The sequence below is a fragment of the Acomys minous genome, assembly GCF_964271855.1.
Source record: "Acomys minous genome assembly, chromosome: 1".
Lineage (NCBI taxonomy): Eukaryota > Metazoa > Chordata > Mammalia > Rodentia > Muridae > Acomys > Acomys minous.
In genome coordinates this window covers 57,564,162-57,635,206 of record NC_140483.1, presented here as the reverse complement: position 1 = coordinate 57,635,206, position 71,045 = coordinate 57,564,162, and the positions used below count along the sequence as shown (strand labels likewise).

At 47.5% G+C, this 71,045-nt stretch overlaps 2 protein-coding genes across 4 annotated transcripts in view; both read left to right on the top strand.

Annotated features, from left to right (window-relative positions):
* Positions 1 to 3,821, top strand: part of BLACAT1 (BLACAT1 overlapping LEMD1 locus) — a 13,320-nt gene extending 9,499 nt beyond the window's left edge. For all 3 annotated transcript variants that reach the window (XM_084795504.1, XM_084795502.1, XM_084795503.1), the window contains exon 2: positions 1 to 3,821. This exon is cut by the window's left edge and continues 1,548 nt beyond it. The gene's annotated coding sequence lies outside the window, so the exon portion shown is untranslated.
* A 17,111-nt stretch (positions 3,822 to 20,932) lies between these two features.
* LEMD1 (LEM domain containing 1) lies at positions 20,933 to 52,760 on the top strand. The gene is made up of 7 exons (XM_084795979.1): positions 20,933 to 21,055; positions 22,935 to 23,054; positions 23,586 to 23,708; positions 27,143 to 27,213; positions 34,925 to 35,008; positions 50,862 to 50,938; positions 52,180 to 52,760. Exons 2-7 carry the CDS (start codon positions 22,973 to 22,975, stop codon positions 52,385 to 52,387), a joined length of 645 nt encoding a protein of 214 aa, XP_084652105.1. The 5' UTR covers positions 20,933 to 21,055; positions 22,935 to 22,972; the 3' UTR covers positions 52,388 to 52,760.
* Positions 52,761 to 71,045: the final 18,285 nt, after the last annotated feature.

Sequence of the window (71,045 nt, the reverse complement as noted above, 5' to 3'; positions counted from 1 at the left end):
AACAGGCCCTTCCCTTAAGGAAACAACAAGCTCCTGCAGTAAAGGCCAGCGGGGGTCACAAGGAACGAAACAAACTTCCCAGTTTCTTTGTCCTCTTAGATGGTGGAGGCCTTGGGTGAGGCAGAGATGGTGGAATAGCTTTTGAGGGGTACTTTGCTGCAGAGGCCAGAGATCCCTCCCTAAGTGTTGCTAGCTGCAGCCTGCCTTCAAGGCTGCAATCAGAGCCGGCTCTCTGGAACTGGAGGATGAAATCACATCCCCATCGCTAAGAGGCAAGAGGCAGGCGTTGGGTGTTAATGTCCCAACCACAGGACAGGTCAGAGAACTTAGGTTCGGGAGGGGTGTAGCAAGGCCCAGCTCTCTTGTGCTCTCACTTCACAGCCCTTGGCAGGGAGGCAGCCCCCAGGGGTTGCTTCACCCCACAAGAGTGCCCTTGGTGTGGTGGCGACACTGGATATCTTGAGCCCTCACTATAGGAACTGGGTGGTTCAAGGTTTTCAGAGCTTAGCTCCGGCCTCCCACCCCGCCTGCTTGCAGACCCACTGTCCTTGCTCCCTTCAGGATAAGGTGTAGCCTCGCTGCAGTAGGCGTGGCCTGAGTAGGAGGCAGTAGTAGCAGCTTGCAAACACACTTATTATTATTTTTTTGACTCCTTTCTCAGGGAGATGGGGCTTCTGTTCCTTTCAGCATCTAGGAAGCAGCTGGAAACCTGTTCCAAATTCTGCTTCTGGCTGGGTGGGTTCAGTCAATTTTGTATTTTCTGTTTGAAGTTCCCTTCCCCCTGCCAGCCCATGAGTCTCCACTGAGGTAGCCCTGTGCTCTTGGGGTGAGGTGGGTGCACACACCTTCCGTTCTTACAGCATGGCACTGGCCCTCCCTAGAAGGTGGGGCTCAGAGTTCCCCACTTAAACAGGGGTTCCACCTCTTGGGCTGTGGAGCTAGTCAATGGAGAGTGGGGTGCAAATGACTCTTGGGGTCCTTGGGACTGGAGTGTCTTCTAAGATCCTAGCCCAGGATCCCCTAGGGCTTCCTGTCTTAGCTTGAAGATAGTTGATTAGAACTGTCATTTCCTTTCTCCACTCCTAACGGAGGTAGGCGTTTTTTGAATGTAGTATATGAGTCCATAGAACTCTATAGAGAGATTGTTAATTTTTAGAAGAAAATAAAAAAAGCAATAATTTAACTTAAACAGTAGACATACAAGATGCAAGGAGCCCCGAGCCAAGAGCAGGTCTCGTGGGTTCTAGCCCTGCTTGAGTGCCAATGACCTGTGACCATGGATGAGGCAGGCCTCATTTCTTCAGCTGTAAAGGGGAGTGCACTGATGTCCTCTGAGTCCAGGTCTGTGGAATGTCAAGCATGCTGTGCCCCAGGGGGTGTGTTCTGAGGACAGCATGGCAAAGAGGGCAGGTTGGGGTAACAGGCAGATCTGAGATGTGGTGGAGTGTGGGGGAAAGTCCTAGGTCAGAGCTTCTAGAATGTTCCTCCAGTGAGGGCTGGGCCACCTCTGCCCTAGCAAGATGAAGGAGAGTGAGTCTGGCCTTCACTGTGACTCCAGGCCCATGACAGCAGTCAACTTTGTGCTCTCCTGTGGCCCAGCTGCTGAAGGATTCAGAAGGGCTCCCTGCTTGGGTTGACATTCTGCAGCTGCCCGTTGCCCATCTCTAAGATGGTGGAGCCGTCTTCCTCCTTTCCTCGAGTGGGATTTGTACGGCAGTGAGTGGGTGGGAAGCACTGGTGCTGCCTGTGGGGTGGTACAGCTTTCCTTTTCCTTGGTGTTCCTCCTTCACAGACTCCTGACAGCAGAAACTGTTTCCTCTCTCCCAGGGGTGAGTCCCCACTCCACATGGAGGGCGCATTGTATTGGATGTAGGCAGACATGGCTGAAACTTGGGAATAGATGGATACACACACACATACACACTTCCCACCTCAAAGACAGGCCTTTGCTAGGAAAGGGAGTCTGGACTGCCGTGGCAGGCAGGCTCCTTGCTGCTCCTTTAGGAAGTCCACCATTCATCCTGAAGGTTGTGACAGTGCCTGCCAAGTGATTGGCCTGACGGCACCTCAGGAAGCAGAGTCTTCTCTAGGAATGAACCTGCTGTATCTTCCGTACACAAGGAGGAACAGTCATAGTTGTTCCCACTGTCACCTGTTCCCAATACAAACCTACAATGTACATACAGTATGCGTTATAAGCAATCCAAGATCGGGAAGCCTGGCCTATCAGAACAAACCAGCTCTGGAATAGTCCGTGCGCACCCTGCTAGGGTTACTGCATAAGCCCCTTCTGTAAACTATCCCTGTGTGAACCCATCGGAATCTCAGATGAGGAGGAAACAGAAACATGGACTTTTTACCAGGGAGGGCTGGAGACCATACTATCCACAAGGTGAGCTAGCAGCTGCCTGGAGCAGCCTTATACCAAAGAAAACATTTCAGAAGGCAGGAGCCCTGTCCCCTGGCCAGTCTGAGCACTGGGAGAAACACCCAGGGTTTTCCTCATGGGCCTCTGGTCAGCTCCCTTCCCTGCTGGGGCAGCCTTCTCCCTCACTTCATGCCTGTGTTCCATCTGAGGGGCGGGAGGAATGCCAGCAGGGGAGATGGCAGGACCTAGACATATCCTCAGGACTCGCCCAGCCTCCCTTGCCATGGCAACGCTGCTATTTTTATCCTGTTGTTCATGATGCTCAAAGCTCTAGACTTTTCTCTGTTCCAGGAAGCCCAGCTGCCTTCTGCCCTCATCCCTCAGCATAGCGCCTTCTCACAGAGGCCCAAGGAGGGAAGGGGGACACATTTAAGTCATCCCTTAACCAGAGGGACCCATTTGGTTTGCCGGCTTAAATAAGCATTTTTGTTTTTTTCTGAGAAGTCAGAACGATGGTCAACCTGAGAGGCTGCTGTAGAGAAAATAGGAAGGGGCCTCTGCTCAGGATGTCTCCCCAGTGAGCCAAGACATGCGCGGCTGCCTCTCTTGGGGGACACCCTGTGTTGGCATAAGCAATATATAAAGAATTCTGCTTGGCTGGCTAGCAGTCAGCTAACCTAGTGATGCTGTTGGAATTTAAACTACTTCCCCTTCCATCCCTCTACCAAAGAGTTAGGACAAACGTCTAATCTACCCAAAGCAAGGCAGCATATCTTCCCCAGGCTAGAAAGCAGACGAGCCCCAATTTAGCCGCGTTCCCTTCAGGAGCTTGAAGCCCCGCCTCCACATCCTTGCAAGGTCCTGGGGACGTAGCCCAGGGCCTCAGAGCGACTAGACAAAACACTTCCCGCTGAGCAGCGTCTTTACCTTCCGTGGAGCATAGTGTGGCTCTGGAGGGCAGCTTTCAGCGAGAAGCGTTCTCAGCTGCTCCTCCGGCCCCCTCTCCAGGGCCCCGCCTTTCATTGATTGTCTTCCCGGGCCCGAATTCCACCACAGTGGCAGGGAATCCCTGAGACTCACTGGTGCTAACGGTCTCCTCCGTCTATGTGCTCCTATGCTGATCAGTGAGAGGTGAACCCAGCATGTGGGGTGGCTGGGTTGTGGGATACGTCCTATGTATACCCCTCAACTCCTTGACCCTGGAAAACAGGTCCAGCTCTCAACCCAGCAGACAGCGATCCTACACCTTGTTAACCTCTGCTTCGGTTGAGCTGAGTCCTGAATGGTTCGTTTTCCTAGGGTGACTGAGACCCATTTACTACGCCTTGTTGGTTTTTATTTCGGCTCTAGTTGCACGGTTTCCGAAATCTATGCATCTGGAGTAAGCACTTTTCTGGTCGCCACCGAAGAGCATGCTGGCAGATTCTGCTCCGATAATTGCTGTAATAAACACACTTTATTACATACGTCCCTTTGCAGCGAGTGAATTATGTTGTCAAGGCATGCGGTGCCTCCGTGTTGATTTCACGCTATAATACATCGTAGCGGAAGCCAAACGTGTTCCCACCGATCTGAGAGGAGGGAGAAAGGAGCTGGGTAAGAAAGTCAGCAGTGTGTGCACAGGCGGTGAGGCCGGGGGGTGGGGGGGGGGGAGCGTTGAAGAACACCTAAGGTATTCTCATCCCCATTTGTGCTCTAAGTCGAGGGAAAGCCAGCCTCCTGCCTCCTAGCATCTCAGGGAACTAATGTGTCAAAACTGGCTGGCTCTGCAAAGAGGCAATGGCTTAGAACTGCACTATGACTTCATGGCTTACAACTACTTTAATATGAAATAAAGACCTTTACTTGGACTTCTCAGAACTATTGACTGGACGCACGATTGTCGGCCTTGCAAGGAAAGAAAGATGGAGTCACGTGCAGAACAAAGACTACCAGGTGATATGAATTATAGATCAGCAGAGCTCTAAAAAAGAAATCATTCTCTCGCGACTGCACTTGGATTGAGGGGGGCAGTGCAGAGAGTCTACTTATTGGGAGGAAATGGGGGCCCAAAGAAGGCACAGAGAGCCTGAGCCATCAGCCCTGTCCTTCCCGTCAGCCTCCTGGAATGAAGGATGGATGGCTTAGGGCAGCTCGCGTAACAACTGTACACAAATTGATTAACTAGGGTCTCCACACAGGATCTTTCTCTGTTGCCCAGGCTGGCCAGGGCACTACTCTGTTACCTGGGCTGACCTCAAACATTTGATTCTCCCGGTTGAATTTCCTGAAGGTTGAGGAACCAGGTGATTATTTGGCTTCAGACCCGGGACAAGTAGCTAAGGTGCATTTTGAACCAAAGCGGACCTGGCTCCCAGGTTCTCCCAGCATCTCTCCATCTCTACCAGTACAGAGTGTGGCTGACACACCCCGCCCTTTACCCTGAACTTTTCAGCACAGGGGCTGAGCTTCTATATATAATCCACACATTTTGGTCCTCCCTCCCCACCCCCCTTTCCTCTCCCTGTGCACGAACTTTCCTGTCTCCGCCCCCTCCCCCCAGCCCCTACCCCCCACCATGGCGATTTCTCTGGCCATGTCCTTTGCGACCAGAGAACCCACCGATGAGTGCTTCCAATGAACCTGCGTTTATATACTTTTAACTTGTTTTGAATTAGCTCATTTCACAGGCGGAAAGGATGGTAAGATCAGTGCTCTTTTGTAGACAGCTGTAGACTGACTGCTCTTGGCCAGGGTGGCACTCTTCTCCCAGCTGAGCTTCCTTAACCCCTGGCATGAAGTGTTCACAGGCTTGCCTGGGACAGACCGACATCCTGTACCTGTAAGTTCAGGAATCAGCTGTCTGTATCCCAGCTTTCACCCTGAAGGATTGTGTGCTATGGTCCACTGAGTTCATTAAGTTAATGTTGAGTCCTGACCCTGAGCAGAGCCCTGTAGAAGCCACAGCAAGAGAGACAGAAAGTCAGACAGTGCCCCCACTCCTTAAGAACTCACAAATGTGAGGTGGCGCACGCCTGTAATCCCAGTACTTGGGAGGCAGAGTCAAGCGGATCTCTGTGAGTTCGAGGCCAGTCTGGTCTACAAAGTGAGTCCTGGACAGCCAAGGCTACACAGAGAAACTCTGTCTCCAACACAAAACAAAACAAAAACCACACACACACAACTTGCAATAAGAAAGCAGCATGGCAAGGTTCAAGGAAGGCAAGAGCCTCTAGGCAGAGTTCAAGCTAAGTCTCCAGGGCTTGGAAGCCAGGAAAGGCTTCTCAGAGGACACGGACTCGGAGCTCAGCCTTGTGGCTAATATGCACAGGCAAAAGCCAACGCGTGGTCTTGTTGCCTTCAGGTGCTGTGGGAGCCTCTTCTGTCACAAGTGGGTCCTATTGTTCCTAAGTTCCTCTCCTCTCCCAAAGTCTTTGACTCCTGGCATCTCATTGGTGCTTTGACATAAAGCTTTGATCCCACAGGGTTAGAGTCCAGGAGGGGAGAGGAGAACCCTGAGTGGCTAACAGACGTTTACTCCCCAGGGTCACCGACTGCATCAGAGGTTCTCCTAGGACAGGTTTTGCTAGGAAGGGGAGAAAGAACCTAAGAATAGGGTCAGGGAGGTGGCATAGTGGTTAAGAGCACTTGCTATTCCTGCAGGATCTGGGCTCAGTTGCTAATTTTATATATGAGAATAAGATAATGATAGATACAAGGTATCAGATATTATGTTATATGAGGTTTATTAATTGAGCATGGAGGTGGGGGAGAAGAAAAGGGGGAGGAGTGAGAGAGAGAGAGAGAGAGAGAGAGAGAGAGAAAGGAGAGAGAATAGAGTAAGAGACTATATGGAGGATCTGTCCTTTTATATGGCCCTGGCAGGGCCACGCCCCCGTGGCAGGTAAGTGATGACATTACAGCGGACTGAAACCGAATCCTAACACCTAACTGTTTGTAACTCCAGTTCCAGGGGATCCAACACCCTCTTCGGGCCTCCTCAGGCACATGTATGCACATCACGGTGCTTAGAGGAACAAGCAGGCATAGACAAACACCCGTAAATAAAAAAGAGATTTAAAGTACCTGAGGGCATCAATGGACACTCAGGCAAGGGCACAGGATGCACAGATCACGCTCAGTCACGGACTCTGCGTGCGCATGAACATGCTCTGTCCCGGAACTGTACCTAGCTGGGCCACACATACCCGGAACATACACTTGCTTACCCTCCAGCCTCCCTCCCTCCCTTTCTCTCACTCACCCTCCTTTGTAAGAGAGAGTTTGGAAATCTCAAGGGCCCCATACACTTTTCCTTCCTTTCCTTCTGTGGAAAGAAGGGAAGAAGGAGCAGGCTGCCATACTCAAAGTGTCCTTCATGGTGCTGGCTTTATCTTAGATGGAGCACTGGTGGCTACGTAGACCTTGGTTCCCTACCTGTAGGGAGAGTGCTGCTGCTCTTCCCGGCACACGGTGGGTTACTGGGACAGGACTAGACTCAGGCTGCCATCTCAGGGTGCTGTGGCAGCCTCCTGGAGTCACGGCATGCCCCACACCTCTGCTAGCCACCTGTGAGATGCAGACGCTATCCCAGCCCCTTGAGTGTTTGTGAGAATCAAGTCAGGTAACACGCTCAGGTGCTTTCTAGCTTTGTGCCCAGCTCCAAGCACGTAGGTGTTCAAGATACGGTAATTGAGATGTTCGTTTGGAAGCATTACAAACCGTCAGCGTGTCTTTGGTGTCTTCCACATGTTCCACTGCAACTAGCACAGTGCTGGGTGTAGAGGAGAGACACAATAAATACAAGTCAAACTGAACTGAAGACAGGCAGGTGTGGGAGTGTGAGGACGGTTGTGCACACTTGTGAATCCCAGGACTGGGAAGGCTGATACAGAAGGACTGTGAATTCTAAGTCAGCCTGGATAAATAGCAGGATTCATCTCAGAACAACAGAAACAGGAGTAGCTAGATAACTTTTGTCAGATAATAGATAAAACATGGTATATAAATACATTTGCCCCCAACTGCAAGGTGACGCGCTGTGGTGTGTTCAAAGGGAATTCTTCCGCTGCAGTGCGCTGAGTGTCCTACAGGAGGCGCTCTGGTCATCTCAAACCTCAGCGGAACCCGGGCCGGGATTGGCCCGGGGGATGGGGGAAGCTCGAAGGAAAAACAGCCCCACGCGTCACTCACATATTTACATCGCAACTGTCAAAATAGTTATTTTTAAGTCGAGTTCCGTCTGCCACAAGTTTAAAACCAAGCTGTGCGGAGGCGGCCTAATGCACATGCGCGGAGCCTGGGACGGTGGGAGGGTGGCATCCCGGGTTTAGAGGGGTGTGTGCGTGCACGTAGCAACTCTTCTTTTGGCCACTTTACTCTTGGCTCTCGGAGCTGCGTACACTCAACTCCCATGTTTTCAAGATGCTGGGCAGGCTGTTCTCTGTTCTTATCCTTGACAGCCCCCGACCTGTAAGTTGTCTGTAGCCTTACTCTCCTGGCTACAACATGGGTCCATCCAAGAAACTCTTCAGAGCCTCTATATGGAGTTGAGGACCACCCATGCCCCACAATTATCGGCCCCATTATCCCTTCCTAGGAGGGCACAAGCTGAAAATTTCTACGTGGGCTGGTCAGCACTGGGGTGGGTGAGCCTGAAGCTAAGGACTTTTAGGTCAGCAAGTACCAGAAAGAATGACTTGCTCCTCAGTGTCAGGCCTGTGGAGAATTCATTTTTCTCAGCAAAGAGAGGGGCCTGAGGATTTGACAGTCTCAGGATGCGTCTGTCTCTCGCGCGCGCACACCGCTCACTGCTCAGGGACAGTGGGATTTGAGACAGACGCTGGCTGGCCCGGCTGCCATCAATATGTGTCCCAGCCCTGTCCAATGTCTGCTCTGTAATGAGTAGTGCTTCGGAATGTCACCTCCATTAACGGGGAAGCGACACCTGTGCACAGCCAGAGCCACCTCTCTGTCTTCATTAGGCAGTCCGAGGCCCAGCCGCAGGCTGTTCCGGCTCGGTGACAGATGACAGGCAGAGGAGCCAGAGCAGCAGACCCCTGCTGTCCCGGATTCATTCGCAGACAATGACCCCAAATGCCCCCCTCCCCCAACAAACACCAAAATAGACAGCTGGGAAAAATGTCCTTCTGCAGCATGGTACGGCAAGGACAGTTTATAGCTAGAAAGCAGGCTAAAGAGAACAGAGGAGCCAATTCGTGTGGCAGGCACCTTTCCTTGCCCCGGATCTCCCATTTGGGTTAGGTTGTGGGGTCTCTGCCTCTTTAACATTCCACTTATCTTCACGGGCCACTTTTTTTCTTTCTTTTTTCCTTTTCTAATAAATCTGTTTGCTATGCAAGTCACAGACTGAGATTCAAACAGATGTTCTGGTTCGAGACTTCGGCCCAGCCCAGGCCTACACGTAGCCATCAGCAAACCTCTGTTCCCCTTAATTCTCCTGACAAAATGGGACAGCAACATGAGCAGTGCCACAGAATGGCAGGCGACACTGACATGGCTTTAGAAGACTCCTTTCCTTATAAAGTCTATCTTAAAAAAAAAAAAAAAAAAAAAAAAAAAAAGGCCAGCATGTAGCTGGCACCCAGGAGGCAGGTGGATCTCTGAGTTAGAGGCCAGCCTGGTCTACAAAGTGAGTTCCAGTCAAGGCTACATAGAGAGACCTTGTCTTGAAAAACAAAACAAGAACAAAAAGCTGGCATGACAGCACTAGACTACAGCTGTAGCACTCAGGCGGTTTAGCAAGATGATCAAGAAGTCCAGGCCAGGGCTGGAGAGATGTCTCAGAGGTTAAGAGCACTGACTACTCTTTCAGAGGTCCTGAGTTCAATTCCCAGCAACCACATGGTGGCTCACAACCACCTGTAATGTGATCTGACGCCCTTTTCTGGCATGTAGACAGTGCACTATGTACATAATAATCGTAAATAAATATTTTTTTAAAAAAGAAATCTAAGCCAGCCTGGACTATGTAGTAATACCCTGTCTCAAAAAACAAAAAGCAGCCAGGCGTGGTGGCACATGCCTTTAATTCCAGCACTCAGGAGGCAGAGGCAGATGGGTTGCTGTGAGTTCAAGCCCAGCCTGGTCTACAAAGCGAGTCCAGGACAGCCAAGTCTAACACAGAGAGACCCTGTCTCAAAAAACCAACCAACCAAGCAAACAAAAATCAAAAAGCAAGGAGCTGGAGAGAGCAGGGTGTGACTCTGTGAACACATATGGCGGCTCAACTGTCCACAACTCCAGTTGTAGATAACTTGATGACTTCTTCTGGCAAGCTATACATGCAGGCGAAACACCATAAACATAAAATAAAGGAAGCAGGGCTTGGTAATGTTAGCATCTGAAACTTGTCACTCGAAGCCCACCACTCACACACGTAATTGGCGAGGGTGTTTTTATTTCTCAAAAGTGGCAGGGGTCAGCCACTTCACAAAATGGTGACCACAAGGTGAGCTCTTTTAAAGCCAGTTAGGGGAGTTCCAGATGCAGTTAGGCCATCTTTATTTCCATTGGTGTAAACTAAAGTACAGGTGCGTTGGGGATTGGCTGGCACCAAGTCAAGAGTTAGTCATGAGTTAGGGCCCCTGCTTAAACCAGCAGTTGAGCAACCTTATCTCCCCTGGCCAGATGTCTTGGCCAGTTCTGATTGGCTGTAGTTTTTCCTGTAACTGAAATCTCTACTTCTGAGAAACAGAAACTTAAGCCTAGGCTGGCTCAGTGATAAAATGAAGCCTGTCATGAGGTCGGTTAGGCTTATTTAACTGGGTCCCCTCATTAAAATGCTATGCACGCTTAAGCAGAACAGGGGTTTGGGTCCCCAGCCCCCATGTGAAGGCTGCCTGTGTCTGGGGTCCCAGCCCTGGGGAGGCCTAACAAGGCGATACTTGGACCCCCACTGGCCACCCAAGCAGGCTGAATTGGTGAGCTCTAGGTTCACTGAGAGACTGTCTCAAAAAATAAAATGAAGTAAATGAAAATAAAGTGAATTCGAGGCCAGTTTGGTCGAAAGAATGAGTTCCAAAACAGCCAGGACTACACAGAGAAATCCTGTCTCAAAAAATAAAGTGAAGAGGAGCTGGAAAGACGGCTCAGCAGTAAAGAGCACGTTACACCTTTGCAGAGGACCGGGGTTTGGCTCCCAACACCTCATGGCAGTGTACAACCATCCCAAACACCCTCTTCTGGCCTCCGTGGAACCAAACAAAGCAATCATACGTACAAAAATAAGTAAATAAATAACTGTGACGAGACACGGCTGCTGATACTCTTTCTCAAAATCCCCAGAAGACCATTGACAACAATTGCCGACCTCCACGAACATATGCACAAATGCCTGCACTTAAGTGTGCACACACCCATGTGAGTGCATACACACCCCACACCCAACAAGGAAGGGAAGACTCCCCTGGGCTAGATTGTGATCTTCAAGGTAGGCTGCGCTACAGTGTGAGTCCCCGCCTAAGAAGAGGATTGGAAAGATAGTTTATGAGGGAGTGATCATGGAAAGATAGATTATGAGGTACGTGTATGTGGTTGTAATCCAGTTGCTGGGAGTCTAGAGGCTCTGGGGTTCATTGGCCGGCCGGCCTAACATAGTCAGTGAGCTAATAAGAGACCCAAACAAAAACAAAGGAGACTCAAACAGAAAACAAAACATTCAGGTGTGGTGGTGCACCTGTGTAATCCCAGCACTTGGGAAGCAGAGGCAGGCCTATCTCTGTAGATTTGAGGCAGACCTGGTCTACATAGCGAGTCCTGGGTCATCTGAGGTTGACACACACACACACATGGACACACAAAGACACACACACACATGGACACACAGACACACACACACATGGACACACACAGACACACACACACACATGGACACATACACACACACACAGGGAGAAGGGGGGATAGAGGGGAGGGAGGGAAGGAGGGAGGGAGGGAAGGAGGGAGGGAAGAGGAAGATGTAAAGTGCTGCTTTCAGCTGGGGCTGGGGGTCCTCTGGAATTGCCTGTGGTACCTGCTGGTCTAGACGCTGCATGGCACCGGGTTTCTGGAGTGGGACGCTGGGGATAGAGGTGAGAGTGACTTCCCTTGCCGGGACCTCACTGTGAAAGGCTGAGAGGAAGCCCTTCAGGAGGCCAAGTCTGCTGGAGCCTCTCCTCCTGCATCTACTGAGACGGTCAAGCCTCACAGCCCAGTGCACGCATCCCCCCACCCTGCCTTGGACCCCCACCACCGATTCAGCAGTTCCTAATAAATCCCATTGCATCGGCTGCTCCCATCTGCTACTGCCTGAGCCTAAGGCCCCTTCCCCACCCAGCCTCTCCAGGCCCTTCTGCTCCAGCAGCTCTAGTCAGCCACCGACCCTCAACCACCCCTTCCTCTCCAATATCCTGTGTCCATGTTGTTCTAAGAAACTTTCTAGTTCTCTCCATTTCCTTGCTGGTTGGTCAGCTTTCTCCTCTTAAGCCAAAAAGTCCGGGAGTCAGGAACCTCAGACAGTTTATTTACACTTGAATCCATAGCAACAAGAACAGTGACAGGCAATATTTATTGAGCGAATGAATGAATGAATGAATGAATGAATGAACGAACGGCCTGGTGCACCCAGGCTGCAGCTTTGCAGCAGCATCCTTATCATCCTCTCCAGAGAGCTAGGGGTCCTTCTCAAATGCGACTGTCATGTCACCCCACTGTCCAGAGCCCTTTGGAGAAATGTTGACACCTATTGTAGCAAGGTAAGTGCTACTTGTTGATTTCATTGTACTTGAGCGTTGTTTACATCCTGGAATATGCTTGAGCTGTTTTAAAATCATGGAAAGAAACGAAAATCCTCCGTAAAGCTTTCAGTAGCTCCCACCGGCTCAGAAAAAAGTCTCTGAGCTCCTAGGCAGGCTTCTGAGGCAGTCGGACACGCAGAAAGGCTGAGAGGCAGGGACCCACACAATGTTCAGGAAATATCTTCCTAGTTGCAGGGTAGCTATGATTCCCTGGAACTGATGTTTCCTGTTCCCTTGGTGAGTACAGAAGTGACAAGGGCACTTGTGTGCTTCTAGACCACAGCGTTCAGCCCCTTTTTTGGTGCCTATTCTGTCCCATTGTTGTCATCACTCGTTCAGCTGTCCAGCTGTCACCCCCACTGCTCTCTGGACATCTCCAGGTGCCTCCTCTCAGTAGTAGCAGACCCCATAGAAACAGAAGAGGCCTGGGGGCTGTCACTTGCCCTGGAAAGCTTTGAGTGTTCTGCAAGCTATCTCAACTGTATCCATTGGCGTCTCTAATGCCAGCCAGGGCTGGTCCCCATTTCAAGTGCCAAGCCTGTATTCACAATGTGCCCTTACCTAGAATGCTCACCTCTGCTTGCTGCTTGCCTGACCTCCTCCAGAACGCTCTCCTAAGCATTAATCAGTGGTGATGCGGCTCTGCTTCGAAGTGTGTGTGAATATGCACTGGGAGTGGACCTCAGGCCCAGTGTTCTACCACTGAGCGACATCCCCACCAAGGCCCCCAAACTTTGACTTTTGACTTACATTTCCTCTTTATTTTGAACTTTTAAAAAATGATTTAGGGGACTGGAAAGATGGCTCAGAGGTTAAGAGCTCTTCCAGTGATCCTGAGTTCAATTCCCAGCAACCACCTGGTGGCTCATAACCGCTTGTAATGAGATCTGGTCCCCTCTTCTGGCTTGCAGACACACATGCAGGCAGAACACTATAAACATAGTTAAGTAAATATCTTTTAAAAATATGGAAAAAAAAAAACCCCAGCCATCTAGAGTGTGATCTTCCTCTGGGGTCTAGAGCCAGAGCCCCATTTTAGATGCCGTTCTAATCCACAGTTTATCAAAAACATCTTACATTTGGATTTGTGCCAAAAATCTCTGGCTGTGGGCTGTGAGCCCCCAAGATAGTCACTTTTCAGCATTAGAGCCTTGCCTTGCTTGTCCTCAGGACTGGCCTGGAGGCTGGAAGCAGCAAAATCTCTCCTTAGAGTGAGTTATTTTCGGTGGTTTCCCAGAAACTCCCCTTAGGCTATTGCTGTTGCTCTTGGCTGTCTGCAGACTTGACCGGAGGACCCTATTGTTGAAGGCGCCCTCCACTTGGTCACACGCAGAAGTCAAGTTGGTAGTGACGGGGAAGTTTGTTCCCTTTTGGAGAGCTTTCATAGTACCGGAAGGCGCTATGCAGGGTGCTGAGGGTGGGGTTTGTAATTATCAGTCTTATTCAGTTGTGAATCCTGTGAGCTACACTAACAACAGACCTGGCCAAACACGGGCCATGGGTGCAACAGGGATACGAATGTTATGGGAATAACCAGCTGTCTTCTGATTGGATGTTAATGGCTACTCCACAAGAGGAACTCATGCCCACTACTGTAAACCTGACCAAGGATTCGTGGCTGGGGCGCACAATGGCCTCACTGTGAACCTACTGCGATTATTTTACAAAATGGATCGAGTAGCCAGCTGCCCTCTAAATTCATATCTCTATATCCATAGATCAGCACAACTCACAGACATCATCAGAGAAGTGTGTGTGTGTGTGTGTGTGTGTTTGTGTGTGTGTGTGTGTACTCACAACTGGCTAGAGTGTAGAGAATGTCTATGGCGAGCTCAGCCACAGGTGGGTATCACACTTCCTTCCTCTAGAGCTCAGGGTTTACTGTGGGAGAGAGGTAGGCAGGCCCTCCCCCATAGCCTGCCCCTAGGGACCTAGCAACCTCTGACATCATCACCTGCTGCTGCCGGGAGCCTGCCAGGTGTGTGCCCAATATAAGGGCCCCACCATCCTCCTTCTCTCTCAAAACTCTCTCTCTCTCTCTCTCTCTCTCTCTCTCTCTCTCTCTCTCCCTCTGTCTCTCTCTCTCTTCCTCCTCCTCCTCCGCCCCCCCCCCGTCTCTCCCTCCCTTTCTCTCTCTCTTTCTCTCTCTCTCTCTCTCTCCCTGCCTGTCCCTCCCTCCCTTTCTCTCTCTTTCTTTCTTTCTCTGCCCTCACAGCTCTGTTCTCATGTTCAACCATCCTCTACTCCTTCTCCAGGCTCTAATTCCTCTTTCCTTCCTCTCCCCCCAAATTAACTTCCTTATAGCAGATATGCTGCAGCGTGGTATTTATCATATAACAGTTAGAAAGACTGTAAGGGATAGAGGCTGGGGAGGACAAGAAAAAAAAACTGTATTCTAGACATTATATATGAGTATACAGCTGTGGTTGCCTGCATAAGATTAGGTCCATCAACTGATCAGCATTCCAACATAGAGGGGGGAGAGGCTCACAGCCTCACCCCACCCCCCAGAGTGGATGGCCCAGACCCCTGAATACAGGGGCAGAGCACATTAGACTCAATGTGTTAGAAAAAAAGGAAGGAAGGCATGGAGGAGTCAGGGTGGAGGATGTAGGAGGAGGAGTTAGGGGTACGATCAAAATGCATTGTATGCTCTCATGATAGTCTCAAAGAATTAATAAAATATACTCAAAAGGGTGTGTGTGTGTGTGTGTGTGTGTGTGTGTGTGTGTGTGTGTGTGTGTGTGTGTGCAGTCCAATATGCAAAGCACTGGGACTGCCCCTCTGCGTCCCATCATCTCTGACAACTTGGCTTGGTAAACCCCAGCTTGAAGAGCACTGGAGGAAAGCAGGGTGTAGTTTTGTATGCCTTTAATCCCAGCACTGGCAGGGCAGAGGCAGGCGGATCTCTGTGAGTTCGAGGCCAGCCTGGTCTACAGAGCGAGTTCCAGGACAGCTAGGGGTCACACAGAGAAACCTTGTTTCAAAAATCAAAACCCACTCTCTTCTCCAGCCCAGCAAGATGCCCAAGGGAAAGAAAGCCCATCAGAAGAAGGTGGCCCCGGCCCCTGCCGTTTTGAGGCCAAGAAGGTGGCCAATCCTTTGTTTGAGAAGAGGCCCAAGAACTTCAGCATCGGGCAGGATGTCCAGCCCAGAAGAGATCTCACAGGCTTCTTTAAACGGCCTCATCGCGTCAGGCTGCAGAGGCAAAGCGCCAGCCTCTATAAGCTGCTCAAAGTGCCTCCTGCCATTAACCAGTTCACCCAAGGCTCTGGACCGGCAAACAGCCACCCAGTTGCTTTAGCTTGCCCACAAGAACAGGCCAGAGACAAAGCAGAAGAAGCTAAGGCTACTGGCGCATGCTGAGAAGAAAGCTGCTGGGAAAGTGGACGTCCAAACTAAGAGACCACCTGTCCTTGGAGCAGGGGCCAATACAGTTACCGCCTTGGTGGAGAACAAGAAGGTTCAGCTGGTGGTGATCGCCCATGACTTAGACCCCGTTGAGTTGGTGGTCTTCCTACCTGTCCTGTGTCGAAAGATGGAGGGGCGGGGGAGCTACTGCATCATCAAGGGAAAGGCCAGGCTGGGGGGACTGGTCCACAGGAGGACTTGCATCACTGCTGCCTTCACACAGGTTAACTCGGAAGACAAGGGTGCTGTGGCTAAGCTGGTGGAAGCTATGAGGACCAATTACAACGACAGATATGATGAGATCCACTGCCACTCAACGTCCTGGGTCCTAAATCTGTGGCTCCCATTGCCAAGCTGGAAAAGGCAAAGGCTAAAGAACCCGCCACTAAACTGGGTTTTCTGTACATAAATATAATTACAAAAAACAAAAACAAAAACAAAACCCCAAAACCAAACCAAACCAAAACACCAAAAGCAAACCAAAAGAAAAAGCAAAGGAAAAAAGACAGAAAAAGAAAAATCACTATGGAAGCTAGTTTCATGTTTGAAGAATTTACTAATTTGATTTACTGAAAGAACAAATATATGCTATTAAAAATATTTATTTTAATTTTAATTTTATGCCTATTTGTTTTTTCCTGGTGCCCTCAGAGGTCAGAATTGAACACTAAATTCCCTGGGACTCAGATCTTTGAGAGTCTTCATGTTGGTACTGGGAGGCAAACCCAGTCCTCAACAAGAGCAACAAGTGTTATGGTGAGCTGGGTAGTGGTCTCTGAAGCCCCGGTACAGGCTTTGTTAAAAGTCTACTTGCTGGGGGCTGGAGAGATGGCTCAGCGGTTAAGAGCACTGACTGTCCTTCCAGAGGTCATGAGTTCAATTCCCAGCAACCACATGGTGGCTCACAACCATCTATAATGTGATCTGATGCCCTCCCTTCTGGCCTGCGGGTGTACATGCAGGCAGAACACTGTATACATAATAAATACATACATACATAAAAGTCTACTTGCTACTGTATTTAAACAGTGCTATTAAGTGACTCCCTCTTCTGTTTCACATATCTTAGTTGGGATTTCACCCCCTGTCCCACCCTAGGTCACTTAATGGGAAGTCCCCTCCTAGCCTTCACCGTTGTGGTCAGCCAATTTTTTTTTTTTAATTTATTCCATTTCCGTGGTACAGGCAGCTCCCTGGAAGCAGAAACTCCACCTTATTCCCCTCTCATCTTCAGCCACACCACGATTCCAGCTGCAGGGGACCATAACCACAGAGGCTCCCAGCACACAGCGCCCAGCACATCTGCACTGATGCAAGGTGAATTCAGTGGCAGTGAGCCCTCCTCCTCCTCCTCCTCCTGTCTTCCCCGGCTCCTCTTCCTTGCCCAGTTGGCATGGGCCCCAAGACTATTAGTTAATTTTGATATTAGCTCAAGAAAGATTAATTAGGAGGGCAAGTTTGTCTAAAAGGTGTAATTAGTCCCAGAGTCAAATAGAACCGAGGGTTATCCGTGTCTCTGCTGGCTTCAAGTAGGGTGTAATCAAGGTTGAGTCGGCTTGTGCCGATGGCCTCTGAGGTGTGGAGCCCACCCTGGGTATGTCTCTTCCTGAGACAAGGGACAGCAACAGGTGCTGCCTATCCGAGAGAGCAGAAGAGATGCCCCCTTCAGGTCTAGGCTGCTGTGGTATCTCCCCTCAAGTAGCTTCTAGAGTTTTGTTTTTGTTTTTGTTTTAAACCCACTCACCCATAATTCATTGTCAACCCCTATTTAATCTGAATGGGACATTAGAGCCACATCCCACTTAGAAACGTCTAAAGGTGCCTAAAGGTAAAAAGGCCAGGCCCCTTAATGTAGCCTACAAGGTCCCCCACAGTTGGGCCCAAGCTTCCGTCCCACCCACCACCCTCCTGGCTGTCACCTTTGTCACAAAGCACACTGTTTATGGACGACTCAGCCTCAATGACACTTAGGGGCTTTCCTATATTGTCCCTTATCTTATTTTCTTTTTAATGATCTGTATTATTATTTTTTCTCTTAACAGAGATGCAGACCTCTTCAGTGATACTATTGCTCCCCCCTCCCCCCCCTCACCATCCGCCGCCCAAGTCTCCTTTCCTTGATTTATTTAAGCAAGCACTGCGCTTGCTCTGCTCTAAGGGGCGGCTGGTAATTGTTAGAGAAATTCTTTAGTTCTGGCTTTCCAAAGGGATGGCAACAGGCTTTGCTCATTGAAACCCAAGTATCTCTGGAGGAGTGGTGAATTCAGCTTGGAATACCGTGGTAACGGCTGTTGTAAACTTTTTTGCCTGGTAGATGAGGCTCTGAGGCAGGTGGCCTCAGGAATGGAGCAGAGACCGGTGAATGACACAACCTGAGGCTGACAGCTGCTGCTCTTGGCTCTGGCTGATTTCCCCCTTTGCAAATGGTTATTGGCCATTGAAACTGCAAATCTACTATCTGCTCCCCTATGTAAATTGCATTTACATCTAAATTGTGTATTCTTCCGAAGGCTGGGGTTAGTAAATAAGTGGCAGATTAAGGCTGAGGAGAGGAAATTGTGCCCCATCTCAAATCTGAGACCGAAGTGACATCTGGCTTTTTACTATTTCCATTATTTCTGTTTAATAACAGCGTGTGGCATTAAGGGAAGAGAAATTGGATCTACATTTTAATGAAAGGAGACTCTCAGGATTTAGATACCTTATCATATTGAATACCTAGTCGGTTGGCAATTAAACTTGCCTCAAGAATGGGAGAGAATGCTTCTCAGCTACGGAGAGAACAAAAACAAAAACAAGCCCATGGCCAGGACCACACAGATAAGCCTGTCAGAAAGGCTGTGCACACTGATGCCAAAGAGTCCAGGGTTTCACAGGGCGCAGGAATCCTCAGCTGGAACAATGCTTACAATGGCGTCATGCATATGCATGAGGAGAGCTTAGAGAGGACGGTCTGTCCGCAGACAAACAGAATAGGGGCCTCGACCCACAGATTCTGCCTGAAGTTGTCTGAGTTGATCCTTCCTTAACCTCACACTGGTTTCAGATTCCAGGGGTTTGACGAAGAAAACATCTCAGAAATGCCCGTCTTTGTTCCAACTGCCTCACTGTTAAACATGGAGGCGGTTCCACCTGCTGGCTGACTCTTGTTGAAAGCAATTCTGGGCCATGTAAACAAAATGCTTCCGCATCCTAATAAGGCAAGCCTATCATTTATTTGCTTTGATTGAAACAAATGTGTCAATTTTCCAAGTCTTTGTCTGGTGAATCCAGTGTTTGGATGTTGATGGAGTGATCACATCATATGTTTGGAAACTGGTTCTCTACTCGAAACTTCGGAGTCACAGACTGGGAGCACACAGGCAGCCTCCTCAGCCACCCACCCCAAGATGCTCCTCTCTTTCCCAGGGCCTGGAAAAGGCTGGAAGTGTAAACGGGATGGAGCCTCCCGGGGAAGGAGCCTATATGTGGACACTCTGAGGCCCGGGCTCACAAATAAGTAGATTAATGGAAATGTATAGGATTTGCTGCGGGCCAAGTACTTCGTGTGTTTTGATTCCAGGCCTCTTGTGTGTCCCACGAGGGGCATTTCTGCTGCCGTTGCCCCTGCAGACAAAGCGGGGACTCACCTGCACATGGTAAGGGATGGAGCTGGGGTTGGGCCATAGGCAGGCTGGCTCTTCTGCTTCCTTTAAAGCCTTTCAGATGGCTCCCCCTTTCCCTTGTGTTTAATGGACACGCTGTGTTTTCTCACACTTACATTTTGTCTCTCATAACTGTTTTGAAAATTTCAGCAGTTTTTCTTGAAGGACTCCAGCTACTAGTGCGACGGATATTTCCTTAAAATAAAGCAACAATAAGATCTATGTTTTGCAATGTAAAGATAATATATGTCTCAGCTGTGTTGTGGGTATCCAGAGAATGGAATGAGACAGGAATTTTGTTTTTGTTTTTGTTTTTTAAGATTTATACAGCCTGGTCTACAATGCGAGTCCAGGATAGCCAAGGCTACACAGAGAAACCCTGTCTCGAAAGAAAAAAAAAAAAAGATTTATACAGCTCTCTGTCCACATATACATCTGCAGGCCAGAAGAGGGCATTAGATCACATTATAGATGGTTGTGAGCCACCATGTGGGTGCTGGGGCTTGAGCTCATGACCTTTGGAAGAGCAATCAGTGTTCTTAACTGCTGAGCCAGCTCTATAGTCCGACATGAATGTGTTTTAAAGAGGCCAAACCATGAGGCTTCTGTATGGTCAGGACACGCCCTCCATCCTGATTCTCTTCTTTCTTTTACTTAAAAAAATTATTGTATATGTGTGGACACTTGTCACTTGCCACAGCATGGGTATGGAGGTGGGTGGGAGGACCGATAACTTTTTTTTTTTTTTTTTTTTGGTTTTTCAAGACAGGGTCTCTCTGTGTTACCCTTGGCTGTCCTGGACTTGCTTTGTAGACCAGGCTGGCCTTGAACTCACAGCGATCTCCCTGCTTCTATCTCCCGAGTGCTGGCATTAAAGACGTGCGCCACCACCGCCCAGCAGGACTGATAATTTTTATAGTTTGTTTTGTTTTGTTTTGCGGGGGTGGGATGGGGTGGGTGGCAGTTGGTTTGAGACAGGGTTTCTCTGTAGCCCTGGCTGTTCTAGAACTCACTCTGTAGATCAGCCTGGCCTCGGAACTCACAGTGACCCTCCTGCCTCTGCCTCCTGAGTGCTGGGACCCAGTAGGACTGACAACTTTCAAGTGTTGATTCTTTACAGCTCATGAGTCCTAGGAATGACACACAAGTAGTGACAAGTGTCTTTACCCACTGAACCACCTGCTGAGCTATCTTGCTAATTCTTTTCTTTTCTTTTTTTTTTTTTGAGACAGAGTTCTTCTGTATAGCCCTGGCTGTCCTGGAACTCTGTAGACCAGGCTGGCCTCAGACTCACAGAGATCTGCCTGCCTCTGTCTCTGGGATTAAAGGCATGTGATGCCTCCGCTATGACCACTCCGGATTGTGCCCACACCAGCCGGCATGATTCTTATTTTCTTGATTGACGATCCTTCATGTGGATCCAAGTCTCTTCCACTTTCCTATTCCCCTGTGGGTCTTTGTTAGTGGCCCGGATGCTGGCATTTCTTTCTTTGCCTTCTCTTTTCTCCTCCCCATTTCTTGGCACCATATAGTCACGTGCAGCTCCTTGCTCCGAGTGCAATGGTAACTTCCAGCCTCTTCAGCCCTTCACCTTGACACCCCACCTCTGAAGCTGGCCAGTGCCTCCTTCTGTTCGGACTCAGCTTAAATCCATACTCTGATTGTCCCACCAGTGTTGCTGGGGTGGAGGCATGCTGCTGATGTCACACTGTTAGTATTGTGATTGCCACAATATCCGACAGGTAAAGAAAGGGGCAGTTGTTGGTGACTCTTGGGTGAGATTCATCCAGCTTAAGTAACCAGCCTGATTGTATAGACTTCAGACAACCATATGAAGGGATAAAGCCTGTGAAGGGGTGAGTGGGTGAACCAACAAGTTGGATTCCATTTGAATATTTGTCTTCCATATGTGTGTCCCCCCCCCCCCCCCCCCGCCCCAGGCAATTGCCTAATGTCACTTGAAATTGATGAGAGCTCTTTGGGAAGTTATTTTTGGGGAGCCAGCGAAACAACAGACAGCTGTTCCCTGGAACAAATGTCACCAGATCTAAGTGTGCCTCTAGTACCCCACCCCCATCCCCCAAGTCTGAGCTGCTGTGCCATAGTGCCCTTTCCTTTCCAGCGTTAGACTGTTTTCTGGGGCGGTCCACCCAGCTTCCGAAACACACAGAGAAGGGGGAAGCTAATATTAACAAAGATCACGTTTTCGAAAAGAAGCAAATGTTTGAAGCACAGAACTGCCCAAGTGAGCATTCCTGGGTACTCTGTCATAGGTCACAATCCTTGGCTTGTTCTAGCTTTGTTTATGGTGTGCTTCCTAATTGGACATTGATTGAGCACCAATAAAAGGCAAAGTCGTTTCTTAAAATGGGACCTGATCACCCCTGTGCTGAGCGCTTAGCTTGTTTTCGCCACAATATTAAAAATCCTTGAGGCCAGTTAGAAATGAGGCTCAGTAAGTCCTGCGTGACTTTGAAAAGGCTCCATAAGTGGCTCTACCTGTGTCCTGTGTCCTGATGTCGCTGAGTGGGTAGTGGGGTCAGATTTGGGGGGAGGGAATCAAGAGACAAAGGAGATAAAACTAAGTGACTTGAGAGTATACAGGTTCAGACAGACAAAGACTTCACAAACCTATATAACTCAATCTGTATTAAGAATTAAGCGTTGGCGGGGGCTGGAGAGATGGCTCAGTGGTTAAGAGCACTGCCTGCTCTTCCAAAGGACCTGGGTTCAATTCCCAGCACCCGCATGGCAGCTCACAACTGTCTTTGACTCCAAGATCTGACACGCTCACACCAGCACACATAAACTAAATAAAATATTAAAAAAAAAAAAAAAAGAATTAAGCGTTGGGCTGGGCGGTGGTGGCGCACGCCTTTAATCCCAGCACTCGAGAGGCAGAGGCAGGCGGATCGCTGTGAGTTCGAGGCCAGCCTAGTCTACAAAGTGAGTCCAGGACACTCAAGGCTACACACAGAGACCCTGTCTCGAAAAACAAAACAAAACAACAAAAAAAACCCAACAACAACAAAAATTAAGCATTGTCTTTTTCCAAATGCCAGTTCATCTGCCACAGTGTTTTCTAGTGTCTAATTAAAAACCACCATTAGCTGGCAACATAGCTCAGTAGGTAAACGCCCTTGCCTGTCAACCCACATGGTAGGGGAAGAGAACTGATTCCCCAAGTTGTGTCCTCTGACCATCCATACATGCGCTGTGGTGCCCACTCATCTCTACAAGTGAGTCTGCACACATGCACAAAAAACATGTAATTTTAAAAGTTTTAAATCCTTTAAAAACCGCATCTGTGCTCAGTGTTACACTGTAATCCTCGCCCCGCTCTGACTCCGGGACCCTCATGAAAGGGAAGACAGTGATAAATAACTTTTCCAGCTCACTGAAAACAAATCTCTCTCACCTCTTTCATATTTAATTAGCAGCTTATCTTCCAGGGCGGTCATGGAAATATTTTGCTCATTTTACTCAGGTTAAGTGTTCTTACGTTAGCTGAAGAGAAAAGTTAGAACTTACTGATCCTCAAGCACCTTGGGTAGAGTGGAAGCCTCCCGAGGTTCGTGACAAGGCCACCAGTCCCAGCATGATTCTCTGGCTGAGAACAGAAGTGGCAATGCGCACCTTAGTACCTGGGGGATGGCAGGCAGTGCACTTGTGAGTCTAGCCGTAGTGTTTACTTGTAACATTGTCTTAATGGATTTACTATTTTCCTGCTTCAAGGAACCCACTGTCAGGGAAGAGGCCATGTTTCGATCACCATGATGGATGTGCAGTGTCTGAGCAACTATGAACTGCAAAGACAACTTAAGAAGCTTGGATTCACACCTGGCCCAATACTACGTATATCTGCAGCTAACGTGGGGGGAGGGGCGGAAAAGGGGTTCGTTTGTTGCTTCTAAACTACTTCCAAAGCTTAAAGCAGAAAAGTAGGAGGAGCATAGGCAGTAAAAGCCACTGAAAATATAAAAAGGAAAACAGAAAGCCATATCAAGGGATGATGTAACAGACAGTGCCACGTCCTTGTGGGACCAGGAAACACAAGTCCCAGGAAGGGAGATTGGTGGTAAAAACTCAACTATTTATTATATTCGCCCTCTTGGGTTTTTGCACGTGCCCTATGTTTTCGCTATCTCTGTTCTTCATGGACAACTTTGTCCCAGTTGCTCTCAGATGCAGCCGGTACCTGGGTACTGATAATCTGTAGGCGTCACCCATTTGTGTGGTAGTAAGAGTGACTTGGGTGTCTGTGGGGTCCGTCTCATTGTTGAAAGCCATAATTAGCCAATAATGTAAGAGAGGTCTGGGTTATAAGATAGCTTGACCCCTGTGTACACAGCATAGAATGGCTCAGTTCTCCGTGTTGTTTCGCAGCTTCCACCAGGAAAATGTATGAAAAAAAGTTAGTGCAGTTGCTGGCCTCGCCTCCCTGTGACCTACCTGTCAAGAAGAGACCCAGAAAGCCACATAGATCTGAGGACAGTGATGACAGTGAAGGTACCGTTGTCTGTCGTGCTGCCAAATGGCAGCTTCACACTTATTAATACCCTGTCCAGCATGACTTACACACTGTAAACGACGTGCATGCTGACCTGTGAAGTAGCCACATGGCCTTTTTGTGCACAGAGCCTACAAAAAAAAAAAAAAGCCCTTGGGCTGCAGCGTTATCTGAACAGCAATGACTGTATTCATATCAAAAGCCATGGCTGGGTAAGATGTTGGGAGAAAGGCTGGCCAGGGTGCACATCCTTTACCTAACTAGAGTCAGAGGATGTGTGTGGATTCCTTAAGCTTACATTTAGTTCCTCTAGTCGAGGTTCCAGCCTCCTGTGTGGTCTCCAGCTCTGCTTTGTCTTAAGATGATACACATCGCTGTGATTTTCTTTGAGTTGGGTGATTTCACGCCCCGGAAGACGGATGAATCAGCTTGTACTTCCCTGAACTACTCACACACAAACTGCTGACAGTGGGAGGCTGTGGTCCCGGGCATTTTGGCTTTGCTTCCAGTGGCCTTGGCCCCAGCAGGCACACTACTGTGCAGTGCAACAGCCATAGCCGTCTCTGTTCCCAGAGCTCTTCCAGGACGGCCTTGGAAAGCCCCACAATATATCCCGCAAACGTTTGCTCGGAGTTCCCCTATGAGCCCAGGGAACCAGCACCTACAGCTGGCCACTCGTGTGTTCTGCCAGACGTACACCAAGCCCTTTAGCCCTCACAACACTTAGCTGAGGTCGGAGAGCTAGAGTGACTAGCCCAACCTCATTCCATTGGGCCCTAGGAGAGGAGCATACGTTGAGATGTGCTGTGAAGGGCCAGAACACTTATCTTCACCATCACTCTGTCCAGCATCTCAGAGTAGGAATTCAATATACTTTTGAGGATAAACGGGGGCAGAATTGGCAGGGATGGAGGGATAACTCAAGGTAGGACACTTGCCTAACATGCACAAGACCTTGAGGTCCACCTGGGCATGTACACACACACACACACACACACACACACACACACACACCACACCACACACACACACAGAGTGACAAACCAGACTCAAATTCAGGACTTCCTCTTAAGATTGTGCATCCTGCTGGGCTCTGGTGGCACACACCTTTAATCCCAGCACTTGGGAGGCAAAGGCATGTGGATCTCTGTGAGTTCGAGGCCAGCCTGGTCTACAAAGTTCCAGGACAGCCAGAGCTGTTACACAGAGAAACCCTGACTGAGGGGGGAAATATAAAAGGACAATTTCCTGTACTTAAACAGTGGGGATACTCTCCAAAAAAAAAAATCTTGATACTGAATGGGCGCAGAGATTTCTCCAATGGGCACAGCCAGCTCATTTGGAAAGGACAGCAGGATTTAGGGATAGTCCCCAGTGGCCAGTAGGTAGGCCAGTATACAAGTAACCTGGGACAAGTGGTTGTCTCAGACTGGGGTCTTCTCCATTTCCTTGGGGGTAGTGCGATCATAGAAACTGTTCAGGACTACCCATGAGGCCAAAGCTGCAGAGTCAAGCTGTGGCCAGCTCAGGATAGTTCCTGCCAAAGGCCCCCTTCCCTCTGGTTCTGCAGTTCCCAGGACCCAGCCTCCAGCCTTAACAAAGATGCGTTTCCGCTGAGACTGAAGAAAATTGCTTTCCCATTGCTGAGCTTGTTTTTTTATTTTATTTTATTTTTTTATTTTACGTATATGAGTGCTCTACCTTCCTGTCCACCTGCACACCAGAAGAGGGCATCAGATCCCAGTATAGGTGGTTGTGAGCCACCATGTGGTTGCTGGGAATTGAACTCAGGACCTCCAGAAAAACAGACAGTGTTCTTAACCACTGGGCCATCTCTCCAGCCCTGCTGGGCTTGTTTTAAGTGCATCTGACAGATGTCAGCTTCCAGCTCGGAGTGGAGGCTCTGTTCCCCTTACGCTTGCATGGTGGATTATCGGCCACCAGTGCCTACCCCAGTCACAAAACTGTCCTCCAGGGGAGGCCTGCATTGTGCATTTAAGGTCACGCTTGTCATCTGAAGCCTTCTAGTGCATTGGAATAGAGGGTTGGACCCGAGGTTATATGGAATCATCCTTTGAAGGGTCAGCCTGGGTCTAGCAGGTCACCTGGGGCCAGGAGCGGGACTGGGGAGGAGAGCCATGACAGGAAGTCATCCTCACAAACAGCCTGTGATTAGTTTTGTTTGTTTGTTTGTTTGTTTGTTTTCTCATTTTCATTCACTGTTTTGGGCAGTAGGGGGACTTAGCCTTAATTGTCCAGCCTCTTTTTTGTTTTTGTTTTTGTTTTTGTTTTTGAGGGGGAGGGTGGGAGATTGGCTTTTTACTTTGTAGCCCAAGCAGGTCCTAAATTTACTATATAGACTGGTGCGGTCTGGGACTTGCAGTGATCTTCCTGTCTCAGCCTCACCAGTGATGGAATTACGGCTCTGTGCTACCACACCTGGCCACCACCAGCCTTGTCTCCAACATCGCAGATATCTCACTTGAAATGTCCACTTTAGTCTGATGTGGTGGAGCATGCCAGTGTGGAGTCCTGGGTGATTGGTTGGAACCCCTGCTTGCACAATCTGGAAAAGCCATTTGCCCTTCTTTCCCAGAACCCAGCCTGGGAAGCCTCCGGAACAGAATAAAGGTGCCATGAGCCTAGTTCCACATTCTTGGCAGCTGTGCAATCTCGTCTTCTGATGCCTCCTCAGTGCTCAGCTCTTGACTATACAGGCACAAACCCAGTTTATGGCTGACACATCATCACCCTCTGCCTACAATCTATATAACTTTCCTTCCCTAGCTCTGGCTGGACTTCTGAGGGGGGGGGTGTGAGGGAGGAGGGGGGAGGGGGAAAGGAGGGGAGAGCAGGGAGCGAGCGCCTGCCTACTGCTGGGAAGGCTGAAACAGGAGGGCCTCAGCCCGGAATACATTGTGAAACCTTGCCTCAAGACATCAAAAAATAAAATAAAATAAAAATAAAAATAAAAATGCTTCCATGAGTGACTAGGCTGAATGCGCATCAGCACAGCGTCCTCCCTATATCCCAAAGTGTCACTATGGGTGGCTTTCTATGTTGGCTTTCCCATCTTCTGGTGCTCTTCTAGATAGGACGCAGAAAGTCCTTTCCATCCTGGCGTTAGGGACACACAGGGCTCACAGCAGGTTTGCAGGGACGATGCTAGATTGAAAGCAGTTTCCCAAAGAGCAGCCTGCTGGCTTATGTCTCTCAGAGGCATGCAAACATGACAGCCAACAGCGTCCCCCAGGAGGTCTGAGCATGTCTCACTAAAGCCCTGCAGCCCCAGAGGAAGGCTCTTTTCTCTGGAAAGGGCACTGTGAATTTTCCTCCCCTAGTGAAAGAGCCCAGTGGCTAAGGAAAAGCTTGGTGTTTGCTTCTTCTGCTGCCTCGTGTGTTCTCATGGCCGGTTTTCCTTTTGTTTCCTCAGATCCAGCAGTAAATATCATTTTGAAAGGAAATATCAAATTCTCAAAAGACAAAGACAAGGAATGCAAAAACGTATGTAAAGTTCTAATGCGTGAATACTTCTACACATATGTTAAACATAAAAATGAGCATTTTCAGATATATAAAGAAAAGCTCTGTTAAAGTCATTAAAGTCCCAGTCTAAACCTGACATATATTTTTTAATTTATTTATTTTTATTTCATATGCATTGGTGCTTTGCTGGCATATTGATCTGTGTGAGGGTGTCGGATCCCTTGGAACTGGAGTTTACAGACAGTTGTGAGCTGCCATGTGGGTGCTGGGAATTGAAACCAGGTCTCTGGAAGAGCAGCCAATAAGTGCTCTTAATGGCTGAAGCATCTTTCCAGCCCTGAACCTGATCTTTTCATGAAAAAAAAAATCTGCCTTTTGAAATGCTTTTTGTGTTCTAGCCAAGGATCCAGAGTATCAATGTCCCCTGTGCCTCATAGTCACCCTGGGCCCTGCCAACTTCATACTTTTCCCACACCGTCCCCTCAACATCCACATATTAAACTTGGTTTTAGGCCCACACAGGATGAATGTATGAGTCTCTGATCTCTTCTCTTTGCCAGCCAGACATTAAGATGTGGCTTCCACTCCCACCGCTGTGCTGCTGGGGGCCAAGCATGCGCTGTAATCCCCTCAGGAGAGACCTGGCTGGTTTAGGTCGCTTGTGGCATGTTTTGGGGAAATCAGCTGGTATCCAATGGGCTCTGCCTGCAAGGGTGTGTCTCAAGGCCAGCCTGAGCTATTGGCCTGAGCACAGCAAGGAATTGGTACCTAGGAATACTCACACTCCTGATTCTCCTGTCTTTTTTTCTAAACTCTCCTCCCTTACTATTTTGAGGCATTTCCCTGGTGCCTCTACTTTTTTCTTTCTTTCTTTTTCTTTTTGCTTCTCAGCTTTGCCATTCCGAGGGTTTCCTTGCTCTCTAAATGTCCCCAAGCTTGAGACTTCTTGCTCTAGTCCTCTCCTCTCCAGTGTGTGTGTGTGTGTGTGTGTGTGTGTGTGTGTGTGTGTTCCCCTGTCACCTCCTGTGACAACGCTTCTAAGACCGTCCACAGACATAGGACTGGGTCAAATTGACTTATTCCTTCGCAGTCTCTAGCCTTCCCTCCACTGTCTGCATCCACTCAGCAAATCGCCCCTCACAATCATATGGAGTATTTTGTACATTGGAGGGATGTGCTTATACACATCAGAGCAAACACATCCCCACTCCCAGCCAGCCACACAGGTGGCCTCTGCTCCCCGCTCCGCTCCCCATCACTGGCCAAGCTCAGACCTCTTATGGAATAGCCACATCTCACAGCTCCTTTTATATAGAGGTCTCCAAATTCTAGAGATGAGAATACTGTTTTGTTTTGTTTTGTTTTTAACCTATTCTAGGCAGGGCCGGGTGATTTGTTCCCTTAATCTTAGTATCCAGGGCCCTGAGGCAGGAGAATATTGAACTCCACACAAGCCTGGGCTACAGAGCAAGACTCTATCTCAAAAAAAGGGCAGCTAAGGGGGTGGGGGTGGGGGTGGGTGGGGCTGAGGCTGAGGATGTAACTCAGCAGAAACACTTGACTAGCATATGCAAGCCTGGGCTCCACCCCTTAGTCTCCACCCTACAAAAACCTCTCTTCTCATGGCTACCCTACCTCGACCTGTATTGTCACTGTTTTATTTAAACAATTGCAAAATCTACCAGATGGGTATCTGCCCCTGGCTTTTTTCCAGTCCCAATGTAGATCTGTTAGCAGAGGCTTGGTCAGTACCGCCCGTCACTCATTTGCGACGCCACGGAGACACTTGGGTACTTCCTCGAGCTTTCATTCCTTCTCACCCAGGGGGTGCACCTGGTGTATTTTTTGCAGCATCTCCTGAGCCTCCATGCCAGCTGGTCCCTCTGCCTGGAGTTCTTTTCATTCTTCTCATGCCTGGCTCTTTTTTCCCCCCTGTTAAAATCCTGTGATTTTGTAAGAAATGCTTCAAAGACCATTCGTGTGAATCCCTTTGAAATGACATTTTACCCCATTCATTAGCTGAGCCATCACGGGGTCCTGCACCTGACGGGTGCCTGAAGTGTATCCCACAGCCTATCACAGAGTTTTAGCAACAAATAGGTTAGCTGCAGTTGGATTCTAGTCATTTAAACTAGCTGACGGATTTAAATAAATGAAAAAGAAACCCCAGGTAAACATGGTGATTGCAGCCTCCCTTTCAAAAACGGTTCACATTTGATGAAGTGATTTTGAGCGAGCACGGCATTTTCTAAAAGGATTAAAAAAAAAAACCTCTACTAAATGGCTCACTAAAGGAATCCTTTCTATTCACTAAACCCTAGTTCCTCAGGAAACCCTTTTGTCTAGATCTTACAAAGATGGTTACAGTAGGAAAAGCAACCTTCTACTTAAAACAGCGGCCTGCAGTCTTTGCTTTACATAAACCCGAGACAAAGCCACACTGATATTTTCAACTGGCAATAGAATTAAATAGAAAGTTTGTGATGGCCCAGAATCTTTTAATGTGAAGGATTTATATAAGCCATTTTGATTCTTCAAAGGGCCTCATGGCATCTGTTCCACTTTAAGTCTGGAAGTGAGTGTAACTAGGCATTTAGGTTTCCATGTGAAGGTGGTGGAAAGTGCGTTATTCAGACACTTGTATACACTATTTGGAGCAGTGGTCTGCACCAAATAATCTTGTCAATGCCTAGGAAAGGAGGGCTTGTGTTTGTTCAGACACTCTTCTTTCATTTTAGAGGGTCCCTAGTGAAGTGAGGCTCTCTTGAGACTTGGACTGTGACAGCTTCCACACCCCACATAACATAGTTAATGTAAGTACATTTTGTCAAACCACTTACATAGCTTGCTGATATGGTCATTAAGACCACCCAAAAAGCCAGATCAGGGGGCTGGAGAGATGGCTCAGCAGTTAAGAGCACTGACTGTTCTTCTAGAGGGCCTGGGTTCAATTTCCAGCAACCACATGGAAGCTTAAAACTGTCTGTAGTTCCAAGATTCAACACCCTCACACAGGCATACATGCAAGCAAAACACCAGTGCACATAAAATAAAAATATGTAAATTATTATTGTTGTCAAAAGCCAGATCAGAGCTGGGGTGCAGCTCGGTAGTAAAAGTACATGCCTGGCAAAGAGGACACGCTAGCCTGGTCCCTGTGTAGAAGTTGGCAGTACTTTTCCTCAGACAGGGACTGGAAACGGCTCATCTTTCTGGTGTTGGGGTGAGAGCTAGGTTTGCCTGTATGTATAAGTCAGGCTCCCTGTCTCCTCCTTCAGAAAGATCTGCAGTTGACTGAGAGGTAAGAGCCTCCACTGGCAGCTTGTATAAAGTGGGATTTGGGTAAGGTGCCTGTGTGATTTATCACCTCAATCAGTGTGAAGGATGAACGGGGGTTACTAGTTAGGAAGACCGCAACAGCAAGAATAAGGCAGGACTGTCTAGGTCAGGAGAGGACACATGATCATCTGAGTGTGGTGTTAGTTCCAAGGATTGAGGTATTTGTGTGTGTACACCTCACCTTGAGAGGGATGCTGTAGCCAAAACCCGGAGGGCAGCTGGTGAGCTGACGGGCAGGTGTGTGTGTGTGTGTGTGTGTGTGTGTGTGTGTGTGTGTGTGTGTCCTTCTCTCCATACCTCTCTCTGTCTGTCTCTGTGTGTGTCTCTCTCTCTCTGTGGCTCTGTGTTTGTCTCTCTCTATCTCCGTCTCTCTTGTGTGTGGGAGGTGGGGGTGGGGCTAGGGAGAGGAGAGGGAAGGAGGCGGGAGGGGGAGGAGCTCTGCTGCCCCCTCTGAGGTTTCCTTGTTTGCATGCAGAGATACTCTGTTTGTGGCCAGCACCTTACTGCCCCCTGGTCTCCAGGCCAGGGTGGTTTCCTTTCATGGGTCACCTTTCCTAAACATTCCACTCCAAGCTTCTCATGAGGGCCCTGTGCCTAGGAATCTGCTTTTCCGGTCGGCTTCCCCCAACCCTCTGCCTACCAGCTTTCTCTTTAGGTTGTGAAATGTTGAACACAGAAAGTTTCATCTTTGCTCTGAGTTCAGTTCAACTCCAGGCAATGCAGAGGGGCTTTCCGGTCCCTGCAGGCCTCTTCGGAAGGAGCCTTGGTCCTACAGTGAGGCAGATGGTCTCTTTCTCTGGCTTCCCATTCCTCACCAGATGCTTTGCCTCTTAGACACACATTACAACTTGGAGAGGCAGTCACAGTGAGCAGACAACAGTTCAGAATGTGATCAGACAAAGCTTCTAGCCAGGCTCAGCCTATCAGCTAAGTACTCACTTCTGAGTACAAGATATTGTCCTAAACCTGCTTGGGGGAAAAAAACGTGGCTGCAGAGAGAGGCATAGTTTCTATCCTGACAAAAACTTTTTGGTTTTGAGTCAGCATCTCGCTATGTAGGCCTGGTTGGCCTGGAATTAACTACGTGGATTAGGCTGGCTTTGAACTCATAGAGATCCACTTGCCTGTGCCACCTGAGTGCTGGGATTAAAATATGTATGCATGCCCAGCTATGAAAAAACTTTAGAATGTGGATACAAAAAGGCATATAAAAAAACATGAGCGCTAGAGAGACAGACTGCCAGAGCTCAGTCCCAGCTCTGCCACTCACTTACTAAGTCCCTAGCCTTGCTATGTCTGAGCTCAGCACCTGACGAGGTTAGTGAGTTATGGAGATTGAGTTCAAGCATAAAATCAGAGTGGGTTGTAGCTTGGAATGGAGTAGTTATGGGATCTAATAAAAGATACTTAGCTACAAATGAGGGCTATTGTTTTTGTTAGCAGATTGTTCTATTAAAAAGTACACTACTTAATTATCTGCAATACACAGTAGCACAGTTAGTGAAACAAAAATAAGTAATGGAAATAAGATCTTCAGTACCAAGCCCAGAACGATGCAGGATATGACTTATCAGAGTGCCTGGAAGTGTATTTATATAAGGAAATACTTGGGCATAATTAAAGACTGCTTTCTGTACGAGACTGAAGCAGGCTGGCCTTTTTAAAGCCCAGCGTGTATAAACAAGGCGTGGTGGCACACACCTGTAAACCTAGCACTCGAGACATTGTCGCAGAAGCACTCTCAGTTCCAGGCTAGCCTGAGCTGCATAATGAGGCCCTCGACTCAGGAAAATAAAACAACAACCAGAAAACGGCCGCATGTGCCCCCTGCTGTTGAGGGCTCCTCCTCCTTAGCCTCATATCCACGTTCTTTTCCATTTCTTTGGACATTTAAAGAACTGTCACTTTGCAACAATTTCACAGGCACAGAGCAGCAACAGTAGCACAGAGAAGTCTATTCTTTTTCACAGACTCAGTTGTTTCCATGTGTCTGTCCGGTTTGCTGTGCTGGGGGTTGTGTCTCTGAACCCTCCTGAGAAGAACCACCCTATGACACTGCAGAGATCCACGCAGAGCCAGTCCCCGCCTCCAGTGCACAGACCCAGCCAGGCTTCAACCACTGTCTCAACAGCATCCTTTAGCTTTCTGATCTACCGCCATCCTGGAAACACCTGTCACACCTAGTTATCTGGTCTCCTCAGTGCCCTTCATCCCAGCGCAGCAAACAGCAGGGTCTGGCCCTATAGATCATGCCTTGGCCAGTTTTAGAGATCAGTGTTTTCATTTGTTGGGTTAGTATGTTCCACTTTAATTGCAGACAATTCCTGACACGGTGTGTGTGTATGTGTGTGTGTGTGTGTGTGTGTGTGTGTGTGTGTGTGTGTTGTGTGTATGTGTGTGTGTGTAAGATACACCCCTATGTTCCAATTTTTCAGACAGGAACGGACAATTCAGTCCCATTTTAATAGCTTCCTCATCAGATCCCACAGGCTGAGGGCTCAGGCTCCTACCTTTGCTTTCACTGAAGAGCCAGTCCCAATCCTTGGCTCTGCTGTGCTTCTGGTGGACCAGCTGCCTGCGTTTCTATGATCCCTTTCTTGGGCATGGTAATTTGTGAGGATGGCTCACACATCTCAGAGAGAGTGTGCTGGATCGTTTTATGTCAAGTTGACACAAGTTCAAGTCATGGGCGGGGGTCGGGGACCTCAATAAGATCAGGCTGTAGGCAAGCATGTGGGGCATTTTCTCAGTTAGTGATTGGTGGAGAAGGACCTAGCCCATTGTGAAAGGTGCCATCCCTGGGCTGGTGGTCCTGGGCTCTATAAGAAAGCAGGCTGAGCAAGCCATGGGGAGCAAGCCAGTAAGCAGCATCCCTCCACGGCCTCTGCATCAGCTCCGGCCTCCAGGTTCCTGCCCTGTTTCAGTGCCAGTCCTGACTTCCCTCTGTCAGGGACTATTACCTCAAAGTGTAAGCAGAATTAACCCTTTCCTCCCCAACTTGCTCAGCTTTTGGTCATGGTGTTTCATCACAGCAATAGAACCCTAAAGGAGACAGATAGTTTACTAAATGTGTGTGTGTACAAACATGTACAAGTCCCCGCCGGGGATTGGCACTCTGGCATGTTAAACACACACTCTAGCACTGAGCTACATCTGTAGCCTTCTTAGTACCATTTCAATGCATGGATTAGCTTGGATTCAACCAGAGGCAGCCTTGGGAGGATGGAGTGCTATGCTTTTGACAAGTCTATATCACTTCTTAGTTTCTGGCCCAGAAGACGTTTCAGACTTACTTTGCTCTTTCTCTGTCCTGGCAAGTCGCTTGATTTCAGGCATTGTAGGCCTGTGCGATGGTGCTTAGAAGCCAAGACTGAGGCAGCACTGCTTCCTGGCCTATATAGGTGTGTCTGAAATTAACATTGTTTTCCAACTCTAGTCATCATTTCAGTGGTCTGAACAATTCGTCTTAGTGGTTGACTTCTCTAGCCTGGATTCCATCAGCATCTAATTGTGGATCCCATCAATATATTTATATTTTTGCTCAGTTATCCATTTTCTTCTATGTGAATAGTTTGCTAGTAACAGTGGCTACTTTCTCTGGATAACCCCCCCGCTGCCTTCCTCCCCTCTGCACGTATCAGCACTCCCTGGGGCCCTCCCTCACAGCCCCTTTCTTGGCTTCAGAGCACAAGCCACCCCCAGGTCCCCTGCTCTAATCGCTTGAATCCCCAGCACTCAGAACCCTCCTACAGCCTTGCCGTTCCATTCTTTTGCTCACACATCTGTGTTCGTGTCCCCTTCGTCCACTTCCTTAGTGTATAGGGTACATAGTTCCCAGGGGAGAAAAATCTTCCTATTCTTAAATTATCCTAATATTTAAAGTGTTAACACTTTAATAGGATTTCTATTCTCTGTGTCTTAATGTCTATTTTGCCTTATAAGATACCTTGTAGGTCTTCAAATAGCACGTGCAGGGTTAAATGCTGCTATCAGAAGGCCCAACGAGACAAAAGAGTGTGTATTTAAATGGCTTCAATTAAGTGTGTGGATCGAGTAGCCCATACAGGTTCTAGAAGGATCTGAGGTTAAACATCACTATAATAGTTTCTTAATTAATCTGGAAACATCCTTATTTCCCAATAGGAACTGCATACTCTAGCTGGGTTAAAGGGAAGTGTAAACTGCATATTGTATAACTAACTACTTAATAAGCCTCTCTTCTTACCTTTGACATATACTAATGGGAGCTAACCGCCATCTTGGCAAGGAATGTGATCTAACATCAACACCCTACCTTAAAAAAAACACCGACCTCCCGGGAAAGATTTGGTGTGACCCACCGTGTGTCCTGGGCCCCCTGCTAACCTGTTGATTTCTCTCTATGTAATAGAAAGCAGTCAATGAATTGAAATGGCAGCAGGCAGACACAGGGAAGCCAAAATCTGATTGTGAAAACTGGAAGACGCTAATGAAGGTAAACTCACCCATGTTCCTAACCAGAACAGCAGTGTCCCCTGCCTTACGAGCACATGTCTTAGAAAGCACGGTTTTCCTGTCCCTCCTGGCTTTGCTGTCATTTCCCTTCAGAGCACATACATCTATCTTCATCTTATCGAAAGGGATTTCCTGCTGTCCTTCCCTTAGGCCGTTCACAAGGACAGCTTCATAGGCACTAAGCGCTGTAACTCATGAGCCCAGATGTGATTTATTGAAGATAATTTTTTTTGTCATGGAATTTCCTCCCTGAAAAGCTTCTTGGCTCTCCTTATAGATGAGGAGATGTGTAGGAAGGAAAGGATGTGCCCAAGAACACAGAGAAAGCTAGAACAGAAACTGGAAATAGAATTTCTATTTCCAATTTCTATCTAGTTCTTTTAAGTGACCAAAGGGGAATAAAGGTGGCCTTAGTGATGAAGTTGCTCCCCCTGGTGTCTGCTTTTAGAAATTGCAGGAGGACTTGTGCCAGATGTTTACCTGGGTAGCAAAGACCTCTTTTGGACGATTGATTGATTCCTTTGATTGGTGGACCAAGGCTATGGTACACAGGTGGAAACAGCTAACATATGCAAATGAGTGGATGGAATTTGTCTAAATGGAGAGTAAAAAAGCTGAGTTCCGTTAAGCTTGGCGTGGTGGTACATGCCTTCAATCCCAGCTCTTGGGAGGCAGAGATGTAGCTTGTTCAAGGACATAGTGAGACCTTGTCTCAAAACAAGCCAACAAAACTATTCTAAATCTTCAAAATTTAGCATTGTTAGATTTAATTTAACTTAATTTAAATTTTAGTTTTTTGAGACCGGCTTTTTCTGTGTAGCCCTGGCTAACCTGGGCTGAAGACCAGGCTGGCCTTGAACTCACAGAGATCTACCTGCCTCTTCCTCTCGAGTGCAGGGATTAAAAATGTGCACCCTCTCCAACCCCCAACAATAAGTTTAATTGTTGTCTGTGTGATGATAGGATATGTTAGATGCAACTGGAATTTCTCTTATTCAGCCATTTGTATTTTTCCATACATGAAATGCCTGTTCATGTCTTTTGCTTTTTTTTTTTTTTCTGTGGCAGGGGTTGGGATTTGAGACAGGGTTTCTCTCTGTAGCCCTGGCTGTTCTGGAACTTACTCTGTAGATCAGGCTGACCTTGAACTCCCACCTCTGCCTCCGGAGTGCTGGCATTAAAGGCATGTGCCTCAAACCAGGCATGGTGGTGCACGTCTGTAATCCCAGCACTCAGGGAGGCAGAGGCATGTGGATTTCTGTGAGTTCAAGGTCAGCCTGGTCTACAAGGACAGCCAAGGCTACACAGAGAAACCCTGTCTCTAAAACAAAAACAACCTCGCCCCCCTCCATAAGAAAAAAGAAAAGAAAAAAGGCATTTGACACTACTGCCTCGCCTTTTGCCCATTTTTATTAGATTGTTTACCTTATTGGTTTATAGGTGTGATATAGATTTTGTAGATACCAGTCACTTGTTAGTGATGCATGTAACAATACCCTATATCTGCTTTGGTTTGTCTTTTTATTCTTTTCTTGCCTTTAAAAACTGTATTTGAGGGCTGGTGAGATGGCTCAGAGCTTAAGAGCACTGGTTGCTCTTCCAAAGGTCATGAGTTCAATTCGCAGCAACCACATGACAGTTCACAACCATCTATAATGAGATCTGGTGCCCTCTTCTCGGAGGCAGATGTTACATGCAGACAGAGCACTGTATACATAATAAATAAATAAATAAATTTTAAAAAATGTTTTTGATTTGAAATCTCTGAAAATGTATAAAAAGTTTCCTCAAAAATGTTCCTCATGGCTTTTGGAGAGATAGCTCAGTGGTTAAGAGCACTGCCTGCTCTTCCAAAGATCCGGGTTCAATTCTCAGCACCCACATGGCAGCTCGCAACTGCCTGTAAGTCCAAGATCTGACACCCTCACACCAATGCACATAAATTAAAATTAAATAAAAATTTTAACAAATGCTCCTCATGTAGATCTACACATTGTTAATTTATTTACAGTGTGGGGGGGGGGGGAGGGGCAGCCAGAGATCAATGTTGGGTGTTTTTCTCAGTTGTCCTGGTCCTTAACTTTTTGAGACAGGGTCTTATGAATTCTTGGAAGTTTCCTGCCTCTGTTTCCCAAGCGCTGTATTGCAGGTGTGTGCCACCACACCCAAACCCTCTTATCTTGCTTTCTGTTTGTTTGCTTGCTTGCTTTTAAAGACACAGTCTCAAGTAGCTAAGACTGGCCTTTGACTGGCTATATAGCTGAGGATGACCTTTGAACTTCTGACCCTCCTGTCTCCATCCCTGAGTGCCAGGATTACAGATGTGTGCCACCATGCCTAGTTTTGGATTGAACCTGACTTTGTGTGTGCTAGGTAAGCACTCTACAAATCCACCTTCTTTTCATATCAATATCTATATTTATATCTTTGTCTATATCCTAGTGATGAGGTCATTTGATTTGATTTTTCCTTTAAACTAAGTGATATTGAGTGTCTCTTCATGGGCTTATTGTCTATTTCAGTATCTTCCAAATACTCAATACCTTCTTCCAGGGAAAGAAAGCCTTTCCAAATCCTTTCTCATCTTTAGATGGGGGTTTTATTCTTATGTTGTTGAGACGTCAAAGCTCTTGAACCTTTCTTGGTCTGTTCTCTCTATTGCTGGGTGATTTCTATTTCTCTGTCTTGGATTTCACTGACTCATCTAGTGAGGCTCTCCTTTCTTTGAATTCACTTCTAGACTCCACACTGGCTGTTTTTTGGTATATTCTGTCTCTCTGCAGACAGTCTCTCTGTTTGCCCTGGATATGTTCAGTGAAGCATGCCATGATGGCTGCTTCAAAGCCCTGGTGAGATCATTGCGGTGTCTGTTGGTGCTGACGGCTATTTAGTGAGTGTTTATGGGGCTCTGTAGCCCTTGCCAGGAGCTCTCACTTCTCTGCTAAGCCACCTACCTGGCTGACTCTGAGTCTCATAGAAACCCTTTGTCTTTGCAGAACTTTCTGACTCCTTGAGGTAGCTGGACTGCCAGGTGTGGGTAAAAGTCCAGATTAAACACTGGAGACACATGGTGTGTGTGTGTGTGTGTGTGTGTGTGTGTGTGTGTGTGTGTGTCTCTGTGTGTGTGTCTGTGTGTGTGTGCCTCTACACACACACACACACACACTCACACACACGGGTGTGAAATTCCAGGCTCTGTCCACTGTGACACTGTGTTCGACTGGGATGGGGCAATTATTGTCAGAAAGTTTTCCATGTTACTAGGCTGTCCCTTTCTTCCTGGCTTTTTTTTTTTTTTTGAGGGGGGGCTATTTGAGAGAACTGCATCAGTTACCGCCTCTAATGCGACAATTTCTCTAGCATGCTCTGAGGTAAAGAAGTCCACAGATCCATTAACACTCTGCTCCCATGGTCTGCCTTCCAATAGCTTTTCTGCACAAGGACTTTCATATGCCTGTTTCACGTATGGTATCTGGAGATGTGGCCTGTCCCTGACCAAGACATCCATCTGCCCTACCATGGAGCAGTCCTTCTGTAGTGTTGTGCCTATCATGTGTCAATTTTCCATAGGTAATTTGATTGCTTTCACAGGTTTATAACTTTGACACCCAGTGTTAGTTCTCAACCATACTGACAGAGTTTTGGCCATGGTGGCAGGTTACCACAGTGTAGAGCTTGTTTGGTGAATCCTCACCTTCAGGATAGTTTTTGTTTGTTTGTTTGTTTGTTTGTTTTTTGTTTTTTGTTTTTGTTTTGTTTTTGATAGATGCACATGGGTATGATATAAGACATTCTTTTTTTTTTTTTTTGGTTTATCTATTAATGATTATGTATACAGTGCTCTGCCTGCATGTACACCTACAGGCCAGAAGAGGGTGTCAGATCACATTATAGATGGTTGTGAACCATCACGTGGTTTCTGGGAATTGAACTCAGGACCTTCGGAAGAGCAAAGTCAGTGCTCTTAACCTCTGAGCCATCTCTTCAGCTCCATATGAAACATTCTTTATTTCTTTGTCCCAGACAGCTTTGCTGAGCCTGGTACGATTGCACCATTTGGAAACCCTGTATCTTTCATGGACTATTACTGGATGTCCTTAGTGCCTGGGGGCACACTTCTGGAAGCCCACTCTGCGGACATTCTGGGGTCACCATCTCAGTGATGGCAGAATGGCCCTTCTTCTCATGAGCCATTGTTCCAAGTTCAAGTTAGGAAGCTTGCATTCGGTTTTCTGAGATGAGATCTGAATGTGTAGACTGAAGTGGCCTTATCGATGCCAGCCTGCTTCCTCTTCCAGAGTTCTGGGATTTCAGGCATGCACCAGCAAGCTCTGCTACATGAGGTTTTGGGTTTGAGGATGCAGGGTCTAACTAGCCCAGAATGGCTTTGCACTCGATATACAGACAAGGCTGGCCTTGAACTGTGGACCCTCCTGCTCCACCTCCCAAGCACTAGGATTACAAGCATGTGCCACCATATCTGGTCGGTTGCTACGTGATTCTTTAAAAATTATTATTAGTTACTGATTTATTTATATTGTGTTTGTGTGGGAGTGTAGTGTGTGGGGGGAGTGTGGTATGTGCACATAGGTCACACACGGAGGGGAGGGGGCCAGATGCCCTTTTCTATTACTTTCTGCCTTGTTTCTTTGAGGCGAGGTCTCTCCCTGAACCCAGAGCTTGAGTTCTTTTGGATAGGCATGAGGCCAGCAAGCCTCAGTGACCCTCCTGTCTGCTATGGTTAGAGGCATGTGTGGGACCACGCCTGAATTCTGGGATCTGAACTTCTGCAGCAAATGCTCAACCACCGAGCCAGCTCTCCAGCTGTATTTGGTTATTTTTAGTGGGTATTTAAACATTTTTACATTTAGTATAATTTTCATTAATGTCCTTCAGTATAATTTTTTCATTAAAAGTCATGCTTTTCTTTGGCTAGTTTCATTGCCAGGTTAACTTTTAATTTTTGTTGCTATTGAAAACAATGTGTTTTCTGTTTGTGGTCGAGTTATTTTGTGGTACTGTGGATTGAACCTGTGACCGTGGAAATGCAAAGTGGCCTTTGTACCACTGAGTTACAGGAGGCTGCAGCCTCAGCTTTCCTTCTTCTTTTTTGTTGTTATTGTTGTTGTTGGAGATGGGGGTGGAGGTGGACAGGGTCTCATGTAATACAGAGTGGATTTGACCTCAATGTGTAGCCAAGGACGACCTTCGACTTTGGCTCTACCTGCCTCTATCTCCCGAGTCGCTAGGATTGCAGGCATTTGAACCCAGGGCTTCATGCATTCCAAGCAAAAATTATACCAAGTGAGCTACATCGGCCCACTCATTTCATTTTTGCTTTGAGACTGAGTCTCATCAAGTTGCTCAGGCTGTCCCTGAACTGGCTGTAGTCCAGGCAGGTTTTGAACTTTCTTTAATTTTTAAAGAAATCTTTTAAATTAATTAATTCATATGTATGTATACTTGTGGGTGTGTATCAAAGCATGCATATGGAGGTCAGAGGACTACTTATGGGAATTGATTACCCCCTACCATGTGGGACCTGGAGACTGATTCATGTACTGATGTTTGGCAGCAAGTGCCTTTGCCCACTAAGCCATCCAGACCACTCAGGCTTTGGCTTTTCTATGCTCCTGGCTCAGTCTTCAACACAGATTAAATGACAGACTTGTGCCACCAGGCCTTGCTGAGAATAGTGTTTTTAAAAAATGGTTTTTGAGGGCTGGAGAGATGGCTCAGAGGTTAAGAGCACTGGCTGTTCTTCTAGAGGTCCTGAGTTCAATTCCCACAACCACATAGTGGCTCACAACCACTTATAATGAGATCTGGTGGTTTCCTCTTCTGGCCTGCAAGTGTGCATGCAAGCAGAACACTGTATACATAATAAACAGTTTTTGAATTACTCCCTGCTAATGTACAGAAGTGAATCTTATTGATGTTGTAAAACTGAGCTCTTTATAATTTTAATTTTTAAAAATTTTGTTTTATGATTTTATGTGTATGAATGTTTTGACTGCATGCTGACTAATTTTTGTTTTTGTTCTTTGATTTGTTTGTTTGTTTGTTTGTTTGTTTTCAAGACAGGTTTTCTCTATGTAGCCTTGGCTGTCCTGGACTCACTTTGCAGACCAGGATGGCCTCGAACACACAGAGATCCACCTGCCTCCACTTCCCGAGTGCTGGGATTAAAGGTGTGCGCCACCAAGCCCAGTGAGACTAATTTTTATGTCAACTTGATGCAAGCTATAGTTATCTGAGATGGGGAGCCTCAATTAAGAAAATGCCTCCATACGATCAGGCTGTAGGCAAGCCTGTAGAGCATTTTCTTAATTAGTGACTGATAAGGGAGAGCCCAGGCTGGGCCAGTGGTCCTGGGCTCGGTAAGAAAGCAGCCTGTGCAAACCATGAGGAGCAAGCAGTAAACTGCGGCCCTCCACGGCCTCTGCACAAGTTCCTGGCTCTTAGGTTCCTGCCCTTCTTGAGTTCCTTCCCTGACTTCCCTCAGCAATGAAGTGTTATCTGGAAGTGTAGGCTGAAATAAAGCCTTCCCTCCTCGTCTTGCCTCTGGTTCTTTCTAGTATTTTATTACAGCAGCTGAAGCTCTGACTGAGCTTGTGCACCGGGTGCATTCCTGATCCCTGCAGAGGCCAGACGAGAACATTGGATTCCCTTGAAGCTAGAGTTATAGGCAATTGTGGGTGTCAATGTGCGTGCTGGGAATCAAACCTGGGTCCTCTGGAAGAGCAGCCAGTGCTGCTGTTAACTGTGAAGCCATCTCTCTAGTACTGTAAATATATATATATATATATATATATATATATATATATATATATATATTATCACCCTGTGGATTCTTCTGTAATCTAGTTCTGTACTTTGAATTTCTATTTCCCTTTGTTGCACTGCACTGGCAAAGACCTCTTTATTACAATATTGAATATTGAAAAGAAGTGAGAGCTGTGAGCACTTTCCCCTCAGTCTTGATAACCCAGATGTTTCACCCTGGAGCGTGAGTTTTGGTATAGGATTTAGGAGACTCCTTTTGTCAAGCTAAGGCAGTCCTCATCAGAGTCACCTTGAAAGGTGGTGCTCATCAGCCAGCTCTGTGCAGCCCTTGGACATCAACATGGCTCCAGGCAGTAGCCCAGACCAGGGAGGTCCACATGGCCTTTGGTAATGACCTGAGCCGTGGACATCAACACAGACACCGCCCCCCCCAGGGCTGTGGACTGAGACATGGCCCTCGGTGGCAGCACAGGCCAGTACATCACATGGCCTCAGGAGGCGGCACAGGCTGCTCACATCAGGTTATTTCTCACCACCCTCACTCAACCATTCTGCTCAAACTGTTCTGCTTCTCTGTCTCTCCACCGCATACTAGCTCATCGGAGTGACACCACCCTGCCGGTGTCACATGGCAGCAGGTGGCCTCTCAGTTCCTGCTCTTAAGCACTGAGCCATCTCTCCAGCCCCAGATGTGACTGACTCATAGTGCAAAATGACTTAATGAGACTGCAGGTTGGTTATTGTTCATTCTGGCCCGAGGTGGTAACCCAGCATTTGGTAGTTAATTTAGAATATAACACAGTGTGACTCAGTGTCTCATATGGGATTCACTTTCAGAGTCAATAATATACTTAATTAGGCAGAATTAGGATGAAATTGTCCACCTGGAAAAGTCTTAAGAAAAAAGACTTTTTCTCGGAGGTTCCAGAAATGCCTAGGAACAAAACTAACGGCTGCAAATATTGCTTCCACAGTAAAAATAATGATTTGACAATTTAATAATTAATGGAAAATTTTAAGCAATGTTTTGACAGGTTTTCAATGACATCTTTTCCTAATAGGGGAAAGGAAAGGCCTTTAGTGGATTGTAGCCATAACATCTGAGTTCAAGATGTAAGTATCGGAGCTTGCAAGGCTGCTGAGCTCAGTCAGGAAGTCTTTCCCAGCGTGTTCGAGGCTGCGGTTCCTATCCTTAGCGCCTCAAAAGCAAAAACAGGAAAGGAGGAGAGAACAAAGCCAAACTTTACAGTCTAACGAGTCCTTATTGATTGTGTCAGGCCAATCATTTGGTTTCCTGAGTATCTCTTTCTTCATCTACTAAATAGTGTATAGGCTTAGTTCCTGGGATCGTAGAAGGAGTAAAGGAACTGAGGTGCACTGTACGCCCAAGATAATAGGTGTTCAGAACATACTGTTTCTAGCTGCCTAAGGGAGCCGCGCCGCCATACTGTCTGGTACAGAGACGCTGAGCAAGGGCTCGGCTGTACAGCCTGGGCTGCCTCCTGGCACCGTTCCTTCAGCAGCTATGCAACCAGCGCAAGCTGCCGACATGTTCCCTGCTTCCGTTTCCTCTTCTGACTTCTGTTTTTGATCATGACAGCCATGGTCAGCACTGGGCTCCTGATGAGTCGGATTCTCTGACTTGTATGCAGGGGTGTAATAAAGAGAGCCAAGCAGCAAGGAGGCCCACACATTCCCCTGCTCTGCGCCTTTTTTTTTTTTTTAACCTCTGTGTCACTGAGATCTCCAACAAGGGCTTGGCTCACGCCTTTAATCCCAGCTCAGAGGCAGAAGCAGAGCTAAGTGGGTATGTGAATTCTAGGCTAGGCTGGAACCTGGAACTCATAGAACATGTTCCAGGACAGCCAGGGGGGAAAAAAAGGCGTCTGTATGTAGTCTGGTCTAGTCTTATACTTGAAGGGGTCCTCCTGCCTCAGCCTCCTATCCTGCCATTCCAAGTGTGCACCACCATGCCAGGCACTGAATTCTGATCATTTTTTATAGATTCCAGCCCTGGACACAGGCAGAAAGAAGCACAGATATGCTGGACATGGTAGTGCATGCTCTTAATTGCAGCAGGATATGAGTCTGAGGCCAGCCTGCTCTACATAATGTGGCCATGGTTATGTATGTGGAACCTCATATCAAATAAAAATAAAAAGTGAGGGCTGGAGAGATGGCTCACAGGTTAAGACCACTGGCTGTTCTTCCAAAGGTCTTCAGTTCGATTCCCAGCAACCACACGTTGGCTCACAACCATCTGTAATGAGATCTGGTGCCCTCTTCTGGCCTGCAGGTGTACATGCAGGCAGAACGCTGTGCACTTGAAAAGGGAGCAATGACACTTTATCCCCTTGGGGTTTGTACCCTCACTCAGTCATTATTATAATGAACTCCAGTGTATTTTTGACACACTGTAAATGGTGTTTATATTGGAGATCAAATTATAACAGTAAAAGGATTTAAAAAAAAAAAGATGAAATATAAAGCTGGGTAGTGGCATCACACGCCTTTAGTCTTAGTGCTTGGGAGGCAGAGGCAGGCAGATCTCTTTGTTCCAGGCCAGACAGGGCTACACAGAGAAACCGTCTCAAAAAGTTTAAAATAAATAAATAAATAAATAAATAAATAAATAAAAATCAGCTACAGACACCAATTGTTGCAAAACCTGGTTTTGTTTTTATTATTTCCTTCTAGACTTGTTTGTGTGACGATCCAGAGTATGGACAGTTGACGTTGCTGTATGCATAAGCTTTTCTACTGTTCCCAGCTGACATATTGGTGACTCTTTTCCTAAGATACAAGCTTTATAACATCATTAGTGGTTTGATAGTGGTTCTGATGGCTACAGAGTCAGGTGGACAGGCCATATTACTCTATATTGGAAAAAATGTCCACCGTTTACATATACTATATAAGAATTCTAAAATGTCCACTGTTTACATATACTATATAAGAACAATTTATATGTAAACAATTATATATATAATTTATATATAAATCTATATGTAAATATATATAAACAATTTATTGAAAAATAGGGTAGACCAGCACTCAGGAGGCAGAGGCCAGAGTATCTCTGAGTTCTAGGCCAGCCTGGTCTACAGGGCAAGTTCCAGGAAAACCAAACCTACATAGAGAGACCCTGTCTCAAAACAAGCATAATATAGGGTAGACAAGTATGGTGTTCCACGTCTGCAGCCCCAACTTGTCAGGAGATGCGAAGGCCCTGGCTTGAGTCCAGGGATTCAGGCCATCCTGGGCAACACTGCAAGATGTCATGTCAACAAAGAGGGAAGGAACGGAATAAAAGGAACTAAAACTTCTTAGGACAGGAAGAGAAAGGTGGGAGTATTTGGTTGCCTAAGAGCTGTGAAATCCTATAATTTTATTTTTGCAGTAGACTTCTATCTTAAGGGCTTTAGTTAACATTCCTATTTCCCTGACTTCAAGAGGAAAAGCGGTGTGCGGTAGATGCGCAGCGGCTCCGACACTGCTGTCTACTTTTGTGTATGTTTAAATTTTTTCTCTAACCCAAAGGCTTTTAAAAACAGAATCTTCTCAATAAAGAGATTTTTCCCAGCACCTTTGGGAACAGCACAAAATACCTCTTGCTGAGCATGCATGGCTGTGGGAAACTTGGAGGAGCACTGTGCCTGAGAACCTTTGTTTAGGAGGCGACAGGAGCCAACAGGCCCTTGAGGGGACAGGGGCACAACTGCAGACCCTGTTTGGGCATCTGGGAAAGACAGAGATGGCAGGGCGGATGACGGCAACCCCATGGCTGTCGTCAGAACTAGGTGGGGTGGTCATACCTTCTTGTCCTCCTAGGCCAAAGCCATTGGATCTGCTGATGTGTCTGTGACAGACTAGTCACCAGAATTAGGTGCTCGAATGAGCATCATGACACCACGATCAAGGTGCTTTGCTCCAATAACCTCAAGATGTCAGTGTCCCCTCTGTTGTCCCATGTGCCACACACCCAGGGGCTGCCTCTTGGTCTTGAGGCTTGAGATTAGATGTCCCCTTGCTTAGCCTGGGCTATTGTTTTGAGGCAGCCAGTCTCTCCCTCTTCAGTCAGTGACTGGCTGTTTGTCCCATGCCTCAGACAGCAAATTGGTGATGGAAGGCCTACTCTGGTTCAAGTCCCAGGATCCCAGGGGGACAAGAAAAACATGACAGAGTCCTGTGAGAGCCAACTGACCAAGACGCAATTAATGGAGAGCTTACACAGTGTATTTCCGAGCTTAGCTGTCTGTGGCTTAGAGAGTGCGGTGTTCTCAGTAGCTGCAGACTCTGGCATGTCAGCAAAACATAACAGATTAGAGAGATGGCTCCATGGTTAAGAGGACTTGCTTCTCTTCCCAGGAACCTGGGTTCAGTTCCCAGCACCCACAGGGTAGTTCACAACTGTCTCTAGTTCCAGGGGATCTAACGCCTTGACTAGCCTCTAGTCACAAGCATGGTGGGTATACACACACACAAGAATGTATACACACACAGTGAATGAATAAATAGGTAAAGAAATAAATCTTGTAAAAAAAATAAAAATTAAAAAAAAAGAAAAATCTTGTAAACAAAACAAATGTTTTCTGAGTAAGTAAATAAAAGTTCTCGTTAAGAACACTATAACATAACGTAAGTTAGGGCCACAGAGCACAGAGCAAAGGGGCGGCGTGTGTGGATGTGATAAGGATTCCCACAGAAATTGCTTTTAGAAAGGTTAGAGGAGACTCTTGCAGTGTTTGAGCACACGACTCTGCACTGGCAATACTGTGTGACTCCAGCTAAGGTTCTTAACCTTTCTGTGTCTGTTCATCTCCAAAGTGGACTTAACAGCTGCACCAGAAAAGGGGAGCACGGCTGCCCAGCAGGTCTAGAAGGGGCCTGACTGAGTAGGCGGCAGTTATAGACAGACACAGACAGTCAGGTGGTGCAGCGGCATTGGTGCCGCAGTGGCAGAGGCAGCCAGATCTCTGTGAGTTCGAGGCCAGCCTGGTCTACAGAGCAAGTTTCAGGACAGCGGTGGCTACACAGAGAAACCATGTCTTGAAAAAAAACAACCGCCCCTCCCCCCCCCCCCCACAAATACTAGGCCTGGACGTTTTTTGAGGTTTAATTATAACTGCAAATGGGCAAGTGAGGAAAAACTGCGGTTTGCTCTCCAGCACCACCGTGGGGAAGAAGAAAAAACCAAACAACAGTAACCTAAAATTATTACAGTAAAAACTGGTGTTACGGTTTAAAAGGTCAGTTTGGAAACACTAGGGATGAGAAATAAAAGGGCTTGCTGCTGGGTGTGAGGTAACCAAGGTGACCAGTAGGTTGAAGGCCAGAGCGCTGACCAAACAAAGCCATTGTCTACGGGCCACCAGTGGACCCGTGCTGTCACACAAGAAATTCAGGTAACAGCTTGTGAAAAGCCTCCATCTATTCCAGGAAGGAGGCCGCCCCAACCACTCCTAGACAAGGAGCCACATATGAGCTTACCGATACAGCTGCGGCTACATGTCAGTTAGCTGACGCTGCCAAGGTCGCGGGGACCAGCAACTGCAAGGTTAGGACCAGCACCGCTGGCCAAGGCCAGCAGCTAGCCAACCAGCCAAGGTCAACACCTACTGAGCAGGGACGGCGAAGCTTGTCCACTCTCTTAACACAGTGAGCAGTGTGAGAGCTGCTTGCTGGTTGGGTGAAGGAGCCATACACAGAAGGAAAGGCCCTACACAGCTCAGTGACAGCTCCCTTTGGGGCCTCCTCCCATAGCATGCTCATCTGCCCAGGCCCCCTCTTAAATGACTCTTTCTGCAATTAATCCTTAAAAAAAAAAAAGATTTATGTATTATTAGGTACACAGTGCTCTGCCTGCATGTACACCTGAAGGCCAGAAGAAGACATCAGATCACATTATAGATGGTTGTGAGCCACCAGGTGGTCGCTGGGAATTGAACTCAGGACGTCTGGAAGAGCAGTCAGTGCTCTTAACCTCTGAGCCATCTCTCCTGCCCTACAGTTAATCCTTTTTAAAATTTGCTTTTTTTTCCCTCTGTGTAGCCTTGGCTGTCCTAGACTTACTTTGTAGACCAGGCTGGCCTTGAACTCACAGAGCTCTGCCTGCTTCTGCCTCCTGAGTGCTGGGATTAAAGGCATGCACCACCACCGCCCAGAGCTTTTTAAAAAATTTTTTATTTATTTTTAATTAAAAAAAAATTTTTTTTTGACGTTTGAGACATGGTTTCTCTGTGTAGCCATGGCTGTCCTGGACTCGCTTTGTAGACCAGGCTGGCCTCGAACTTAACAGTGATCCATCTGCCTCTGCCTCCCAAGTGCTGAGATTAAAGGCGTGCGCCACCACACCCAGCTGCTTTTTAATTTTAATTTTTTGTTTTTTAATTTTTATTTTATTTTTTGATTTTTTGAGACAGGGTCTCTCTGTGTTAGCCTTGGCTGTCCTGAACTCGCTTTGTAGGCCAGGCTGGCCTCGAACTCACAGCAATCCACCTGCCTCTGCTTCCCAAGTGCTGGGATTAAAGGCATGAGCCACCATGCCCAGCCCCTTTTTAGCTTTTTAAATTGAAAGATAAGCACATCACTTTTCTCCTTCTCCTTCCTTCCCCCAGCCCCTCCCACATCCCTCTCTCCCTGACTCCTTCCATGTCTCCCTGCCACTCTCAAATCAATAGGCTCTTCTTCCCCAATAACTTATCTTACATAGATAGATATACGCATATGTGCACAAAAGTGAATAAATGCAACCTGCGGGGCCCATTTTTGTGGCTTGCGTGTATATGGCTTGGAGGCTCACTTTGTATTAGATGACCAATTAGGGGGCTCATCCACAGGCTAGGCTAGCCTAACTCCTCCTTTCTCGGCAGTCAGCTGTTGTCTGTAGCTCCTTGTTCCAGGGCGTGACCCCACTGGATTGTCCCTCTCTGTGTCAGCATGTCTTTTGATGTCACCATTGCACATATGTTGTCTATGCAGCCATTTCTATGAGAGACTGTGTCACTTCCTGGTCTTTTGGCTCTTACCAGCTTTCCACGGCGCCCCCCCCCCCCCGCCCCTTCTGAGCTGGTCCCTCAGCTTCAGAGGCGGGAGCTGTGGTGTAGATGTATCTACTGGGGCTGGCCTCCCACAGTCTGTTGATCTCCGCCCTGTGTCCAGCTGCGGGTCTCTGTGATGGTCTCCGTGATGGTCTCCATGTGCTGGAAGAGAGACTTCTTTGATGCGCGGTGGTAGCCACACTTATCTGCGGGTATAAAGGGTAACATTTAGGATGTGGTAGGGAAATATGCTGGTCTTTAAACTTTCTCTATGATCAAAGATTTCAGAAATTCACCCTTGGTTGTCCTGAGTTTCACTCTTCGAATTTTCTAGACAAGGCCCTGGAACTTAGTGAGCAACCTGAGTGTTATAGACCTGAGATGAGGATGTCAGTTTGCTGGGTGGTAGTGGCGCACGACTTTAATCCCAGCACTCGGGAGAGGCAGAGGCAGACGGATCCCTGTGAGTTCGAGGCCAGCCTGGTCTACAGAGTGAGTCCAGGACAGCTGAGGCTACACAGAGAAACCCTGTCTTGAAAAACTAAAAAAAAAAAAAAAAAAAAAAAAAGAAAGAAAGAAAAAAAGAGGGAGAATGTCATGGTTGCTCCCAAGGACCTCTGTGCATTTCTGTTTCAGAATTAACAATAATGAACACAGTTGTTACTATTAATACTTATTAGATATTTATTCCATACCAGGATGTGTTTTAGTCCCCTGTGTGTGTTAACACTTTAATCTTGACAGATCTGTCTCACAAACAAAAGCCCAAAGGTTACGGTTTTTCATTTTATTGAAAAATATGGGCTGGGAAGATGGCTTTGTGGGTAAAGCACTTGCAACCCAGGTGTGAGGACCAGAGGTCAGATCTCCGGCTCCCACACACACAGGACATCCTGGGAGGTGTGATGGCACACACCAGCAACCTCAGCACCTGGGAAGCAGCGGCTGGGGCTCCCTGGTGTAAAGTGGCCAGACCAGCCGATTCAGTGAGCTGTGGGTTCAAGCGAGAGACTGTGCCTCAGCATGCCAGGAGGACAGCAAGTGAGGAAGACAGCTGATGCCAGCCTCTGGCAGCACCAAGCTCTAGCACACATTTGCACAGGCACCCTGCCCAGGCATCCAAGTATATAAACACACAAATTTACACCACACATGCATCTGTACAAAAAAATATATATATAATGCCATAAAAGATTTATGTTTAACTTTTAAAAAGATTTAGTTTTTCCTCATTTTTATTTATGTATCTGCGTGTGTGCCTGTGTGAGTTTACGTGCACCCGGATGTAGGTGCTATAAACCTAACCCAGGTCCTTGGCAGGAACAGTAAGTGCTCTTAACTGTTGAGCCATCTCTCCAGTCCCCAAGGACTTTTTTTTTTTTTAATTATAAAAAAGGAGCCTGGGGCTGGACTGATGGCTGGCTCATTATTTAAGAGTGTATCCTGCAGCCAGGTATGGGCGCGCACGCCTGTGATCCCAGCCCTTGGGAAGGCAGAGGCAGGCGGATAAAAATAAAATCTTTGAAAAACCCCACAGTTGTCCCAAGTTATGCTCTCTTAGAGAGAAATGGTTGATTTCCTATGTTGTTCTCTTGTAGCTGTTCACAGACAACTTTTTTCAGTAACTTTATTTACAGGAAAATGTCAGACACTTTTTTTTTAAAGAAAGGGGAAAAAAACCCCACAAACAAACAAAAAGCAATCTCCAAGCAACAAATTAGTTAAAAAAGAAAAGGGGAGGGGGGATAAAACAGAGTTCGTGCTTAGTAACAGAATGTTGTTTTCAGCATGTGACTTGCTTAGTGACCCTGGTGTCTTTTGTCCTTCCGTGGATCATTGAGGCACTGGGTGCCTTTGCTGACCACTGAGAAAGGCAACATGTGTATTAAACTACCTGGTGTGCGTACAAGTTGGGCCAGTCTTCAGACTAATTTTATTTTTTCTTGTGTAAAACCCAAATTACAAAGACATTGCAAATAAATCCCTGTTGTCGTTTTCTTATGCCAGAGACCTGAGACTTTTACTAATAAAAGAAGATTTGTAGACGCCTACTACCTGAACCAGAAGCCCACAGAGAGAGTCAGGTAAAACCTGCTGTACCTGAGTGCTAGGGCCTCGGGCATGCTAGCCAAGAGCTCTCCCCTGACGCTGACCCCCAGCCTCAGGTAAAACCTCATATGACACAAGAAGACATAGGTCTCATAGAGTTATTACTCAGAAGTCTGCGAAGGGCTTGAACCAGAAGAGAAACTGCTGGAAAGAAGACAGGCTGGTGATACCAAGTAATTTCCAAGCCAAAGTCTGTATCTCACCATTCTTATTGGGAGAGAGGAAGACAGGGATTGGAAGGGGGAGGGTGTTGAGGGCATGTCAAAAGTCTCCAGGAGCCCGGACCAGAACCCACGTCCTCAGCTGTAGTCATCTGGAAAGACTTGTTGCTGCTGGTGTTTTTGGAAACAGGATAAGGCTTCATGGTATTTTTGTTTTTTGTTTTTGTTTTTTTGTTTTTTTTGAGACAGGGTTTCTCTGTGTAGCCTTGGCTGTCCTGGACTCACTTTGTAGACCAGGCTGGCCTTGAACTCACAGTGACCCACCTGCTTCTGCTTCCCGAGTGCTGGGATTAAAGGGGTGGGCCACCACGCCTGGCTCAAGGGTTCATGTTTTAAGAGAGACATGGCCCTGATAAAAGCTGGATAAGAGGTGGTTTCATGACATAGAAGTAGAGTCTAAGGTGTGTCTCTAGGTTCAATACCCAAATCCCCTATGACTCAACCAAACAACAAGCCTCCTAATGTTCTAGAAAATTTCATAACTCTTTGTGTGTGTGTGTGTGTGTGTGTGTGTGTGTGTGTGTGTGTGTGTAGCGGGATCGTTAGATCAAAGGTCACCCACACAGGTTCAGCAGATACTGAGGGGTAAACCTTCCTACTCTTTAAATGTTGATGTTAAAGGGGGATGGAAAAGCACTTCCGTTTCTACCCAGGAAGGCGGCGCTGAGCCTGTGCACAAGGCCTGTAATGGCCACCTCCTCCATCACTTGTACAGCTTTCCACTGGGGATCCAGTGGGTCCAGTAAGTTTCTGAAGCCAGACTTTGCCAGCACTGAGTGGTTCAAAGGCAGGTAACAGTGGAAGGAGATGCTCGGTAGTGCTGAGAGCATCTCACGCCCTGACCTGGGTTTATAGCTGTGGGTATTAGCATTAGCATAGGGTTTCAGTGGGTCGAGGGCTGCTCCCATGGGCCTCCGGATTGCACACATTTACCCTTAGGGGTGATCAGGAAACAGCTGATTACAATCCTAAGTGTCTCTGATGTGTTTCCACAGGCATGCTGCACGATCAAGTCCCAGGAACAAGCACAGGTGTGTTGCCAGAGAGGACTACTGCCGAGGGGACGAGAGGCCCGAGAGCAGCGTCCCATACCAGAACCCCGGGAGCAGCTTGCCGTGGAGGTTGAAGCTGGCCATCCTTGGCATTTTCATCATTGTGTTGTTTGTCTACATAACTGTGGAAAAGAGGCCACTCTTGGCTTAAACTCTTTAGGGCCAAAGGAGCGTGTGCAGTGCCCCGAAGGCAGGAACCGCAGAAGGGCATGGCTACAGCCACAGCCTCTCTCCCCGCCCTAAACGGGCTCTTCCGGCTGCATCTGGGTTCAGCCAGGTGGAGGAGCAAGGGCAGAACCAGGCAGCATGCTAGGTGCGTGATGGTTTGTAAGTCAAGTAAACCATCATTAAAGGTTGCTAATACATCAGAGAGCTCTTCTGTAACGGAGACTGCCTGGGCCCCCTTCCCTCCCTCCCTCTTTCCCTCCCTCCCTCTCTTTCTCTCCCTCCCCTGTTTCTGCCCATCCCCTTTTACCTGAGACAAAAAGCCTTCACATTCTTGTGACTGAGAGCGCTTGCATAAAGCATAGAAACAAAGAGAAAATTGTATTCTTAATAAAACATGTCTAAGTGTCCAGGCAGTGGTGACATTTCCAGTTTGGCATCGTGATGACAGTGACCTTGATAGGGCACAAACCGGGTCCTCCTCAGCTGCAATCCCTCAGACTCAGACAGGTTCTTTCGCAGTCACCTTACCTGACTTTATCTCTGGCTCTGATTTTTCTGTTTTCTACTGGGCACTGTGTGACTTTTCCTGGGAGAATATTCATAAATGTCCGTTTGTCCTAGAGAGGAATCCAGCCTAGCTTGGTGAACCAGTGAGTTTATTGTGACTATTGGCAGGTGTCCTTTGCCCAGCATGGGTGAGGACTTAGGAAAGCTGCTCTGGGGTTCCCGTAGAACATGCAGGCAGCTCCGCCAGAGTTTCTTCTGGAGTCATTCAATGGTCTATGAGCTCAGAGAGGGGCCTTGTGAGCCTTGTAAATTTCCTGCGAGGTATTGAAAATGTCTTGTGAGTTTTATGAGCCTTCCCCACCCACCCCCACCTCACCCCCGTCCCCCCAAGAGGGAAATGTTTCAAACCCGACGCAAAAATATCTGCACAATCGTTTCTTGACCAACAATCATTTGACCCTCAAAATCTATGAGAATACCGCAGGGGACAGAGGTAACCGCTGGAGAAGGAGACTCAGCCATAGGTCATAGTTGCTATTGGCGCCGAGCAACCATGGGAAAGGCTGCCTCAGCAGAGGACGGCTGGGGTGGAGGTCAGAGGTAAAACCATACTGAGCAAAGCATGAGATCTGGACTCCAGCCAGGCTGGAAGAGGAAGAGGCGAGGTAGAGATGTTTGTAGCAACTAAAACGAGCCCCATACCGATGCACGGTCCCAAGGACCAGTTTAATAGACAGAAGTCCTGCCTCTCAGGGATGAAGGGATAACTAAAACGCTGACACGGCACCCAGATTCTCAGAGAAAGCACTTACTTGAAGGTTTCTTTATACTTGGTTAGTTTTTACGGGTCGGTGTTTGCCTGAATGCGTGTGTGAGCACCCTGTGATGCCTTGTCCCAGCGGAGGTCAGAAGAGGCTGTCATCCTCTAGAACTGGTGCTACAGAGGGTTGTGAGCATCTGTGTGTCTGCTGGGAACCAGGCCTGGGTCCTTGGCAAGAGTAACAAGCACTCTTAGCCCCCAAGTAATCTCTTCAGCCCCGCATGCTTGGCTTTTGTTTGTTTGCTTGCTTTTGTTTTGGAATGGTGATTTTAAAAAAAGGATGGACTTAGCTGGGCGATGTTGGCACACTCCTTTAATCTCAGCACTTGGAAGGCAGAGGTAGGCAGATCGCTGTGAGTTCGAGGCCAGCCTGGTCTACAAAGTGAGTCCAGGACAGTCAAGGCTACACAGAGAGACCCTGTCTTGAAAAACCAAAAAAAAAAAAAAAAAAAAAAAAAAAGAAAGGACAGACTTGTAGTGTATTATCACAAGTTCACAGCAAGAGAGGAAAATATACCAGCTTGTTAGTGCTTCATTGGTCATCGGGACTCCAACTTTTCCTAGCTTTACGTTTTCATATTTTGAAGATTTCTACAAACGATGTATCAATTTGCTAATGAGAAAAATACAATTTTTTAAAAAAGCTATGCTAACTGGGTATGTGGTGGCTGTACCTGAAGTCTCGGCTACCTGGGAGGCTGAATCAGGAGATCTCAGGAGTCTGGGAGTTCTAGGCCAGCCTGGACAACATAGTGAGAAGCTGTTTCCTGTCTGAAGTTTGCTTCCTATTGCTGTGATAGAACACTGGCCAAAACCATCTTGGGGAGGAAAGGGTTAATTTGGCCTGCATTCTCTGCACCGCCCTTGACACACACACACACACACACACACACACACACACACACACACACACACACGCACGCACTGCAATCCCTTATTGAGAGAAGTCTGGGCAGAAACTCAAGCAGGAACCTGGAGGCAGGAACTGAAGCAGGGACCACAGAGGAATGCTGCTCACTGGCTTGCTTGCCGTGGCTTGCTTGCCGTGGCTTGCTTGCCGTGGCTTGCTTGCCGTGGCTTGCTTAGTCAGCTTCTTATTTAACCCAGGTCCATCTGCATAAGGGGTGGTACTGCCCACAGTGGGCTGAGCCTTCCCACATCAATCATTGACTAAGAAAATGTCCCACAAACATGCTCACAGGCCACTCTGATGAAAGTAGTTCCTTCACAGGTTATTGCAGTTGGTACCAAATTGACAAAACCTAACCAGCACACTCCCCACAAAAATAGCATATCCTGTACATACTGTGTATACAGCAAGAAACACAAAACTCTACCAGGCTTGCTTAAACAGTTTTATGATCACAAAACATCTAGAGCTTTAAAAAAAAAAAAGTCATGTTTTTAATACTTGTTCCATATGTAATATTATTTAAAAACAAGTAAGTAGAATCTTATTAAAATGAACCAACTATAGAAACTATTGCTATCATCCACTAGTTAGCAACTCTTGCTTTGCCTGGAGAGGGATCTTGGGTGGATGGGAAGAAAGCTGTTCTTCTTGATGCTGGCCTCTAGAGGCTTGTGTCCCCTCCAGCAGCAGGTGGAAGCCACAGCTGATGTGCCAGCCTCAAGAATCAGGTCCCTTGGCTCCAGGCAGCAGCCAGCGTTACAGCTCACTCTAAAACCCTTGGATCCAAAGACATCACAGCTCTCTGGAACTCTTCTTCGAGTTGGAGCCTGCAGGCTCTCCTCTCTGACGCCTCCAGAGCTTTTGTTTAGCTCTCTACTTTCTTGTCATCTCTCTTCCACCTCCCCCTTCCTTTTCTTGGTCACTGTTGACCTCTCAGCTGCTCCTTTAGTTGTCTAAAGCTGCCATCAGGATGAGTAACTGAGGGGACTTGCCGTTGTAAGGACAGCATTTGGGAGCCAGATAACCAGAGGGTCATTCAGCAGCAACTAGGCCTTGGGTGTAGCTAGCATCACTCAGACCCAGACATCGCCTCTCCCAGAGATGAGATGCCTACAATCAAAAGGGCTCTCTGAGTGGATCAGCAGGGGGTCCCAGCACTGCTTCTGCAGGCAAACACCTCTTTAGCTGTCAAGTCGTCCTCACAAGGCCTCCCCTAAACCCTTTCCCACAGTCAGATGGGCAGCTCAGGCTCTGAAGCCAGAGTCCAGAGCCCCAGAACCAGGTTCTCGTGGCAAGTAGGATGCTCCCAAGCCTGGAGGCCAGTATCAAAACCAGCTGCTAGCCACTATGACTGCCTTGAAGCTACCAGACTTTGCCAAGCTGTTCAGTAGCTATACCTGGAAACCTGGGATTTGGGCAGGTGCCAGGTGACATTGGCTCACCCAGCTCTGATCCCTTAGTGGATCTTCAGCTTTTAAGCCATGGAGTGGTGCTTATGGTGTTCAGAAGATCAGACTGGTGCAAACACCTTGGGATCAATGCCACTGTCCAAGGGTGGGTGTGGCTGGTGCTTCTTAGTGTCACATGCATCCACGCCTCCAGCATCATCACGCTGCTGCCATCCTCACTGCCACCGAGCTCTGCCTCTGCTTCATGTCCAATGTGGCCTGCACTTCTGAAAGCAGGCAAAGCAAGACCACCTGGATTAGTGTCTGTTTCATGTATACTGCAACACCAGGTGGTGCTGAGACTCTGAAAGGGGACTGATGGCAGGCCCAAGTAGTGATTACAACAAAATCCAACTTGGTGAAGCAATATGTTTGTTGGGGTTATTTACAGGAACAGGGTGACTCAAAGGCATCTGCACCACTGAAAAGCTCGCCCCATCACGGGAGACAACTCACGGACCACTCAGGCAACCGTGAAGCACTCTGAAGGGCAGCGTAGCTTGATGAGTCAATGGCTTCCAGGCAGCTCCTCCCCTATACCTCCTCTTCCTCCTTTTCTCCTCCTCCTCTTCTCTTTTCTTCTCCTTCTCCTCCTTCCTTCTTTTCTTCTCCTCCTCCTCTTTTTCTTTTTTTCTTCTTTCTCTTCCTCCTCTTCCTCTTTGGCTTTTTGAGGCTGGGTCTCTCTGTGTAGCCCTGGCTGTCCCTGAAACTCCCGCTATAGACCAGGCTGACCTTGAACTCAGAGATGTACCTGCCTCGACCTCCCAAGTGCTTGGATTACAGATCTACGCCACCATCTGACTCGGCTTACTGCTTCTATACCCTGAATCTTTTGAGTTAAAGTTTTCCAAGACAGTAAAGTTGTGTCTCGTATGAGCCTCCTTGTTCCTTCCTGAAGAGATCTTTCAGCTTATGACTTCCAGAGGAGCCTCCCTCCAGGATGATGGGTTTTGTTGTTGTTTTGTTTTGGTGGGGTTTTTTTGTTTTGGTTTGGTTGTGGTTTTTTCAAAACAGGGTTTCTCTGTGTAGCCTTGGCTGTTCTGGACTCACTCTAGACCAGGCTGGCCTTGAACTCACAGCAATCCGCCTACCTCTGCCTCCCAAGTGCTGGGATTAAAGGTGTGCGCCACCACACCTTGCCAGGATGATGTTTTATTTCCAGGAAACTATAACAGGAAAGGTAACACAGGAAAATGGCTCCCAGTCATTGCCCTCAGTGAGCTTAAGGAGCCTGCTTACATATCCAGAGATGGATTATTAAGACTAGTCATAGCCACTCATTTGGCCAATCTTAGCTTGGTGTGTAGCACCAAGCAGTCTTTAAGGCTTGTTTTGTGTTTGGGACCAATCATGAGCATCTCAGAAGTCAGAGTAGGCCTTCCATTGGATAAATGTGCCCCCCTGTGGCCAAGTTAGAAATGGCTCTTGTGATCACACAAATCTGACACAAACTGCCCAAGTGGTCACTGAAGCAGTGACTGCCCCTCAGCTACTGTCCTTTGCAGAGTTGTCTCAAAGCATCTATGGAGAGTTCAAGATGGCTCGTGCTGGCTTAAAGGTAGTCTGGGTAGCTGTTAGATGGACAGTCCTTTTCCTCAAGGTAGCTTGGCATTAAAAGAAAGTTCAGCTGCTGAGACCAATCGCCCCACCCCCAACACTTTTGCTACTTAGACAAAAATAAACATAAACACTTTAGAACTCATCGTTTATGGTAATGGCAATTTTAACAATATTCCAACAATCCTATATACCTGCCTAGTTCCCAGGGACACATCTCATTATAATTTAAAAAATTCAAGGGGCTGGGGAGACGGCTCAGTGATTAAGAGAATTTAACTGTTCTTCCAGAGATCTGGGGTTTGATCCCCCCCAGCACACACGGCAACTAACAAATACCTGAACCCCCAGTCCCAAGGAGACCCAACACCCTGCGGGCACCACATACACACAATACACAGACATTTATGCAGGCAAAACATCTATATACATAAATAAATCTTTGAAAATAAAATAATGACATTATTGGAAATATTGACAGATGCTTGATCTTACTGAGCTGCTTCAGCTAATCTATGACCATGAAATGAGAATATAAAAGAGGGGCTGAGGAGTTGACACAGCGGTTAAGAGCACCAGCTGTTCTTCCAGAGGATCTGGGTTTGACTCCCCGCACCCACGTGGTGGCTCACAACTGTCTGTAACTCCAGTTTCAGATATGACACCTTTCTCTGATCTCCATGGACACTGCTTGCATGTGGTGCACAGATAAACATGCAGGCAAAACACCTGTACACATAAAAAAATGAATTTAAAAAGAAGTGTAAGACACTTTTAATCCTAGCACTTGGAAGGCAGGGGCAGGAGGATCTCTGAGTTCAAGGCCAGCGTGGTGTACAGAGGGAGTTCCAGGACAGCCAGGGACCTGCCAAAAAAAAAAAAAAGTCTTGGAAGAAGAGGAGGAAGAGGAAGATGGCTGACTCACAGAAATTGGCCTGATACATCTCTACTGCTGCAATAAGTTCTGTTCAAGCTATCAGACCAGTATTTAAGGCAGCACATTAAGGGTTAATCTGCAGCTCATCACTGGCACCATGTTATATGTTTAATCCAGAGCATTGAGGGAGATTGAGGAAAAGAGATTTGCCTTGTACAGCCTCTATTTCACACAGACAAGGGAGAAGAACACTGTCAAGGAATAAAATGAATCTACACAACACTTAGGCATAATCAATGAAGGGAGCACCCCTGAAAAGCTGCCAGAGTGCGTGAGAGAGAGAGAGAGAGAGAGAGAGAGAGAGAGAGAGAGAGAGAGTGTGTATGTGTGTGTGTGTGTGTGTGTGTGTGTGTGTGTGTGTGTGTGTGTGCGCGCGCGCACGCCAGTGTAAGTTGGGTCTTACAGATCAGAATCCTAGAATCAGCTGAAAGGAAATGCACACAACTTGGTTTCATGATTTGTCACTCAAGGGCCACATCGGTGACCAGCAGCAGCTCAGACCCCCCACCTCTCCTCAACCTGCTTGCTGTTTGATTTGAGACTATATGATGCCTGGCTGTTCTGGGGGGGGGTCCCAAAAAAATCAGGTTCAGTTACTTGGCTTAAAGAGAAGTAAATGGTGCACATAGGAAGTTTTAAGCGAGCCACGGCCACAGAGTGAGACCCTCATCTACAAAACAAAACAGACAAGCAACAACAACAACAGAGCCAAGTGAGAAGTGATGGTGAAGGGACTAGCAGCAACACAGAGAGATGAGACATCTATGGTTCATCAGCCTCAGTCAGAGTGTGAACAGACTGATTGTTTATCTCAGAATTGGTCAAGTGGGCCTTACTGAGAGAAGAAAGCCATTTCCGCCTGGGGGTGGACTCCACTCTGGCCCACTCCAGTCACAGGTGTTTCTCAGTCAGACCTGTCTTTCCTGGAACCTAACATGGCTGCAGAACAGAAACACCCAGAACAAAAAAGACAGTTGTAAAATGGAGGCAGAGATGCCAAGTTCTTAAGCTGTTTTTTAGTTTCCCATAGGCCACCTGAGGCTCAAGTGAGGAGTCAGCAACAGCACCTTGCTACCGAGCCAAATAGGTCAGAAGCACAGGTTGTACCTCGAGATGTTTGGAGAGGTCGTGCTTGGACTGAGCCCTCGCTTTTGGGATCTTTCCCTCTCTCTAGGGAGATAGTGTCAGATCTGAACTAGGCGACAATCAGCTGGTGTCTGCTGGGGGAGTGTGGCATCAGAATGGCTTGGCGTATCGGGAGTCAGAAGAGGCATGGTTTTTGACAGAAGAAAAAGACACCCTCGGTTTTCACTATCTCTAATAGACACTGACAGGACTTGGCATAGAGGGAGGTGGGGGCTAAGTCCCCCAGGAGTGGAGTATACTGAGGCTGGAGCAGGAAGGGTCTGTCTGTGCAGGACAGCTAAGAGATACAAAGTCAACAAGCTCTCTACAACCCCCCTGCTCTTGTGATAGAGTGACAAATAAAAACAACAGCAAACACAGTTCCTGCTCTCAAGGACCACAGTGCGGTGGCAGGATGGAGAGGTCAAGAGACAGTTAATGTTGTGTAGTGCCTTTTGATGATGGCTGTCTGTCTGTCCTGGGGGTAGTCATCACAGACACTGGGTGTGGGAACTTCTTGAGGAAAATGATGTCATTTTTGCTAAGGCAAAAAGGATGTGTAGGAGCCCATTCAAAGAAGCGGGTGGAAGTGGGGGAGGCTACAAGAGAAGTCAGGGTGCAGCATCGCAGAGGAGGGAAAACAGTGAAGGAGTGGTGAGCAGCGTGGCTACCAAGGAAGGAAAGATTCAGATCGTGGCATCTCGAAGGTCATCATAGTCCACATCAGCATAAATTGGAATTTGCCAAAGCATAAAAGAAGAGCTTTCTAGATCAGCAGTTGCATGCAGCTATATTCTGAGACCCCAAGGGCAGAGGTAGGAGGATTGCAGTGAACTCAAGGCCACCTAGATTACAGTCTCTCTGTGTCTCTCTGTCTCTCTGTCTCTCTCTCTCTCTCTCTCTCTCTCTCTCTCTCTCTCTCTCTCTCTCTCTCTCTCTCTCTCGTTGTCCTTGTTAGTTTCCACTGCCACCCCAGAGACAGCTAGAGATGGGAGGCTCCTAAAATGGGGACAACGCTGGGAGCTGTAGCTGAAACTGAGAGATTTGGGGGGTTTCAGGTCAGCTCTTTTGTTTGTTTGTTTTGTTTTATCTTGTTTGTTTTTTAAGACAGGGTTTCTCTGTGTGGCCTTGGCTGTATTGGACTCTCTTTGTAGACCAGGCTGGCCTCGAACTCACAGCGCCTGCCTCTGTCTCCCGAGTGCTGGGATTAAAGGCGTGCACCACCATGCCCGGCTCCAGGTCAGCTCTTAAGGGTGTGGGGTCCTGACAGAGGCAGGATCCAAAAGCTGCTAGTTCAGCATGTGTATGAGGCAGCACTTCCACTATGTGCAGAGGCCTCAAGGGATTCTGCCAGGTGGCTGTGACAACTGGCAGCGAGCAGGCAGGGGACAGATCCAGGGACCCCACAGCCAGCAGGAAACATCGTTGCAATTGAACTGTTTGAATAGGGAGGTGGGAACTGCACACGTAAAACCTGCCAGCTTAGAGAACATTAAGAATATCCCTGTCAGCTGGCCAAGGCAGCAGCACTCGGGAGGCAGAGGCAGGTGGGTCGCTGTGAGTTCGAGGCCAGCCTGGTCTACAAAGTCCAGGACAGCCAGGGCTATAGAGAGAAACCCTGTCTCGGAAAACAAAAACAAAAACAAAACAAAACAAAAAGAACCTCACACACACACATAAAAAAAAAGGGGGGGGACTCCTTAAGATTGGCTTGCAGCCATGAGCTCACTACACGCATGATGTACACATAATAATAAAAAATATTTTTTTAACAAAAGAATGTCCTTGTCTTGGATATTTACGAAGTGCTCACATCTTTACAACCCTCTTTTTTCAGGCTCTGTTTTCCCTAGTGATTGGGAGAAATATACAAGCATGGGGCAGATTGATTGACACCCTAGAATCTGTGTTCTTCTCCCTGGCTGCCACCAGGCTGACGTGGGGACAGCCACTTTCTCCACTGCTGTGCTGTCTCCACACTGTCACAATATCAGCCACACTGTGGAGGCTGTTCTTCTGTTTGATATTTTGAAAGGAAGAGAAAATTCAAAAAGCGAGGGCAAAAGAACAAACCATGCATTAGATGCTAAATAAGTCATCCCAGAATTCTGGGCAGGGGAAAGTCTAACCCAGATGCACAGCAGCCGCCACCAGCCTCACTTTTGGGTCTTGGGGATGTTCAGGAGGATGCCACTTGCAGAGCGATTCTGCGCAGTCATACCCAATGCTGCCGAGGGCACATCCTGTATCGGGCTCCTGGTGGACCCCTCTAAGAAAGAAGCATTTGCCTCATCTCAAACAACACAATGCACCAAGCTTCCCCCTGCTTCTGGCCTGGACAGTGTGTGTTTTTAACTATGTCCCCTTCTGAGATGCACACCTGGAATCCAGGTGTGTACCAAACAGGACCTCAGTGTCTCTTGCTTCCAGAGAGCCACCCTTCCCTCCCCCACCCCCCACCCTAGTCTCACCTTCAGCTGTGCACCAAGCCTGAAAAAGCCGTGGCATTGAGATTTTGAGCTTTGGCCAAATAAAACACTAAGGCAGGGCTTCTCCCTGGCTGTTCTCGGTAACGGGGAAAATCATCAGGGGAGTTCTTTCTCTCCCTGCTCAGAGCACACTCCTAGGTATGGAGGGGTTTTATTTTTCCAGTTCTGACTGTTCCACTGCGTCCTTGCAAACTTTGGGGGGTTCCTCGGGTGGGAAACTGTCGCAATAGTCTCTCGTCTCTTCTCAAACCTAGCTCCTCACCCGCTCCAGAAAGTGCCTGTTTCCTTTTGAGCAGTTTCCAACCCAAACAGACATTTGAAACCACAAGACAAGACCATGACCCAGATCTTGCCTCTTATTTGCTCCTTCGAAGAGAAGTCCCTAAATGAACAAAAACAGTTTGCAAGGCATTCTGCTAGCCTCTGCCCTGCAGCCTCAGCTTGGAACTGACTGTCAGCCCCAGGGCCTTGGTAGTGCTAACCCTGAGTCTGTAAAGGTCACGGCTACTCCTTATCTCGGGGCCATAACTGCCACCCAGTTAGAGTGATTTCCATGATCGTTAACAGGTGCAGGAAACACTGGCTGAGGCAGCAGAGTCCAGGTCACCTCATGTCACACAGGAGCAGTGGCCTGAGTGCTTCATATGGGGCAGGGAGGCCTGTTCTACTTTGCCTGTGCTGTTTATGTCTCTGTTCAGCCAGTGTGCATGCAGGCTAGCAGATGGGAGAAATTCTTAAAGGCTCTATTTTTTTTTTTTCTTTTGACATTCACAGAAAGGCTATGTCACTACCTTTTAAAGTAATTGGTTAAGAACCGAGTTATTTTTGTTGCCCGTCATAAATAGAGAGGTGTCAGACCACATTGTCCAGATCCGTAAGAGGTTGCTGCTGAGTTTCTGTATCAACAAGGGCTATTTGGGTTTGCAGTGCTGTCTTTATTTTAATCGGTCTCTTCCTCCTTCCCCGCCGCCCCCACAGCCCCCCTAAGGGGAATTCTTGTTGAGTGGTTGGGCAGGCTCGGTGGTGGAGTGTTGCCTAGCATGTGTAGGGCCCCAGCTTCCAGCCCAGCAACTATAAGAAAAGAAAAGGCACCTAAAAAAAGGAAAGTCTTGTTGATTCGAGGAACTGAAGTAAAATTACACTTTCTTCTTTTCTGAAGCCAGAACTTACCCCAAGACTAAAATTAAAAGAGTGCCAGGGAGGGGAGACGGCGTGGGAGGGCTGGGTAAAGTGCTTCCTCTTCAAGCACGAAGACCCAAGTTCCAATTCCCAGCATCTGCGTAAAGAACTGGTTGTGGTGGAGCACACCAGTAACTCCAGGACTCGGGGCATGAGGGGACAGGGGGATCCCAGGGGCTCACTGGTCAGCCAGTCTGGCCAAACAGCTCCAGGTTCAGTCAGAGACCCTGACTCAAAAAAATAAAATAAAATAAAATAAGATGGAGACGTAACATAGAAATATATCTGAGGCTCACCTCTGGCCCACACAGGCACACATCCAAGACGTGTGTATATGTGTGTGCGTGCGTGAGCACATCTTCCTCCAAGAAAGGCCCTAGCAACAAGGGTTCGTGTGACAGCTTCAGTTCCTAGAGAGCGGTTCTTAAACTCCTCTTTGGAGTCGAGGGTTGCCTAACGCCCCAGGTGGGGGTCGGGGAGGGGTGGGCGGAGTGGAGGGGGCAGGAGGAATGTGTCTTAGGAATTGCACACTCACAACCATTACTGTTCACACTGCCAAAGAGCAAAGACCCTTCTATGGAGTCTGAAAGGGACAGTGCGGGCAGCCTGCTCTGGACAGGGACTCTTCAGAGCCAGAGTCCAGTCACAGATTGCAATCCTCACTGCACCTTTGGAAACCATGTACCATGTGTACCATGTGTGTAGCTGGTGCCCATCAAAGGCCAAAAGACGCCATTGGATCTCCTGGAACTGAAGTTACAGACAGTTGTGAGCCACAAGTAGGTGCTGAAATCTAACCCAGATCATCTAGAAAAACAGCCAAACAACTGTGTGGCCTGGACTGGCTGGCTTGGAGTCTAGCTTTGCCTGTCTTATCCATCTAGCGCAGGGCCTAGCGTGCAAGAGGCTCCGCTGGGCTACCTCCGGCCTCCTATGGGAGTCTTCCCTTCTGTGACCTCCAGGTCCAGCTCCTAAGAAGAGCTGATCTGGCCCAAGCCCACCAGAGGTAGTCTCTCAGAGGAGAGACTGAGAGGAAGGTCTGGCACTGCGTAGAGCAGGAGTCACCAGTGTATTGCCACACTGTCCTTATTCCAGGGGGTCACAGCCTCGCTGCCTGTGAGGGTCATCTAGAGCCCTTTGATGTACACTCTGATGCCTAGGCTGCACCCCAGAGTAATTGCATCAGCATATCTGAGATATGGAAGACATGGGCACCAATGTGCCGCCAAGGTCAGCAAGGAATTTCACTTTAGCGAGGATAAGCAGATTTCATATGACCGGGCTCAGAGGGCAGGAGAGACCATGACCTCAAGGTTCTTTTTCATTGGCGAAGCAGGCCCAAAATAACTGTGGCCCTGAGATAAGGAAGCCTTCTATCTGGTTCCAGCTCTGGCTCTGCTGCGGCCATTTTTTGTCTCTGTAATTTTGAGAAAGTTGCTGTGGGCTTCCACTTGTCATCTATACAATAAGGACTAAGATATCTCCCTGCCCTGGGTTTTGTTCACAGAAGTTATGTCTGTAGTGGGTATTCAAATAATAATAATAATAATAATAATAATAATAATAATAATAATAATAATAATAATAATACAATAATTATTATTATTTAAAATTTTTAAATATTTTATCAATTTTTAAAAATGTGTATAGGTGTTTGTCTGAATGCATATTTGTACACTATATTCATGCACTGCCTACAAAGGCCAGAAGAGGGCGTCAGATCCCCTGGAACTGGAGTTACAGATGGTTGTGACCCACCAAGTGGGTGCTGAGAATTGAACCCAGGTTCTCTGGAAAGAGCAGCCAGTACTCTTAAGGGCTCTCCGTCTCTCCAGGCCTGCTGCTACATAGCTCTGGGTGTCCTGGAATGCAACTCACTATATAGATGAGGCTGGCCTCGAACTCACAGAGATAGGCCTGCCTCTGCCTCCCCAGCTCCCTGAAGTTATTCTTAACACAAGCACTTCCCATCTCTGTGCTTCTGGCTCCTTTGTTGTTTGTCTTTTCTGTTGTATGCTCAATTTTCTTAACCAATATATTTTATTAACAACTTAGTGACCGAGCATACGTCACTTATAACCTGACTAACCAAAACAATAGGAAATGAGGATTAATGGACACAATAACAAAACCTTAAGGATATCAGTTCCGAGGACGATTCTCCGGGCGTGAGCCACAGGATTTCTTCTGCTGGAACCTAGAGTAACCAGAACTCAGAACCTCAGCAGGAGCCGGAGCCCCAAAGCCTTCCCTTGAGCGGTTCTCTCTAGGAGCGTCTTGAAGTGTAGCGATGAACAGCCAAAACTATCCCAAGTCTCCAAAAAATGCCCCGCCTCCAGTTCTGGGCTTATTTACATATCTCCTCCCAGAGTTTGTTCACGGGATTTTTTCAGCTGGCAACAATCAAGCTCCCGCATGAGGTGGTTGGTCTTCTAGTGGATTAACCTCACCTGTTCTCTCATGAGAACGTTCCAATCCCACACTTGGGATCCTAAAAAACAGGTTTATCTCTCCTTCATCTGTACTTATCTTTCCTCATTTAAACTCAGGGGAATGGTGGGGGCGTGGGGGGAAGCTGGAGAGATAGCTCAGTGGATGAGAGCACTGATTGCTCTTCCAGAGGTCATGGGTTCAATTCCCAGCAACCACATGGTGGCTCACAACCATCTATAATGAGATCTGGTGCCCTCTCCTGGCCTGCAGGTGTACATGCAGGCAGAACACTGTGTACATAATAATAAATAAATAAATCTTAAAACAAAAACAACAACATTAAACTCAGAGGGCTGGGCATGGAGGTGTTTGCCCGTCATCCCAGCGCTTGGATGACTGAGGCAATAGAATCACCAGTTGAGGACAGCCTGAGCTACATAGTGAGACCCCCCCCCCATCTCAAAAAATAAAAGAGAAGAGAAGAAGACACCCAGAGCTTACCCCCCACACTCGGTGCAGGGTGGTGGGCACCACTATGATGAACAAATATGTGATGGACAAGAGGAAAAGAGAAAAAAAACCAAGCCCTGGGTGCTGAGAAGACTGGCCCTCTCCTGGCTGGGGTTTGTCACTTCGAAGTGTGTGTTTGTACATCTCACAGGTGTATTTCTGGAAGTGTGCTTGCACATTTACAACTGCAGAGGCTATCGTGTGTAGCTGACAGTGCCGGAAGTAAGGATGATCTGTGATTACATGCAAAAGTTGGAGCTCGCCCAAGCTCAGTGGTATAAGCAGCCTCCATTAAAAGTCTGCAATATGCCTGGAGTTATGCTAAGTACTTTACATGAATTATTTCACTTACTCCTTTCAGCAATTTTATGAAATAAGCATTATCATAATGCTGATTCTATATATGACGAAATTAGAATCAGAAGGTTGGTTTGTGATAAAGTGAGGATGTGGGCCTCTATCTAGCTAATGCTAAAGCTGTTGTTCTCTAAAAAACAAGACAAAACAATAACAACAACAACAAAACTTTATTTACGTATTTATGTAGAGACAGAGACTCACTGATAGCCCTGGCTGGCCTGGAGCTTGCTATGGAGACCAGGCTGCCTTGAACACACAGAAATCATCTTCCCTCTGCTTCCAAGTACTGGGATTAAAGGCAACAATTATTATTATTATTATTATTATTATTATTATTATTATTATTATTATTATTATTTAGGATCTTGTTGCCCCAGCCTGCGGGGTTCAACTAAAACTCAGGAGGAAGTTCACCTGTTGGAATGCAAGACACAAAGAAGGAGAGTATGTCTGATAGATCAAGCTCTCAAACTTTATTAGTCAGGCAGCAGCTTTTATAAGTCAGAAGGCAGGGAAGCATATTGCTATAGCAACCCAACTGCAGGCTTTTCTCAAAACACAGGGAATTCCAGGCGAGGGTCATAATGTCCTGCCACACAGGGTATCTGGCTCCATCTTTGTCTAGTCTAACTGCTAAACCATAACAGGGTTGCTCCATCTCTATCTGTCTTTAGTCTAAATTGCTGACCCACAACAGGGTCAGCTAGTTCCTGGTGAAAAGCAAGCTCTAGGAAAAACAGAGACTTAAAGGTGTAGGCTCTGACAAGATGGCTGAACATTGGCCATATGGCCTATTGTCCGCAACATCTTGTTATGTTGCCCAGGCTGGTCTGGCTGTGATTATACCAAGTTGCACCTGGCTTGATCTTCTTTTAATGGGAGAGGTGATTCATACGCTACACAATTTGACCACTTAAAATATACAATTCTTCACTTTCAGCAGGAAGAGTCGTCACCCAAAGAGAAACCCTGACTATCAACTGATGAGCAGATGAACAAAACAGAAATAAACTGAAATATTATCAGGCAATAAAATGAGGTAGCTGGGTGCCATCCATAATCCCAGTATTCAGGGAGGCAGAGGCAGGTGGATCTCTATGAGTTCCAGGCCAGCCTGGTCTGCAAAGAGAGTCCAGGACAGCCAGAGCAGCCATGGTTACCCAGAGAAACCCTGTCTTAAAAAAAAAAAAATGAAGGTTTTGAGACTCAGAATATATTTCTTTAAATTCACATATTCAATGCTTACATGTATGCACAGTTGTCTGCAACAAAGCATATCTTTAATATTCTTTCCCCCACACCCCCCAAGACAGGGTTTCTCTGTGTGGCCTTGGCTATCTTAGACTCACTCTGTAGACCAGGCTGGCCTCAAATTCACAGCAATCAGCCTGCCTCTGCCTCCTGAGTGCTGGGATTACAGGCTTGTGCCACCGTGCCCGGCTGCCTTTAATGTTACTTAAGAGTCCAACAGTTCCCACGACATGCTCTTGAACCTGGGAACCTGGGAACAGCCTTGCCTCCAAAGAGCTGGGCCAACTTCTGCCTCTGGTCTCCTGGACCAGTCCACTTCCTGTCCAGGCAACAGTTTCCTCTTTCACTTTAGTACTTCTTGCCTCGCGTCCCTAGATTGTGCCCATAGTTTCCTATGGCCTCACAGTCCCATTGTAATTCTCTGTCCTTTGTAGATAAATATCGCTGCTTTCTACAGCATATTCTCTACTTATTATTTAGACCGACGTATTCAACAATGTATCTGATTTTTCTCTTGTTGCTTGTGCCTTGAGTTCACAGCTAGGAAACCATTGCCTCACTCAAAGTCAGGGAGATGCCAGCCTGTTCCCTTCTAAGAGTTTTGCATTTTAAGCGCTCACCTTGAAATCTGTGAAGCTTTTCTCTCAACCATGATGCCTTGCTGTTTTGTCTGTGACTAGATAAAGATACAGGTGTATTCTCAACCAATGGGATGAGGCAGGAACACGGAATGCTGAGTAACCAGATTTGGGATCTATCTGGATTTGAATGATCTGTGCTTCTCCGTTTCAACCCTCCTTGGAATTAAGAGTTAGACCATAGGGCTGGAGAGATGGCTCAGTGGTTAAGAGCACTGTCTGCTCTTCCAGAGGACCTGGGTTCAACTCCCAGCACCCACACAACTGTCTATAACTCCAGTTTCAGGGGATCCGACACCCTCTTCTGGCCTCCGAGGGCACTGCATGCATGTGGTGCACAGATATCCAGGCAGGGAAAACACTCTTATACATAGAGTAAAAATAAAGGGAGGAGTCCGGCGTCTGGATTTGAGTGGCCTCCATCATCACGGAAGGGAAGGCTAGGAGGTGCTGAGTGCCGGATTCCTTGACATTTTACAGTCTGTGGTCACGTTCCGCCTCCCACTTGCCTGCTCGAGAACCTTCAAAGGCTTCGAGGTCTTCCAAGAAGCCTCTTGTTTGCTGTTGGTGTTTGTTTGTTTTCGTTTTTTAAATTATTATTACTGGTAGTTGTGAGCCATGGAAGATGGGTTCTGGGAACTGAACTGGGTCCTTCGGAAGACTGAGAAACGCTTAGCCACTGAGCCATCTTTTTGACTTGAGACCCGGGTCTGTCTCAACCTGGCGCTCAAGCGAGGGCTCAGGAGGCTCTCCCTTCTCCCTGACTTTTCAGCAGGCGTTGGGAGTGCTCAGGCCTAGGATGAATCTCATCCTGCTACTTACTTCCTGTTTGACTCTGAGTGGTGGTTATTTTATTCCTTAAATCCCTAGCTTCCTCAGCCGCAAAGCAGGTTTGCTTATGCTCACTTTACAGGGACACCTGAAGACATTGACACACGTCATGTTCAAGCATTTGACATAATGCTAGGACTTGACGGATTAGAGTAATTATCACTTTTTGATATAAAATCAACAGGTTAGTAAGTAAAACCATAGAGCACACACTTAAGTCTAAATTTCAGTCAATAAATAATTTTTAGTCGACCCTGACAATTTCAACTGACCTAGGTTTCCTATATTTTACCTGGCAATCCTCATTGCACACCTGAATACAGGCCTTAAATGGCCTCCTCTCTCAGAAGATGGATGCTCCATGCCTTGTGTGCCCCTGGGCCCTGACCTGAGTTAGGGCAACTTTTATTTTCTTTTTCAGTGTATCCTGCCCCAGTTCTGGGATCAGAAGCAAACACACAGCAATCACAGGCAAATGATTTGACTTTTAAGAACGTTGACCTGAAATCTTCTGATTTAGGAGAAAGGGGGGGGGGGGGAACCTTAATCTCTTAAGCAAAAGAAAGGCTTAGCCTTGACAAAATCAAATAATCATCATTGCCTGTGTGACTCAACCTGGCAGTCGGCTGTATTTCTAGTTTCACACGGAAAACAGAACAAAACCTCCCAGCATTGTCTGCAGAGGGTCACTCCCTTCTCTGTGTGTTCCGATGGATTCCCAACACCCCACCCACTGAGTGGCTGAAAGCTGCCCATTTGTCTATGCGCAAAGCAAAACAGTCTCTTCTGAAATAGTCCACAAGATGGCCTGGCTCTCTGAGACAGGATCTGAGAGAGCCAAGGAACTGTGTGGACATTTTACGACTGGTGTCTGGCCTGGGTGCCTTGTTATGTGGAAGGTGTCTGCTAGCCCCTGTCATTTGCACGTCTTATGGTAATCCTCTATTGATCTCTGCCTCATGCCTCACTTTCGCTCTCCCTCCCCCGCTGTGCCCAGTCCTGTTCCGTTCCTCTTTTACTGTGCTAATTCAATGGTTTCTAATTGGATCCTCTGCCTGGCTAATGGCTTCTGACCAACTGTAAGGGTTGACATTTACTTACTTGATTTCCACCCCTCCCTCTGTTCTCTGGCTTCCTTTGTGAGCAGAGTTTAAATTAGACAAGATGTCAGCTCCAGCCCTTTTCTTTATGTCTACTCTGGCCTCTTGTGATTTGGATGGGGAGAGAGGAGCTGAGTGAGGAAAAGCCCTGGAAACTTGCAATGAACTGATCAGTACCCCCCCATCCAACCCCACTCTCCGCACCCCACCCCTGGTATTTGGTTATCTCTCTGTGTCCTTTCACCCCATCTCCCTTTGTTTGCATTTTTAGCCTGGCCCCAGCCCTGCTAGTTTCAGCTGGAATCGATTTTATTTTGTTCCCAAGTATCCAACCACTCCGTCCTTATTGCAGAGGTTTAGACAGGTCAGCACTGCTGTTATAGAGGCACTGTGATTGGAGCTGCAGTTTTCTTAAAGATTTCTTTTATTTTCACCTGTATGATGCGTGCATGTGTGCATGTGTATGTGTGTGTGTGTGTGCCTCGTTGTGCATCCACACGTCATGTGTACACAGATGCTTGAGAGGATGGAAGGGAGCTTCAG

Bases quoted from the DNA above. Each gene is read 5' to 3' on its own strand.
- LEMD1 (XM_084795979.1), top strand. From the start codon at position 22,973: ATGATGGATGTGCAGTGTCTGAGCAACTATGAACTGCAAAGACAACTT. The intron at 23,055-23,585 runs GTATATCTGCAG...GTTGTTTCGCAG, and splicing joins CACACCTGGCCCAATACTAC to CTTCCACCAGGAAAATGTAT. The intron at 35,009-50,861 runs GTAAACTCACCC...TTCTTATGCCAG, and splicing joins ACTGGAAGACGCTAATGAAG to AGACCTGAGACTTTTACTAA.